Source organism: Amphiura filiformis, chromosome 19 (genome assembly GCF_039555335.1).
Source record: "Amphiura filiformis chromosome 19, Afil_fr2py, whole genome shotgun sequence".
In the NCBI taxonomy this organism is placed as follows: domain Eukaryota; kingdom Metazoa; phylum Echinodermata; class Ophiuroidea; order Amphilepidida; family Amphiuridae; genus Amphiura; species Amphiura filiformis.
In genome coordinates, this window is record NC_092646.1 from 56,071,376 (window position 1) to 56,143,464 (window position 72,089).

Here is a 72,089-nt window from a genome sequence, read left to right on the forward strand (position 1 = left end):
ATGGTCAAATGGTATAAACTTATGGTACAAAAATAACTGATCGGATTCCTGGTTGTCCAATGAACTCACGATGTTTCTTTGTGTACAGTAAGTTTATAACATTTGGCCCAGGGGGGCATTCAAAATTTGTGAGTGCGTACCACTTTTAAGAGCAATATTTTTAAAGCTCCTCCCACTTTCAAAATTTGTAGATTACAAGTACATGTCTGTTCTGATGAACGCTTATTGGTATTTAGGCTCAGTAAATATCACCTCAATTAATGAATTCAGAAATTTTACCCCCACAAAAATCAAATTCTGTCTCCTTAAATCAGCCATTTTGGCTAATTCACTACATAGTAGACTTGCTAAGAGGTTGAACACTGCATTTTTTAGAACAAAGGTCCCACTTGGCATGGATGTTCCTTGGGGCAAGAGAAAAAGATTCATCCAAAGAGACACTCTGTCTCTATGCATAAAACCCCCTAATTAGCATAAATTATGCTAATTAGTACCCAAAATAAGGTATTTTCTAACTTTTGGACCATTTCACCTAAAAAACTATAAATAATTGAACTTGGTTTACTTTAGGGTGAGGAATTCATTTTTGGGGGTGTTTTGGGAATCCGTGCCCATTTTGACCCTCAAATTCAAGATGACTGCTGGCCGCCATCTTTAAAATAGGCGTTTTTACAACTTTTGAACCATTTGAGCTACAAACTTGTGTGACATATCAATTTGTACTAATTTGGGGTTGGAAAACTCATTTCTGGCACTGTTTATGTGATATGAGGTAATTTGAAAAGGGTACCAGGGTTTTTAAATGTGAATTCCGAGGTACCTGTCATTGGCTATATGGTAGAAGGATGAACATCAAACTTACTTATGAATATGTATACCTTAATAATATTTTAAGCACCTTTGAGGACACACTTTATAATGCATATTTTTACACAGTTTTACTATTATTTTCAAGTCATTCTATTGATAGCAACAAGCGTTATTTGATTTAAAATGATCAGTATGGATACATGAGACTGAAATTTGTGTTTTATTTGTCAGTTTGTCAGCGATGAACCAATCACAGATCCCGCATCGGTAAAATTATGTGGCCGACCTAAAAAAAAATAGAAGCTTGTTACACAAAACGGCAGACAAATATCTCAAATCTCAGTGAGTATGGCGATTTGCCAAGCTTTGTAGTAGTAGATGGTATCTCTGGTTGTGGCGGTGGTGTGTATAGTGTACAGTAGTAGCGCCATTGCAGAGGCGCTGTCAACCAACAGAAGGTGGGTCAGACAAAGCTGAGAGGAGTACATACCGAAACAGCCTGGTGAAAACAAAGTGAATGAGCTGTGGCATGGTTTATGAATCCCACATTGCATACCTTTAGCAGTCTTTATAGAAAGGCAGATATAGTTTGTTTGTGAAACCCACACTGCCAAAATTATAAAAGCCTAAGGATTTCAAGAAACTTGAACCTGATCATCTGGCACTGCTTTGATCACGGGTAAATTCCTCTTCGACAGGATATGGTCAATTTGATCCCTGACATCAAGGAAGTACAAAGGTCATCTGGTTGTTGGGATCTGGTGTTTCATGAAGATCTCAGTCAAGCAGATGTTTTCAGGCTCTTTCTCAAATACCTCAGAAGCAGACTCGCTTGTTTCAACATTGAGATCTTTACTATTATGTTGTTAGATGGCCCTTGCATCGATGTCAATATACATCCTGCTTCAGATAAGCTTGTGTTATCACTGGCTTAAACTACCCGATGCTCAACGGTGTATACAAAAGATCAGCAAATGCCCAGAGTGTGCCACACTATCTGCGTGAAATAGAGGCCACATTATCCCTTATGATGGTAATAAAGGTTTATAATGATGACGGTTTTAAAGGAGAGTCTTGTTGGCATGCCGGCAGAATGAGGCTGAGCATTGATATTGCCAACTCATTACTCATTGGAAATGGGAAGGTGTTGTAGTTCTTGAAGCCACCAAAGGAGTCGTCACGACTGGCGGAAGTGACAGCATTGATTATAATCCCTCATCAACAACTGCGTCATTTCAGTTTGTTTTCCATTGGACTGGCATCAGCATGTACCAAAAGACTGCGATCACTCCCAGTGGATGTATCTTTGCCCAAGGATGACATTTTTCATGTTCCATCACTGCATGACATTAACAGCCATCCAGTACCTGCATCCAGATCACTGTAGCAGGTCCTCCAAGATGGCTATCAGTGGTTGAATTATGTAGATGATCACTAGGAAACGCAGCTGACTAGTGACGACTGGGGTTCTTGGGCTCCCTACCACGCAGAGCGTTCATCCAGGTTCCCCCTTATTCATTTCAAAGCCCTCTATGCTCCCACTGCTGACAGAGTCAGCAAACAGTCCTATTACAATATGCTTCACTGTATGAGTACCTCAATCCAGGACAGACACTCGTTGTGGTAGCTGATCAGCTACTGTACACACTTGCAAAGCGTTTGCAGTGGAAGTTTTCAGATACAGACATTACTGAAGTTATACCTTGTCTTGTTTGAGGCCATGTACACTTTAAAAGATGTTGTGGTAAGTTTTAGGTGACAGGTTGGAGGGCAGTGAGGGAACCACACCTATGAATAAACAGTGGGAGAGCATAGTCCTTCCTTAGTTCATCTCACATCTGCAGGACTAGATATCAGGCACAGCTGTTCATTCTGATGAAGAAAACCTATACCCAATACTACTGTTACAGGCCTTGCTCCTGACTTGCCCCTTGAAAGAGTGGGGTCAATCCTTTCCCATCCCGAAGCAGACTTCTGGTTTAAGTCTTCGTTCTGCCAGCATGTCAACAAGATTCTCCTTTATAACCGTTTTCATAATGCACCTTCATAACCATTATAAGAGATAATGGAGCCTGTCGTTGACGCAGATGACGTGGCACACTCTGGGATTCGATTTTTTGCATACGGAGGTGTACATATTGGTTTGTGCCAGCGATAACACAATCTTCTGTGAAGAAGCAGGACGTATAGCGACATCGATGCAAGTTCCATCTGACAGCATATGTAGGAAAGATTTCAATGTTGGAACAACAAAGTCTGCTTCTGATGAGGAATTTGAGAAAGAGTCTGAAAACATCTGTTTTTTATCAAGAATATCCCTTCACAGGATCTTGACTGCTTATGCCAAATAGAAGATTTTCTTGTCTCCAGACTCCCATCAATAGAAGCACCTTGTTTCAGAAGAGTCCTTATTTGCAGTTGTTGTCCCTTGGGATTCACAAACCATACCAGAGCTCATTCGCCTGATATCACTGTGTATGCTCATTTGGTTGGTAGATAAACAAGCAAAGTAGATTTAAACTGTCATTCAACACAAATATATTGAGATATTTACCTCAATATTTCGATGTGTACAACACACATCTTCATCAGGAGGGATCTGATGATGAACTGACGGAGTTGAATGTCTTGCTCTCGACATTTGATGTCCTCTCTGTTGATCGGATTAGGGCATTATATAATGAAGGAAGCTCATTCAGCTATGCTATTGGTATGTAGTCCTCTCAGCCTTTCTCCTTGCTTGCCCGATTCACCTTCTGTTAGTTGACAGCGCTTCTGCAGTTTTTTATGTCATACGGTATGCTTAGTTTTCCTTGGCTCTATCTACTACTGCACTGCTCGGGCTCGCACCACCACCACAACCACGAATATCATCTACTAGTACAAAGCTGGGCAAATGTCATACTCACAGATATCCGATATATATTTCAGCAGTTCTGTGTAACAAGCTTCTATTTTTTAGGTTGCCCACATAATTTTACAGATGATGCTGGATCCTTAATTGGTTCATCTCTGACCAACTGAGAATTAAAACAAATTCCAGTCATATGTATCCATACTGGTCATTTTAAATCAAATAACGCTTGCTATTATCAATAGAGTGGACTGAAAATTCAAAAACCAAACATGCATTATAAAGTGTGTCCCCAATGGTGCTAAACATTAAGGTATATTAAAACATAAGTTTAATGTCCATCCTTCTACAATGACAGGTACCATGGAATTCACATTTAAAACCCTTGTACCTTTTTCAAATTACCTCCTATCACATAAACAGTGCCAGAAGTGAGTTTCCTAGCCAAAATTAGTACAAATTACAAGTACAAGTATTTTACACCATCTCCCTACACACCCCTGGCTAATATTAGCCCGAGACGTCTTACAATTTTAGAATTCAACGACTCAAGATGAAATTATACATATGAAACAAACCCTCTTTTGTTCATATTGTCAGGTTCACAAAGAATCTATTTTTTCTTTATAATATTTGTATTTGTTTACGACACCATTAGATACAAATTTCAGTATCAATTTACTACTGTTACTGAACTAGAGATAAAAGCTTTTCGAGTTAGTGCCATCTTTATTTAAAAGTCAGTAGAAGATATGCCCATTATTATATAATATTGTATTCAGTTCAGAGCTCAACGGGTAGCTATAAAAGAAAATTTGAATGTTGTTGCTATATGATACACGTTGCTATGCTACAGATAAAAGCTTCTTCTTTCGCAAAATATCGACATGTTAGAGGCATTATTAAATTAAAAGCCTATCTACCTACGATATCAGGTATCCTACCAGTATAATATTAAGTTAAAATGTAAAGCATCAGGTGAGAATAAATGTCTTACCAAATGAAAATAGAGTTGGTAAGTGGCGGTTCAAGGTGTGATCTTTTACTAAATGAAAATACAAATTATAAGTAAGATGTGACTTCTCACCAAATTAAAAATGTTGTAAGTTATATTGTAAACAGAAATGTCTCATACAATTTGTGTTTTTTTATGTAAATATTGGAGGTAAATGCTTACACACTTAATTTCTTGATGTCTTTTCTTTGCCGTATCTTGTCTTTCTTTCTTTCTTTCTCTCTGTCTTGTTTTTCTTTCTTTCTTTCTTTCTTTCTTTCTTTCTTTCTTTCTTTCTTTCTTTCTTTCTTTCTTTCTTTCTTTCTTTCTTTCTTTCTTTCTTTCTTTCTTTCTTTCTTTCTTTCTGTCTTTCTTTTTCTTTTTTCTTCTTTCTTTCTTTTTATTCTTTCTCTCTTTTTTTTCTCTTTCTTTCTTTCTTTCTTTCTTTCTTTCTTTCTTTCTTTCTTTCTTTCTTTCTTTCTTTCTTTCTTTCTTTCTTTCTTTCTTTCTTTTTTTTCTTTCTTTCTTTCTTTTCTCATACAATTTGTGTTTTTTATGTAAATATTGGAGGTAAATGCTTACAAACTTAATTTCTTGATGACTTTTCTTTGCCGTATCTTTTCTTTCTTTCTTTCTTTCTTTTCTTTCTTTCTTTCTTTTTCTTTCTTTCTTTCTTTCTTTCTTTCTTTTCTTTCTTTCTTTCTTTCTTTCTTTCTTTCTTTCTTTCTTTGCCGTATCTTTTCTTTTCTTTCTTTCTTTCTTTCTTTCTTTCTTTTCTTTCTTTCTTTCTTTTTCTTTCTTTCTTTCTTTCTTTCTTTCTTTCTTTCTTTCTTTTTTCTTTCTTTCTTTCTCTCAGTCTTGTTTTCCTTTCTGACTTGTTTTTTTATGTAAATATTGGAGGTAAATTTCTTGATGACTTTTCTTTGCTGTATCTTTTCTTTCTTTTCTTTTCTTTCTTTCTTTCTTTCTTTCTTTCTTTCTTTCTTTCTTTCTTTCTTTCTTTCTTTCTTTCTTTCTTTCTTTCTTTCTTTCTTTCTTTCTTTCTTTCTTTCTCTCTTTCTTTCTTTCTTTCATCGGTTTGAAAGAATCCTCATTTTAAATTTGCAGTATACCGTAAAACCCCGTCTACAAGCATATATAGTGTTTTTTATAAAAGCTTAATTAATTCGAAGCAAGCGTTAATATACCAATACAATAGATCGATCTTAAAATAATACTTGTTTGTATATGCTTGGATCCGTAATTTATTTGCTCAAACTCCATAATGGCGACTGGATTAATGTAGCTTTCATCAGATTAAGCACACTATATGATTGTAGACGGGGTTTTACGGTATTGTCAGTCTCTCTTTTTCTCACCCTGTCCACCCATAATGATCATCTCGCTCCTACATATGCCTCACTTGCTGTATAAGTTTGATTGAATGCTATTTAGTTTAAACCAATTTGTATTTATTGTGTAAAATCCAAATTGTTTTTCGCTTTCTCGTTTTTTGTACAGAGGTACCGCGTAAAAGAAATGAAGGCTTACTGTATTTTTCTAGAACTCGTACTTTTTGTTCTAGTGAAGCGTGATGGACAATTTGTGAACGGTGAAAATGGTGTTATGAGCCCAAAAGGTACGTATAATTTATATAATAACAATGAAGATGATAAGGATGATGATGATGATGAAGATGGTGATGATGATGATGATGATGATGATGATGATAAAAATAATGCGTTTGCTGCTTTCCAGATAATATTTGAGCCAATGGCTGCGCTAATGCAAAGATATAGCGATCACCCTACACAGTCTGTTTAAAAAGCTACATACATACATAATTATGCTGCCAAATTTTTTCATTGTATTTGTGCCTCATATTCTATTTCATTACCAGTTTAACGGGGAACATACAGTGCTTATTGTACTCCCACACCTACCCCTGCAAACATGACAAAGATAAACATAATTGTGAGGTTTTTTTTTGGCCAACATAGTACAAACGCTCTTGCAAAACTTCATGACTTTAACCGGGTCATTAGTCCAGTAAATCTATGAAATGACCAGTGGCGTAGCCATCTTTCAAAACCGAGTGCCAGTGGGCACAATATTGCAAATGTACCAAAACCTAAATTTGTTGACACTTTTTGAAAGCTCTCCTCAAAAATTTCCAAACCGTCCTGCTGACCCGCTTCCATTATTACTTTTCTGATAAAATTGCGTGCTAAGCGACAGAAAAATTGCACTTTTAATGCTAAAGGAGCCAAATGAATTAAGTTTAATTTTAAACAGGCCATCAACAATTCTTTTACTTACTAGCATGTTTCAAAAACTACCGATGGGTTGCTATGTATCGTAGGTCCATAGCAGTGGGAGCACCGGTCACTTTTAGCTGCCCAACTGCATGACTAATTGCAAATAATAATAATCCATTCCACATGATTCCATCTCGCAAAAGCTCAGTAGGAAATTGTAGGAAGTAGTGGAATAGTGCCTAATTTGTATAAATCAAAAATGACCGAATATACAGGGTGAAATATTATTACAATGTTAGTCAAATCTGCTTAAAACTATACTATTCTATGCCGACGAAAATACATTTGTATAGATTTAACCAAATTTGATCAGCACTGACAAATAATTAGTAGTATTCATCAGTGTTGCGTGTTTTTAATCATATTATTTGTTTTTCCACAAAGCATAAACGTCATCGCGCAATCAATAAATTAACCCTAGAAGTACGATGTGGAGGTTGGGGTTGGGGTGTACCACCCCCGCCCCCGCCTTAAGATTTTGTATCCGTCATAAAAATAAAACGCACGCATTTCGGCCAAACCACCTAAGCTACTCGTAGATCCATCCTTTCTGCTTATTTTAATGAAAAAGTTGACCCCACCACCTCACCCGGGGTAGGACTGGCCATCAAAGATGACCATAAAGGAGGTGGGGTTGGTGGGGGGGGGGGCCTCAATGATTTTCATTTCGCTCTTGAGAAAATAATTATGGCAAGAGCTCCTAACTTTTCACGTAATAGTTAGGTAAAAATAACCAGTTCTTTTTATATGTAGGAGAAAATTCGGTAAAATCGCGTTTTTGTAGATTTCTTATCTCAAATAGATATACTTTTGTACATAGAAGAATTTCCCAAATTTGCACGGAAGCCCTCACATTATGACGTCATTAGCGATATTATGTGGGGAATTTTTGTACTTATTTTGGTATCACTGGATAGTGAAGACCCATAGCTTTACATTAGTGCCAAATATAACGGTATTATGACGTTTATAATTGAAAATTATGGAGTGCAACCACACCTTCGTAGTCCGAGTTCTAGGGTTAATATAAATCACAGGTATTATTATTAGTCATGAAAATGATAGATTCATCGACCAAGTGGTAACATATTTTACATGTATATTAACGATTGAAAAAGGCAATTGCATATGACTAGACTTTGTCCAACCCGTGATTTGATTTTTCACTGATTCATCATACATTCAGAACAAATATTTGTTGAGCATCCAATTATAGTTGTTGTTGCCTTAAACCATAATGTGTGTTTTGTTCCACAGCGACGCCCTTTTTTCCTTGTAATTTCTACTTTGTGCATAATTGTAATGCCCAATGGTTACGACATAAGCTAATCGTAGATCCATCCTTTGCGCTCGTTTTAGTGATATTTTTATGCCAGCACTAGAGTTGAGGCCCAACATTTGTTTAGTTATGTATAAATACGGTAGTCATTTCGGTGAAAATTGATTTGTTTTGTGTAGAATGTTTAGTCGAAATCAATTTTGCCAGAATTACCCAAATTTGCATGGGCGCCCTCACATTATGACGTCATGGCGACATTATGTGGGGAATGTTTGCACTATTACACTGGATAGAGGAGACACAAATAAAAATGACACAATCTGGTCCATGGATGCCAAAGGAGGCATTTTTGAAAATTAAAATACTATAATTATTACCTTATACAAACATTATGTTATCATAATACATCAAAGGTTTAGCATACTTGGATCTTTAGTTGTGAAATTATGCGATATCTATTTTCTTTTTTTTTTTTACTCCAAATTTTAGCTTTATCTCAATTTCAAATATGCCGAACCTGCAGAAAGTAAGATGCATGGACAGCAGTGGTCAAAAACTAATTGCTCACCGTCACTTAATGTAATTTAACTTGAAAGGATCAATGTATAAAAAGCCGCTATTGAATTTGTCATTATTCTTTACAGCATGCACACACCAGTTCATGATGACGTCAGGTGACGTCATATCTAATATCACATCGCCAGGATATCCTGGTTTCTATCCAGACAACATCACTTGCACCTGGTTCTTTAACGCCACTGATGAAGGCAGCTTTGTCGTAACTGTCCATGACTTGCGACTTCTGAGGTACGTATATCATTAGTGTAATTTAAACTTTTTCATACGACGCCTTGCATCATACATGTATGAAACCAGGGTCTGTGATGAAACACAACATATTGATATATTTATTGAATAGAAAATATACGTTCTAAAATTGATATTGTTCATAAGTAACAAATAGAAGCTACGACGCAGTGATAATAACATCCAAAGATGGCAAGTGCTCCGATTTGGTCGAAAGTGCAAGTAACGTAACACAAACGGAGAGGTGGCGCAAATTCCGTCAATAATGCTATTGCCCAAATAGCCTGCATTAATTACCCCTGGCTGCCTTTTAACATTAGTAATTATACCACCGGTTGCCAATAACTTAATTAGAGCAACATGGAATAACAATTAAAAAAGACCTGTTATGCTACTCATACAACCCCATACCATCTCGATGCCCCTGCCAAATGCCCTGCTCTTTGAAATATGGGATAAAGAATCCCAATGGCAGCTCAAAGTGTAAAAGGAAGTTACAGAACAGAGTAGAATTATATAGGCTATTTATGAAAGCCGATGCATTAAAGCATTCGAATTACTTGTTGATTTCTGGAAGTTAAATTAGACAGTGATATCAAGCATGGGAAGTGGTATTCGCTGTCGAAGTTATGTAATAATCGATTAACTATAATCAATATATGAATATAATTTTTGAATAGATCGCCCTGCATTACAAGCAGGTTGCACTCATCACCAGTGCACAGCGTCATCATCCCTATATCTTCGTGTCAAAAATTGCCGTGATAGTACGATGAATCCTCTCGTTTTTCAACAGCTACGCATGGCGATTTTGTTCGAGATAGGCCCAACGACTCAGGCTAAGCATATCATTTTACACACGATATGAAATTCCACATAGCCTGCCACACAGTTTCTATTCTATGTTTTTACGATTTGCGCATGATCAGTATCCCATATGATATTTCTATAACAAGAAAATTTGATTTGTTGTCAGGTAAATCCCAGGTTTTATTTTAATACACTAACTGGGAATTAAATACACTAATTAGCGGGGACCGGTATTTTGTTGTGGATATATTTTACTGCATTTTATAAGTAACGATTTTGATCTTCAAAATAAAAATTGTGATATATTCAACTGTTTGAGAATTCCAATTCTATAAAGGAACACCTGTATTAGAAAATTAAATCACAAGTCATACAATACACACCATGCCACTTTCTTTATCTGCGTCAATAATAGAATATCGATTTCAATCGAATTGAATACATCGCTCCATTTTGAGTTTGTAGTTCACCACTGAGCGATCCAGCGATCGATTGCTAGCCAATCAGATAGAACTCCTTTTCTTTCGTTCGGTGAAATACCACTCACCCGTCGCTCACCAACGGAGTATTAAGTTTATATTTATAATAATAGGGTGTCGACACTGTGCAGTGTATGTCTGCAATCATAGATTGAATACACTGTCGCTCTTTTCAAAGACACTAATCTTACAGGTGCGAGTGATTATCATTTATTTGACATATGTGGTTTAATGTATAGGTAACGCGTGAACGTTGTAGTGTAGGGCGATATACCCAAAAATTGTATTCATCTATTGCCATTGTAATTAATCCTGCTACATCATCACATCATATAGTATTCGCTGTCGTAGTGCACGTTAGTAACCATTGGTTACTGCTCCAAGCCTGGGCTCATACACCTGTTCCGAATTTTGATATGCCATAGGCTTTGTGTTGTGATCATTTCGATCAGTGGTTCGTAACAAAGAAAGCGTGATCCAGTTGGCCTAGCAACGGTTATATTGTAACGTGCACTATGATAGCGAATTAATACAACGTGTAATTTGCTTCTCATAAACAGAGACCCATTTTCCTCTTGGCACGGCAGTGATTCCATTCACGTAGGCACATCAAGCAATGTGTCTTATGCTACAAGTATATTTCGACATGATAGTTTCGTTTCTCCGGGAACTATGCTGATTGTATCAACAAAGTACATGTGGATCTTGTTCGTTTCTAGCCTCAGTCAACGGAATGTTGGATTTAGCATGTCCGTGGAAAGGAGTTTTGAAATCAGTAAGAGGTGTAACTTAGATTGCATTGTAAAATGTGAATGCAGCTTGTTGAGTCACTTGAAATTCAAGAAAATGTTACAATGTATTGCCCGCTATTATAATAATTGGAGGATTTGTTCTTGGAATTGTATTACATAATGCTTGACGAGTAACGTGAAGCTCTAGCAAATCACAATTTAAAGAATTCTTTATTATTAAACGTGGAAGATATTTGGTTTTAAATTTTTTGGTTTCTCATTATCAACATTACATTGTTAATTTTTTTCCTGAAATCATTCTTCAATTCTCATAAGTAGGTTTACAAAGTAGAATTTTGTTTTAATACGTATATGTGCAGCCCCGTGTGATGAAATTGAAAATTGTGCTTCTGGAACCGGATGCGACGACATTCTTCGGTTTTGTACCACTAAGGGCGACTGTAAGCAAGGAAGATATGATCACACGTGTAGTAAGTAGTGATGTTTGCACAATAACAACGAGAACGACAGATACAAGGTCTTTATTAAATTGGCAGATTCTTCAACATTTTAGATTATGAGTCGAATAAACCATGATTACATGTTTCCGCAATCTATATACATACTTTTCATAATCATAATGAGTACCGGTATGATGAATATTATAATGAACACACGGTGATATCTTATTATGTGATGTTTACCTTGAAAAGGATGTTAAGTGATCAAACCCGTAATCACAGGGTCTTGGGTTCGAATCACATTACGGCCTACGTGTTGCTGTCTCAGTGGGCAAGTCATTTAAATCCCGTTTTCTCCACTCTACCAATGAAGTAAATGCATGAGAACAGGTTTATGCCGAGAAAGTACACAGACACGTTTTGCGGGCGGAGTGGCGGAACCCTATATCAACATTATAGACGTAGTATAGTCTTGCCCTAGACGCTTCTAATGAGAGATGGGCCTGTGAAAACAGACATGAACCTTACATCTATCGTACCATGTATAAATGAGATTTGTATTCTAATTTTTATTATTGTACTTGATGGACATGCACACCACTCCACACCATACATAAATTCTCCCAGCCACATTTCCCTAATATGAAATTTAAAAAAAGGAAAATTTAATTTGGCAGAGGTGGGGTTCGAACTCACGGCGCACCGCCATCATGGATACTCCATGAGCCCAACGCCTTAGACCGCTCGGCCACGTATCTTGTTGGTATCCATTTTGAAACTTATTTGAAGATATAATCGCAATTTCAACATAGACCTACCACGTGACAAGCAAAGGCAGAAAACGTACTATATTTTGGAATTTTATTTGCTTAAAAACATTAATGTGTATTAATAGCGCTCAATTGTTGTTAACTGCGTGTTCTACATACAGAAATCCGACAATAAACGTTAAACGGGCCTCTGTACATGGACAATAGATTATATCGATTTTGACTCGCCGCACATGTGCTCGTATATACATGTATGTCAGTTTAATACTATAGTGGAACCTACCATTTTTCTTGTATACACGTTCGATGTTTTCATCATTTCTAGAAAAAATCCACATTTAGACCTCACATTTTTTTTCAGGAAATAAAAGATTAGATTACCATAAAAACGAAACAGTAATCTTTGGCGGGGTCGAATGTAATTTTTACATAGAATTTTCAACGTTTTTTTCTATCCTTATTCTTGCTCAATTAAAAAATAGTTTGGTGTATATAAAATTGAAATAAAAATCTCTGCCTCTTAAACGACATCAAATGTGCCACAATTGGGTATCACGAATCGTTATATATGATGTGCAGTAAATATTCATAAATTTTGACACAAAAAATATTTCATTGAAAACCCTCTCACTCGGCTATTTAAAAAAGGTAACCACGCTTCCCTAGAATGTGCTATTAATTAGCATTAAAAGTTTTTTTAATTTTAGCACTATTCCAGAAACACTTGACGTTTGGCGAAAAGAGGAGTAATGGATATGATGGAAAGTAAAGCTTTATTATGTATTGATATCAGAATACAGCTTGTAGCAAAATTATTGTTCTCCGTCTGTGTTTTGGTATTTTGGAAAAGTCAGGTGTCTTTTGTCCACTTGAAATGGCCAGACTTTTACGTGATACTTCTTTCTTTTTACAAGTCTAGTCATTTTAAGTGGATTCAACCATTTGCCATTTTGATACCTAGTAGCATAGTACTTTGTGAAAATCAAAGATAAAAGTATTAAGCTCTCTCGTTATACAATACAACACAACACGGAGGCCTATCTTACCAAAACTGGAGTGGAATTCTAACTGTGGTTCCGTTGACAGCTAAAATGCAACGAATATACATTATGAACACAATATTCTTTCAGATGAATGCAGAAATGATGACTTCTGGTGCGCTTCTGGCGTAGGATGCGTTGATCAATCGCTTGTGTGCAATGATAAACTGGACTGTACTGATGGATCTGATGAGTACAACTGTCGTAAGCTATCTTAATCAAATACTACACCAATTATTCGAACTACAACTTGAATATAGGGCCTTTTCATGAGTTTCCAAATTTGTTTTAAAATTTTTAGCAAACTTAACCTTTTTTTCAAGTTGTTTATTTAATTGCTACATTTGTCCATGTTGCATATTATTGATAAATAAAATCAATTTTGAATGTTAGGGTGATAAGTAACTTTATTATTGCAGCACACTCAATTTCGTTTATTTTACAATTTGTTTTCAGAACAATGTGCGAAGGAAACTGTAATCAACATGAACTCCGGTGACGTCACTTACTTTACCTCAGCAGAGTTTCCAGAAGAATACCCCTTAAATATAGACTGCATCTGGCTATTCACAGCTCTGGATACCGGAAATTTTGTCATTACTATTTTCCACTCATCTCTTGAAGAGTACTACGATTTCTTGGCTATAGGGTTAGGTCATGAAATAAGCCAGAATAAAACCATTTGCTACATCGAAGGGATATACTTCCCGATAACAGTTTCGATTCCTGAACATGAGTTTTGGATGCGATTCTTTTCGGATTTTCTTGTTCCAAGGCCTGGGTTTTTCTTGGAGATCAAACGAACAAATAAACACGGTAAGCAGTATATTTATGTTTTCAGCATATAGTTCAATATCAAAGTATAATTCTATTTCCGTGGAAGTGGCTGCCAATTTTCAAATGACAATGATATCGGTGGAACAAATGTGTTGATATTGGTGTCCTAGGAAAGACAATGCCATAAGCAACCCAAATGATAACCTTTCAACCTTTACTTTGACCTTGAATTCAACCTTGAGTTGAACTTACGTGAAATTTACCTGATACAAGAATGTGATACCCGTTTGCCATGTTTGCAATGTACTATAAAATGTGTATTCTTTGTTGCAGTCAGTTCCTACGCAACAAAGCGAAGAGCTGGAAAGCAAACAAAAAATAATGTACTTCCATTGTTTTGGTATGTTGTAACAAACATGCAGGGGATAATCTTCACCCAAGCTTGTCTCAAGGTCACGTGATCCACGTGGTCAAATTTAAGGTCAAAGTAAAGGTCAAAAGGTCATCATCCTTTGCCCCGATCCGATCCAGTCAAACAAAGCAGTATATACGTCATATTGAAAAGTTTCTAAAAGTGTTGTTAGAAATAGAATAGCGTCAATTTAAGGGGGTACTACACCCCTGGCCAATTTTGTGCCTATTTTTGTGTTATTCTCAAAATCATAGCACATTGGTGACAGTAAGATATGTATATTATAGGGCAAGGACTACAACTACTGTACTGAAAATCCAGCAACTCAAAGCAAATAGTCCTTGCCCCTATAATATACATATCTTACCTGACCCCAATGAGCTATAATTTTTGAGAAAAACGCAAAAATATGCACAACATTGGGCAGGGGTGTAGCACCCCCTTAATGAACAGATTTGGAAAACCTGGTTATTTTTTGGAAATAGTTTGATGGGAAGTTTGTAGATTTTTCATTTTTCACTTGCAAACAAAAGCTGAGATTTCCTTTTCTCCGCTGCGATTGTCGGCTGAAAAATTAGAGTTGGCCTTCTATGTGACGTCGAAACGTTTGTCTTAGACGCTGGGCAGAGAACAAGGCTAGTCATTTTATTTAAAAAAATGGTGTTTCCAAACAGGGACTATTTGCTGTAATGGAACGTAAAGTCATCAAATGAAACAATAATGATTACAAAAATGGTGTACACTACTACTATTAAACAATTATGCATCAATAGTTAATTGCACAGACACCCAATTCCTATGCGAAATTGGCTATGGCTGCATTGATAGATTACTTCAGTGTAACGGTGGATATGACTGCATTGACAAATCAGACGAATCTGGCTGCGGTAAGCATGTCGTGTCTATATTTCAACGTATTGGAAATATCTTGCATCACCTTTTGCCTTCTCGATTTTTATTCTAAACACGGTGGATTCAAACTAGGCCCATATCAAAATGAACAAGGGAAGAGGCTTACGCGTCATACACTAGAACTTGGAAACATTCAAACATTACAAACTAGCGCATGAGATCAAATTATTGATGTTTAAGAAAAATACCCGAATTTAAAAGTTGCAGTTTACAGCGATCAATGGTTATAATGCCAGCACTGTAAACACGTAAAGCCCGCCATTATCTTCGCGCTTACTACAAATCAATACAAATAACTGCAACTTTTAAATTGGGGTATTTTTCTTTCAAAACACTGTCAATATTGAACAAATTTGGTGGACAAATGGGGTATCAAAATGCGCGTAAATAAATCATCCTTCTTTTTATGTTAAAATATTGTGAAAACAATTATTAGTCCTGAATCTATAGGCGTAGTTATAACAGCTGAGTTACTTTTTGTGCAGACTTTATATCAATGTACAGGGGAAAGAAGAATTACACATCGCACACTAGCACAATTAAACATGAATTTTCAACTTGAACCCCAGACCTAGCTTAAATAAAGCATATATAACTGTTATCTTTATACAACCAAATCGTACTTATCTTTCATATTATTCTTCCTTTATTTGCGTATAATTATTAACAAAAAATCGTAAATGAAATATCTTATTGTTGGATTGGCTTTTACAACAAATAACGATGAATCAAGATATATCAATAACTTTTATATACGTATAAACAGGTTGAAAGCAAAAATGTCCAATCTTCAAATGAGAATTAATTGAACGGGCGGCAAAATTCCTAAAATGATCATTTTGCCTCGTTATTTCTTTATTTCATTTTCAGATTTCTGTGGCTTACAACATATCAATATCAGTCTCGGATACACACACGACTTGACATCCTTACCATACTATCCCTATATTTACCCGAACAACGCACACTGTGAATGGTATATTACTAGTTCTGATACTAATTTTATCGTCGTTCATTTCTATCGTCTTCATACGCAACCTGAAAGAGATTTCGTCCGTTTAGGAACCGGTCACAATATAACTGTTAACTCAACAGTTGCAGCATTGAGTGGACAAAAGGGTCCTCGGATCGTAACGTTTAATTCTACCCAAATCTGGCTGATGTTTACCTCTGATCGGGGAGGGAGACACTTTGGTTTTCATGTCAAATTTATTTCAAGCATTGTTTATGGTACGTTACCGTTAAATGTAATGAATTACAACTTATATTATGTGTATGTTTTTTAAACTTTATATTCATAAACTTTAATAATACAAGGTGTCCCATAAAAAGGTTACATGTAGAAAATAAACCGCATTTTGTGATGGCTCAACATAACAATGTCATTTTGTTAGATATTATCTATTCATCCTTCTTCTAATTGTCTGCTAAGTTTCAACTCTGTATCTTAAAAGAAACTTAACTCATGAGCGCAAGCTGTCAGGGGAATGTTGAACACAAGCACACTTTTGTTTTCATATTTGTTTCTTTTTTAATTTAAATTTTTATGTTTATTATGATGACAAATCTTACTTTTACACCGAGTTTAAAACGTTGATTTTGCTGATGATGTGTCCCGTGCTTCTTCTTGTAGTTCCGTGCAGAGAAGACGAATTTCTTTGTCGTTCTGGATATGGCTGTTTTGATGATAAGTCAATATTGTGTGACAATATTAAACAATGTATCTATGGGTCAGACGAGGAAAACTGTGGTAAGTAAACTGTGTGTGGTCAATCACATACTCAAAGACATGTATCTTTCGCCCCATTATTCCTCATTGAAGACGACTAAAGACGCGAAATGTGATCATAGAGTCTGAACTCTCTCCACGCGGGTGTCGACTGCAGACGACAAGTTTCAAATTTTTGTTTTAAAAATTCAAATATTTTAGAAAATAATGTAAATTTTTGTGGCCATATTTGGAATCGGCATGAAAATATATTAAAATAAGTACAAACAGCCTAGTATTGGTTCAGTAATTCTTAAGATAGCTCTTGAAATTTTGAGGAAAATATCTGAAAACTTGAACGTTTTATTTTGAAGTATATATGGCTAGCAAGCAGAGTTAACTTCATATATGCCCTATCTGATATTTTCCCATGAAAAAAACAGCCCATCATTCGCATTGGCTAACAGAAACATAATAGGAAACGTAGGTTGTACAAGCGGTTTAGACTGATAACCCGATGCCTATAATTAGAAATTTCTTTTTCTCTTCAGATCTTTGTGGTTCAAGCTTCGAGTTTGTTTTACAAAAAGATGAAATTATTAACTTCACCTCGCCTAACTATCCGCTCGTTTTTCCATCGGATGCTGAATGCCTTTGGTTGATCTCTTCCACTTCTGAAAACACAGATATCTTCATTAAATTTGTGATATTTCAAATCCGGCAAGGGTTTAGTTGGTTAAATATAGGCATTGGAGATGAAAAAGATGTAAATACAATTCTAAAATTATCAGGAAGCATATCACGTGCACCAAGTTCTATTATTGGAACGTCAACGTTATGGATTCGATTCAATGCGCATGAATTTATTACTGAAGACGAAGTTGGATTTTGGTTGGACTTGCGGGGCGTGGAGGCAAATTGTAAGTTTTGATTGTACAGGGAGAGTAAAAAAAGTGCAATAGAGAAAATAATCCATTTTTATTTAAGAACCGATTTGAACCTTTTAGGTTTTAAAACATTTTATAAATGATACATTCATTAGTGACCTTGTGTGAAAAAAACCAAGGAATTAGCATTTACCGTTTTGTTTTTATGATACATTTTATAGCGATACTCAATTTTAATGTTTGTCCAAGAAAAATCTAAAATTTGAATGTCAGCCCACTCTTTGTAAGGTGGATTTGGAACAACTGCTATTTTCTTAACCTCGTTGCCATTGAAATAAAATGGAGCACCCAAATTGTTATTGTCCTTTGTTTTATTCTCTATCAAAAACATACACATTTGTAGGCGGATTTTTTCAAATGTCGAAATGAAATGCGCGCAAATTGAAGTGGAGTGAATTATAAAATATCCAGTAAGTTAGACATATTGGGATTTAAAAAACTAGAGTTGGAGTCGAGTGAGGTATGAAGGACTTAAAGTAATGTTAGAAAATTTGTTTGAACAGAAAAAAGAAATTAAAATAACGCAAAAATCAACCTTATTTAAGTTAAATTCAGTTTCAGAGCTGGTGCCTTTATCGTGCATTGTGTGATCTCATTCAAAATACATGGTACTTCGTGGACAAATAATGAAATTGAGTACGGTATCGTAGCAAAAGGCCTCATAAAAATTAAACGGTAGATGTGATTGACTTCATTTTTTTCACAACAAGTGACTATTGAGTGTGGCATTTATAAAATTGGAAAGTTCAATGTGGTTCTTACATAAATATCGATTCTTTGCTCTATTGCCCTTTTTTTTTACTCACCCTGTATAAGCCTAATGATCTTCATTTGAATAAGATGAACAGTAATGATATTGCATTTAGCGAGTATGTGGGGAACATATGGACTGAATATATCAGGCTATATACTCGGTTTTTGCTCACCATACATTGCTCTACTCCTTAGGCCTTGCTTTTAACAATAGGAATATCAGTGAATCAATAGGAATATCAGTAATAGGGGACACATATTAACATAAATATGTAACAGAATGGTCGACTGCAGATCCGTCGGATAACGCTTTTTCAATGGGAAATGAACTTTGCTGCTTGGATGATGTCACGATGAGGTTAGCATTTATTTCAATGGTTAGGGTTAGGGTTAGGGTTAGGGTTTTCCAACGGATCTGCACTCGACCGGTCTCGTAAACTCTGCATACTTCGGCAGCCTCTAGCGTCTACTGGCGGCCATGTTGGATTGTGCATCAAGTATTTAAAAACCCGGACACAGAGTAGTATCCTAAGAAGGATTCCCTACACCTTGAAATTGCCAGTGTCAATATTGTACAATAAACAGGGGACAATAACATCCAGAAAGAGAGCCAGGTCTTATTATTGAACATAATTCATATCAGGCTGTTGTTGAAAATAAAGATGAATTTCATAGTTCTACATGAAGTCCAATTAAAACAGCACTTACAGTGGACGTTACGAAATCCCCCTGATTTCTTTCTCAACACTGTTGTGATGACGACCTTCTGTTTATAACACGTTGTTGCTCAACAATGATGTTGTTGTGACGATCTTCTGTTTACAAGACTATGTTGTACATCAATGCGGTTGTCAGTTGGTTAGGTTGTATTGCTCCTCGTCTCTGTTCATGATAATGTGACTTATGTTGGTGAGACGGGTAGAAAATTCGGCAAACGGCTTGTAAAACATAGGGCAGAGGCGGATAACGTATGTGTTCGTACAAGAGCGAACAGAAAAACTTCTCAACTAGCCATCAATGAATCGACCACCACAGATCATGTTCTTGAAAAAGACTACATCATTGACTGGGAGGGGTGAAGATTTTAAGCAAATATTGAGATAAATACAAGCGATGGGTCAACGATCAGTGTAATTCAGGCAGAAAGGGACCAACATGAACATAGATGAGGGACAATATAATCTAACTCAACGGTAGCAGCAAAGAAACCAACTGGCAATCGCGTTGCTGAGCAACAACGTGTTATAAATAGCAGGTCGTCACAGTAACATCAGTGTTGAAAAGAAATCTGAGAGATTTCAGAAGGTCAACAGTAAGTGCTGTTTTAATTTGACTATGAAAATCTCGTCATTAATAGCCGTGTCTATATTCATTTTTGATTTAAGATACCTGTAATTTAGATGAGTTTGCTTGTGACCAAACTTTTGCCACTATCTGTCTTCATGGATATCAGAAATGTGACGGAGTACCTATGTGTCCTGGAGAGATTGATGAACAAAATTGCGGTAAGGGCTACTAGTATAAGCACTTTTAGCAGAATCGATAGCTTTCAACTGCATGAAAGTACGTCGAAGCAGTATTCAAAATATCATGCGTTATAAAAACAACAACACTTATATTGTTGATTATTTAAAATGTTTCAAGATAAGTTTCAATTAAATATTTAAAGATAAAATCAGTTTAATATAAGGTATTTAATGCTGCAAGTGAAGTTAACATCCTAGAGTGTTTTATTTTTTCATTATACCCACATTGAGTAGGCCCAGCCGTACGGCCTTTCGCCTGCCATTTGATAAAAATATGCTATTTTATCATTAATACTTGGTATATATTGTATTGTAATTCTGTCATTTACTTACCATTTCCCATATTTTAGGTGAATGCGGAGTTCGAAACATTTACCTTCGAACTGATGACGTCATGACCAATCTTACATCACCTGGGTATCCGTTTGGATACCGAGATGACCTCATCTGCCTCTGGACTGTCTATGGCCGTGAATCGCGCTTTATTGTCATCACCATCCTTGATTTTCAGATGGAAAGAGGTTATGATTTCCTTACCATTGGGAACGGCGAGGATTCCACGTCAAGGGCCTCTGTTGTAGCAAAGCTTACTGGTGAAATTAAGCTTCGGACAATATCGTCTTCACGTTTATCAATGTGGTTACAAGTTGCTGCTGATCGGACAGGCACTGGAAAAGGTTTTAATATTGAGCTATCTTTGGCCAAGACTATTTTAGGTATGTTATTCTGAAAAATATTTGAGTGAAAAAAAGTGGCATAACCCACAAATGAAGAAATTCTACATATACGCAACACCCCGATTCTCATTACGTTACTAATATGAAGAGTACAACGAAAAGAACTAACCTTTTGGATTTGTTAAGGCATGGGGTATGGGCGAACTTGATGTATAGGTATCTGGAGAGGCGAAGCAACGAGTTACCCCAAATCACAGCGACAGGTAGTGACTGGGCCGCCGAGTGCGAATATGTATTTATTTTGGAAGGTTCGTGTTTGTTTTAAATTTTGAGGCGTTTTTCCAACATTTGATATTTTTAGTGACATTTCAAAAAAGCGACATGCCAAAGACAACTCTTTGGGCACATACTTTGTTATTGCTATTGCACGTCTTTTCCACATACCTACGTTAACATTCGTTTTAGTGATTTACGAATATTATATATTTTGTGACTGCAATTTGGCGTTTTCAATGCAATTTAAGCTTATCATGAAATTAAGAAAAATATCTGCTCACGCTTCTTTTATAATTTTTACCTGATCGTCGGCTTTTGCAGGCAACAGAATACAGATTGGCTCACGATAGATGTCGTATTCCTCTATGTGGGTCACTTGATGATAAAATTACTTTGAATTCCATGTAACAACACACAAATGTCCGTCTAGAAACCGGGTTTCGGACTAAATTATGGAAGAGCTCTAGTCTTCGGCGCCGTATCAAATCTCATAAAAAGGCCACGACTGGCGAGTATGTATTTATGTTTCCCGCACGAAAGCTTGCGTCTACTTCTATACTCTACTTCTTTGGAAACGTTGACCTTTGACCATTCTTTGTATAATGCCCTGCTATGACCTTGATATGTACACTTGTTTGGGTACTGTTAAAGCATCGACTTTAGTACCTGGTTAGAAGATAATCCTAGAGGGATATAGTATATATAGCCAATCGATAAAAGAATGCAGGGCCTCTATAGTTACTTGGCTCAGTGGTATGCACTGAGTTTTACAAACGGGCGGTCCCGGGTTCGATTCCCAGCTCTGCCTGTTTATTTTTCAAGGCTAAAAAAAAACTATTTCTGAAATGCAAACTTATTTGGCGCGCGATCTGAGCTGGTCCTTTTCTGATGGCTGTTACTCTTTACAGGCACCCCGGTCCCCGCACTCCGTGCATCCATGGGTATTCATGCTCGTCGAAAATTTCGCGAAATAGGGGGTGTTTCCAGATGAAGAAATGCGATTCGCGAAACACACAAAAAGGGGTGTTTTTTCAAACCACGTGTTCGCGAAATTGAAAAAAAGGGTATTTTCATGGAGCAGCCTACGTGTTTCTGTCAGAAAAGGGTATGTTAGAAATATCGTTCGCGTTTTAGCGAAAATAGGGGTATTGTCGAAGGGCAAACAATTCGCGAAATCGCTAAAAAAAGGGGTGTTTTTCCCGTAAAAACTTCGCGAAATGAGATGCAAAAGGGGCGTTTTTAAAGTTCACCGACAAGCATGAATACCCGCGGATGCACGGAGTGCGGGGACCGGGACAGGCACACCCCCTCTGGAATCCAAACCGGGTTCACGCTCATTACACCTCCCTTAATATATTTCCAAAAAAATTTCTTCGATTTAAATATTTTGACATGCATCCTCTAGAGACCCGTAGCCTATTCATACCAGTGGTTCTAATCCCTCAAGTGTTCTGATGCATGAGTAATCCACTTTTTGTCGTTGCTGTTCATGTTATGGTATTTTCTGCATTCGGCTTATTATCAGTGATTCTCAATTAGATATCATGTTCCGCGTGTCAGACCAATATAGAGCAAATGCAATCGGGCACTTGCATTATAATCAGGCACCCGCTATCAGGAAAACTATTATCGGGCAACCATTATCAGCAAGTACGCTTGGATTATAATCGAGTACCCGGTATTAGGAAAACGTGCATTAAGCGCTCCACAGACTCCGAGTATTACACGTACAATATTGTATGCAACATATCTACGTTATTTAATCTATTGCCATTCTATTTCCAGTAATGTTTAAGTTCTAACGAATGTTTGATGACGAAAAATCGATAATATGTTAAATATAATATCTGGTAGAAATATATTATCGATTTTACGTCATCAAACATTCGTTAGAACTTAAACATTACTGGAAATAGAATGGCAATAGATTAAACAACGTAGATATGTTGCATACAATATTTTACGTACAATAAAAAGTCTGAATACTGCTTAACAATCGATATTAACTTTTTGCAATTTTTGAATTAGTGAACTCTTTCATTTAAATTGTGCTCATTCAAGCATGAAGTCAACTACACGTATGATGCCTTTGATGCATAGGCCTATATGCTACGAGCCTGCTGGTGATGTATGCCAAAATATCTTTTTAGCTGAAGAAATACTTTTTGAAATATAGAAAGAAAATCCAACTGGGTAGCTATGTTTGTTTTACCCTTTATAAAAAGGTGTTCTCTTTTCTGTATTTAGCAATCTGTCAGGAGGATGACTTCAACTGTGGCGAGGGATTCTGTGCTGATGAAAGCGCTGAATGTGATGGTTTTAATGATTGTCTCAATCAAGCTGACGAATTAGAATGTGGTAAACTCATGAAAGTTGGAAAATGCTCTATATTATTTTTTTTAATTGCCTTTAATTTTTCAAGCATTAAAAAAATCAATATACTATGCATTAAAATCTATATATTATTCAATGTAAGATCAACCAATAATATTATAAATATAATTATATAAAAACGCAACACATACATAATTTTGTCGTGTTCAAGTTGTAAGTTATATCACAGTTCGGGATAGAAAACGTTTCATTCTTTCCGATTGAATGATTTTTGTTTGGATTGGATATACATGAACTCTACAATAATGACAATGACCATTCGCCCAGCTGTAAATACTGTCTTATCTTTGTTTTAATTATTTAGCATCCGTCTACTGCCCTGGTTCGTATTTGTGTGAGAAAGCTGAAAGCGTCAAGTTAAGATCATGTGTCTTGATGCAACAAGTGTGCGATGGAAATGTTGACTGCCCAGCTGGCGATGACGAGATTGAGTGTGGTAAGCCATATATAAGCACGCATCGATGTCCAAATTTGTCCACCTCCGTGTAATTCTGTTTTATTTTGTTTTTTATCAGAATGCATATTTTGTACTACATTTCACCAAGTACAGTTTCGCTACTTTTAAATATTTTGATCAAGTTACGAAATTATGTTTATCACATCTCGTATACCGTATTAAAAATAGCCGAGTAAGCCATTAGAAATTTGGCATATTTTTACGAACATTTCAGCGCATATTTTCTAGTTTTTAGGCAAACATCTGAGCCTTATGACTGTGTAATAGAAGAAGAAACCAGAAAAATACAGCACTTTTTTTTTTCTTGTTTTGTTAGATGAAAGATAACTAGATCCTAATCTAAAAATAAGCGTCAGATTTTAAAATTTTGCATTCTTTAAATCGAGCCTTAATGCTTGTTCAATGTTTAATATCAGTCTATGCATTTAGGGCCCGGGCGGTACAAAAGTGTCTATGAGGGCAAAAAGAGGGGTCACGTAATGGCAGGTCAAAGGAAGTGGCAGGGGGAAGACAAAAGATTTTTGGCACGCATTCAAGGGATACCTTTCAACTAAAACGCTCTGAAACGGCTTATAGGAAATCAATGTCATATTAAAGGTATAGCAAACATTTGGCATGTTCAAGGGGGTAAGAATTCTTGGGCAGACCTAGGGCAGGGGAAAGCTGTTTTTGGCTTTTAAATGAAAAGTTTCCCCCTACAGCTATGAAATTATTATAATCTGATCTACTGGACTTACGTTTTTGTGAGTGGCAATATTTCACATCCTATCTCGGATGCATCATCAGGCCAACTAATGTTAAAGCGGCAAAAGCTCGTTGACCTGTGAAGAGGATGTTACGTCACAGGTCGAAGATGAGCAAAACCTCTGAGGGATCTTCTTTATCGCTGAACAATAGGCCCCTGCCAAGTTGTGTCGTAGCCCGTCTCCCTTGTTAAGTGAAGGCTCCTCCCGTTTAACATAAATCGCTTCCTTGACTCCTCTCTCAAACCATCTGCTTTCGCGATCTAATATCTTGACGTCCTTGTTGTCAAATGAATGATTAGTGCTGTCTAAGTGCGAGTAAACCGCAGAGTCTCCGCAACCAGTGCTAGCTCTCCTATGCTGGTACATGCGCTTCGCTAGAGTCTGTTTGGTCTCCCCTATGTAAAGGTCATCGCATCCATTGTCCTTGCACTGAATTGCGTACACAATGTTGCTTTGTTTGTCCTGTGGTTGTTTGTCCTTGGGATGGACCAGCGCTTGTCGCAAGGTGTTCTTTGGTTTGAACGACACTGGAATTCCTTGATCTTTGAAAATTCTGCGACAGTCCAGATACGTAAGGTATAGTCACGTTCCTGCCGCGTTTAGATTCACCGTCACCTTGCGTCACATGTGCGGTGGACACTTTATCAGCTGATTTGGTTTGAGAGAGAGCTTTGTGAAAAGTCCAATCGCGATATCCGCAAAGATTCAAGGCTTTCTGAAGGTGTTCGCGTTCCTTTTCCTTAGCGTTCTCACTTGACGGAATCGTGTCCGCTCTATGAAATAGCGTCCGTATTACTCCGAGCTTATGAATCAGTGGATGGTGGGAATCAAATAACAAATACTGATCTGTGTGTGTGTCCTTTCTGTACACAGATGTTTCTAAGCGACCATCACTTTCCACTGTAACTAAGCAGTCCAAAAAGGCAAGTTTGCCTTCCTTGAGTTCTTCTTGCGTGAACTTAATATGTTCGTTGACACTGTTTATGTGATCAAAGAAGGGTGCTGTTTGATCCTTACGAATCTTCACCCACGTGTCGTCGACATATCGAAACCAGTGCGTAGGGGGTGTGCCGGTATACGATGCAAGAGCCAACCGTTCAAACTGTTCCATAAACAGGTTTACAACAATCGGTGAAACCAGCGATCCCATTGCGCATCCATGGCGTTGTCTGTAGAATTTTCCATCATAGACGAAATAGGTGGTATTAAGACAAAGTTCCAGAAGTTCACAAACTTGGTCTGGACTAAGTTTCGTGCGCTCATTTAAGGTGTTATCCTTCCTAAGAAATTCTCTAACACAGTCTATAGCTTCCTTCGGTGGTACACAGGTGAACAACGCTGACACATCATAAGAGGTAATAGTCTCATTATCATCCAAACGAATATCGCGAACTTTGTTTACGAAATCCTGGGAGTTGATAATATGTTTGCATCCGAGATAGGATGTGAAATATTGCCACTCACAAAAACGTAAGTCCAGTAGATCAGATTATAATAATTTCATAGTTATTTATACCTGGATGAATGATAATCTTCATAATCGTATTTCCCCCTACAGGTAATTATTACACATCCCCTGGTTTTTTTACTGAACATATTTTATGTTTTATTTTTTTACCAATTATTAAAAATTAAGATTCGTAGTAATATCTTAGCCCGAACTATTCTGAATGCTTAAGATTGTGTCAACTCTTTGAAAGTAATTGTAAAATTGTAACTACAAGTGCAAGAAAATATTCTTGTTTCGGGCCCTGATTTACAAACAATGCCTTTAGGCTGCGATCACATAGAAGTATACTATTCGGGTATACGGTGCACGTTTTGCAGGTGCACGCGTATAGCTTAAATCGAGCAAGGCAATTTCATAGTACCGGTTCACATAAGGCTACGATCACATAGAAGTATACTATTCGGGTATACGGTGCACGTTTTGCAGGTGCACGCGTATAGCTTAAATCGAGCAAGGTAATTTCATAGTACCGGGTCACATAAGAGGGCACTATTCGGAAAGGACGTACAATGTATACCTGCGTATAGTATAGTATAGTGAGAATCGTGCGTGTTCGATTTTAGTGCAGCGTTTACCGTCCTAATTTTAAAACTAAACCATATGTGGGTAACAACTCTTTGTTCTGCACATTATGACACCTCATTGAATGCAATGTGACCTCAAGAAGTAAAGTTACAAGCATTTGATTAGACGAAGAAAATTGGTAACTGACCTATAGTCACTATTCGCTATACGAAATACGCTCATTCGATCAGGCTGAGTTCACATAGTATACTCCTATACGAACTTAGCCTGATCGAATGAGCGTATTTCGTATAGCGAATACCGTATACCGTATACTTCTATGTGATCGCAGCCTAATGGGCTTTCACTGCCAGTTAGTTCCAATTTAAGGATTATGATTGGCTGCTTTGTATTATAATTATGGTAAACAGGGCAGTAGTTTACAAACACACAAAATATAGTGCTCTATGTTTCTGGAATTGGGAGTAATGGTTCGAAATGGCCTCAACAAAGACATACTATGTATCTACTTGTATTTCAATCTTTTATTGTAGACAGAAAGCGATGTCCATCACGATGCTCTTGTGCTATTATGTAAAATCACACGATGACGTCACAGGGCTGCAAATCACATGTCCGGGTAATCTGAATACAGTCATAGGAAGTATTCCCGTCATAACACAGTCTCTGTAAGTAAAAAATAAAAAATAAAATAAAATAAAACGCAAATGTAAGAACATTTAAATTGTTTATGCATTGCTTCAAAGTCACGGTTGTTTGATGTATACATAATTGGCTTCATTATTAACTAAATGCAAACTATATTTCTTTATTTGCAAGGGGTATGTGATTAATACTGCCATTAAAACAGCTGGAATAGGTAAAACAAGCAAGAAGGAAATTTTATAAACATATTTCATCAAACAATAAAAGGAATTAGTTGTATCAAAAGCTTGAAAGAGTAATTTCCAGTAACTAAATAGCGCCACCATTTTTGTCATTAATAGATACATTGTATATCCGAAAAAGCTTTAAAAAATGCTGTAAGCGTGAACAATTTTGTAAAAGAGGTGAAATTAAAGCTGAGAATGATTCAAAAGCATCTGAACAAATTAGCATGATATCGCCTTTAGCGGTTAAAGCCTAAAATTTGGGTGTATATGATATTTTGTTTGAAAAACTAATAAGTGATCCCATCAAAAACCGTGAAGTGAAGGATAAATCATCCAAATTGTCATTTGGTATTTTTGAAATGAAATATTTTGCAAAAAACACACAAAATCAACAACAAAAAAACGAAGAAAACAGCAGTATCGACGAAGTTGAAACTCCATTCAAATGCATGTAGTTAATACTGTCAGTATTACAGATTGATATGTAAATGCCTTATTTTGACTTTTAAGACAAAATGAGGTATTTACATATTTAAAAATACATGGCTTTCGGCTGGTCCGGATGAGCAAATCACTGAGAGGGCTTTTATGTATGTTAACTTGTCAGATAAAAATGGAAATTAGTTTTTCAGAGATGAAGAACTTCCGAGTACACTCTGAAGTGTTTTATACCCCAATATATAAAATAAGGAAATAATATTTAAAATTATGAAGCTTTTGATAGTACAAAATTGCGTGTTCTTTTCTCAACAGGGAGCTTAATGGAGGAGATATAAAGTCATTAAATCCAGGAACATTTAAAGGGTTAGGTCGACTGAAATCACTGTAAGTTAGATCACTTTGTAATAAAACATTCTTTTAAAGAAACCTAGTATAAATATTAACCTCTTATCCTAATTCCTAAAATCCATAAATGATGAGGGTTTTCATGAGTTTTACCAACACCGACGTTACATAAATAGTTAATAAATCACCCCGGGAAATCACCGCAATGTCGGATATATTTCGCTTAACTCACCGTATCGGTACAAGATGCAAATTTTGCAGACGTGCTAAATGAGTAATAAAATTTCATAATCTGAATGTTAATATAGTTTGCCTAGACTGATTGTTACCGCTTTACTTTCAAACATTCTTTTTCAGTAATTTTGCCAACAATAACGTGACACAAATAGCTCCAAGAGCCTTTGATGGATTGAACAACTTGACGTGGTTGTAAGTTTAGCCTTTTTAGGAAACCCTAACCCTAACCCCCTAAGGGCTTTTCGGCGACGGGAAGGGAAAGAAGGAAAGAAAGAACAAAGAGAGAAAAGAAAGAAAGAAGTTGTTTGCTCTGGGTGGGATTCGAACCGAGACCCCTCGCATGCCAAGCACTCGGTCGGCGACACTTTGCCACGGGTTTTCGGTGACGGGAAGGGAAAGAAAGAAAGAACAAAGAGAGAAAGGAAAGAAAGAAGTTGTTTGCTCTGGGTGGGATTCGAACCCGAGACCCCTCGCATGCCAAGCACTCGGTCGGTGACACTTTGCCACGGGTCTTGGGCTTCGCTGGCCAGCGAAACCGTGTCTATATATCACTTAGGGCGATTGCGTTTCACACCACGTGGGATGCACGCACGAACAGCGCATATATCGAGTAGTATTTTGTAGTATACAGGCGGGTTAGGGTTAAGGTGGTACTACACCCCTTGACAAATTTATGACTATTTTTGCATTTTTCTCAAAAAATAAATAAAAATGAGAAAAATGCAAAATTAGTCACACAATTTATCAACGGGTGTAGTACCAACTTAAATCAATGTTTTATAGACCTTACCAACTGACCAAAAAAACCTAATCCGCAGTTTTTACGGCTCATAGCATCATATTGACAGTTTTACTAATGTTATTCATTCATTTTCTTTTTAAATATTAATCAATTAAAGAGATATGTCAAGAAATCAGATTGCATCGATAGAGAGTGCCACCTTCGAGGAATTGTCTATCTTGGAAAATCTGTGAGTATCCCCTACATTAAATGGCTGACTAAAAATTGTGAACACAGTAAAATATAAAATATGATAAAAGGACACAAAGGAACAAAACTTAGGTAGTGAAAAGCTTACATTATTTAATGTTCTCTTTTTCTACAGTTTCTTCCACGATGTACCTGTAAACACGTTACAGACTGACGCATTCAAAGGTTTAGGTCTTCTCAAAACTCTGTAAGTTGGAACCTTTCAGACATTGGACTTATTGTTTATAATCACGTGTTTATCGATATCAATTCTATTGAATATACCACGTCTACAGCTAAAGCGTACCAATTAAAAGAACGATATAATTATTCTATCCTAAAGACTTTAAGTTAATAAACTTTTCGCTACTGTTTTAATGTTTGTTTTGTTGGCTTTTCTTTGTCATGTGGCAGCGTTATGATTCGAAATGAGGAAGCTAAGATGGTCGTTGAACCCAAGGCATTTGATGGACTATCTAATCTGGAAACTTTGTAAGTAGCAGAAAGGAGTTTATAATGACACTCCTTTATTTCATTTGTAAATTTTTGAAAACGATTATTTGCCCCTTTTTAAATATTTCTTGATAAAATATTGTACAATTAGTAGAAATTGAGCAACATGTCCAAACAAATCTGTCATTTTATAGAGAATATACCAAATATGTCTTGACAAATGTGTGATTTTAATATGTGTTGATGTCTTGCGGTAGCCAATCGGCAGCCTTTTGCATTGCTTCTAAAAAGCAGCCAATTTTTTTCATGTCTGAAAGGTAGCCTATTGGCTGACCTTTGTCTTACATCTGAATTGAAAAGGTAGCGATGGTCTAAAATACCGAAGTTTTTATTTTATGTTTATTTCAAAATTCTTAGTCAGTGGGAGTGGTCTAGTTCGTAGACACATTTCTGATTGGACAATCGCATGATTTCGGGTGCCGTCTATCAGGCCGTAGACGACCCCACGTCATCATGCGTCTTGATAATGCGTAACACGCGTGTAGAGGTGCGCGTATGTATCGCACTGGATGCGTAGACTAGTGCGGAATACGCGAACGCGCTAGCAATACGCGCAACAGAATACGTGAAGTTGTAAACAAGTTTCGTTCATTTTATAATGAGTTTTTGCTTTAAAAATTTGTTTACAGTTATTTAAATAATATTTAACTGACTAAGAATGAGAATAAACGATAGGAATTTATATTTTGCCTATCCTCTACCTATGATAGACGACAGGCAGGTCCAATATTTTTATCGTACCGGCTGCGCCGGCATCCACTACTCAAAATATTGGTCCTGCCTGTCGTCTATCACACGGTATAGAGGATAGGCAAAATAAAAATTCCTATCGTTTATTCTCTAATTATTGTTGTCAGTTCTGTTGTATGGAGTTTTTAAAAGCTTATTTGAATAATAATTTCGATACTTATTAGTATAATTATTGCATTTTAAATACAAACACACTTGCCAGAATAAAATCATTAAAAAAAATTAACCAAGACTTTATGATGTATTGTTTCTTGCCAGATATATCGATGATCACCGTCTATGCTGTCACTTTTCACGCGTCGTACACTGTGTAACACTTGAACCACAACCACCCCTTTTTAATTGCGGCAGTCTTATGCAAAATTATGTGCTCAGAGTCTCAATGTGGGTTTTAGGTATTAGCGCCCTCGTCGGTAATTTGTTCTCCGTTATCTGGAGGTTGGCGGAAAAGACTCGTAATCAGACACAAGCAATACAAACATTTCTTATAGGAAACTTAGCCCTGGCTGATTTCTTCATGGGGATTTATATGCTGATTCTTGCATCGGCAGATATTTATTATGGCGATGGATACTTTAACTATTCCGATGAATGGAGAAGTGGTTACGTTTGTCGGTTTGCAGGGTTCTTGTCTCTCTTCGCCAGTGAGGGTTCGGTATTTTTTCTGACTTTAATCAGTTACGAGAGGTTTTTGGGTGGTGTGTTCCCGTTTAGCAGTGCTCGTTTAACCAAGGGATCAGCAAAGACTGTCGGTGCGCTTTTGTGGCTGTTCACCTTTGTTCTTAGCCTAGTACCTGTTCTTCTTGCAGGACCTGATTCTGATTTCTATGATCTTTCCGACGTTTGCATTGGTCTCCCTTTGATCACAAGGCCTGCTACATTTGAATTTGAAGCAAGTGACGTAGGTAATGAATTGACCTTTGACCTTCCTGTCAGTCAAGATTCAAAACCGGCTTGGTACTTTTCTATCGTCATATTCCTCGGAGTAAACCTTGTCTGTTTTGTGTTTATTCTCATTTGCTACATCGCGATATTTTGGAGTCTTAAAAAATCTATGGCAAAATCTGGTCGATCTACTGACACTCAAGAAGAGATGAAAATAGCGATAAAGATGGGCATAATCGTGGGTACAGATTTCCTGTGCTGGGTCCCGGTTATAATCATGGGCATCCTTTCTCAGACAGAATTGGTTGTTATCCCACTTGAAGCGTACACGTGGTCTGTTGTCTTTGTCCTGCCCATCAATTCGTCTCTCAATCCCTACCTTTACACCATATCGTCTTTGATTAGTGATTGGCGTAGCAAGCATCCTTCTAAGAAGAAACAAAAGCTGACAGAGAGTAGCATGGGTTCGTCGACCAAGAATGAATCAAAAGAAACACTTAGTTCGTCTATTAGTCAGACGACTATTACCAAATAATAAGACAATTGAAGTGACAAAAATCAAAATGTCGAAACTAAATGTGTTTTAAGAACAATATTTCATTTGATCAGTGGAAAATAATGCCTTTACGTGGCTATCAGCAACATGTAAATACAATGTAGGTAGCTTCATACGTAATCACGTGAAAAATAGTTTATTCGTCACCATGAAACAATGCGCGTGTTTTTATCGACATTAGATAAATGAAAACTGATGTATATCAAGATGAAGCACTTCATATAAAATGATTTAAATAACCATTCCACCGTACTACAGTCTGCACAATAAAAGTGATAATCAATTTTGTGACATGGCTCCGCAACCACAATAATGGAACATTTCGAAAAACAATGTAATAACCAGACGCCGAAGGATCTTAAAGTTCTCAATATACGATTTTTGTCAAATATTAATTTGGTTATATTTGTAACTTTGCTAAATATTATAAAATATTATTCGTAACAACAAGTTTTCTGGTCATTTTAAGCCAAAAAAAGCTGTTGGAGTTCTATTAATTCAAAATATAAACTTGTTATGTTGTCCATAAAACACAACGAATTGAACTGAATCCAAATACTGTATTAAAGCTGATGTTTTGAACCAAACTGATTTTAAAAGGTCGTACATAATTGCTTTAATTTGAGATATAAAATGCAGAAAATACTGAAAAAAGTTTTGAAACAATAACCGATGGTAGGTACCAGATCCAAAAAATTCAAATTAACGATTTCCGCCACCAATCATGCATTGATTGAATACTCATGATTTGTTCAAATCAATGTAAAATTGAAAAGTGCAATTTTTGAATCTGTAATTTACTTTCATTTTTATTCCGTAACTTGACGATTTCTTCATTTTGTCGTCACCTGATATTTCAAATTAGAAAAAAACACTCTAGCGCACATTATGGTTTATACGTTGATTTTCGGAATCTACCCTCACTTTGGCTGAGTGATCATGTTACACAACGTGTAACTTATTTATTGAGCAGACAATAGCTAGCGGGAGGGGTGCTGAAAAAGTAATAGCAACGTGCCCCTCTGACAAAAAATGAAAGACAAAATCGGGAAGGCAAAGAAAAAGAAAAGAGCTCAAAGACTTTGCATGCACACTCTCTCTAAAACGGTATACGTACGTATATATATAAGAAAGCTGGATACGCCTCTGTTTACAGGCTGTAGCCCGGGGGCTATAGTTGAAAAGGTCTTGGCATATACTATAAGCCCAGGATAAGGCTACATTGTGTAATTTTAGTAGAATAGGAGAATCGATTAAGCATTCAAACATATGTAGATTAGATATCAATAAGATAGTAAGGTGTAAATGCCCGGGGCGGGGGTCACTCCCATTATGGCATGTACACCATCCGCGATAATAAAAACGCGTAAAAAGGGTAGTTTTTCGTGGGTAGGCACGATACGCGAGTATCGTGTTAAGGGTGTCCAAAACATGAAAAATCGGAAAAAAGGGTAGCAAAATTGCAATGGCTAATACACGGAAATGAAATTTAGGATATGAAATTTGTTGCAATTTGTGAAAACAGGCGCATGTTACCTGTTTAGGGTATGATTTTAGGGTTAATTCCTTGTTTTAGGGTGCTTTTCAAAGGTTGATTATCGCGGATGGTGTACAGGCCACATTGGGAGTGACCCCCGGGTGTAAATGTCAGTAATGGAATAAAAGAATAACATGATATGTTCAAAATGCTGATAGTAATTTACGACAGAGAATCATACACGGAATAAACCGTTTCTTGCAGAGCGTGTTTATAGTGGCTGTATAGGGAAATATTACACTGCAATACCAATTCGTTTGTTTCCAAGTAGCCATAAAATGACATGGAATTGTAAAGTAATTTAATTTTAATAATATGAACTATATAAATGGTGTTAAAGTAAATAAATTGATGAATTATTTACTGATTTAGATGTCGTAAGTCCCACATATACGACAGTGTTGCACTCAAATGGAAATGGGGTTAGAGTTCATCACTCTCGTATGTGCCACATACGATAATGTTGCACTCAAATAGAAATGAGTGTAGATTGCAACACTATCGTATTTGCCACATACGACAGTGTAGCATAAGTATAAGAATATGCGTAATATGGGCTCAAATTTCCTTTAATTTAATTTTATTTTATGTTACTTTTAGGTAAGTTTAAACTTATTTTGATTTATTGTGGCACATAATTATAATATTTACAATAGCAAGAAATCTTTTGCCCTTGTGTTATCTGTCAAGATACTACTGAATCTAAAAATAAAAACACTTTTCATCTATATTACCAGTCATGGGAGCTATATGATCTTAGCCAGCTTGATGTCAACGCCTACCGCCGTCATCGTCACAGTCAGTGATGTGTTTGAGACTGTTTAGCACTTACGATGATGTAGCATTTTGTTGTTTAGGTCCAAGATAGTAGCGTATGGGACACATACGATGGTCTCGCAACAGATGAACGACGAAAATTAGCGTGCAAGAATTTCGTAAGTGGCATATACGATAGTTGTGCAGGCATTAATAGAATCGCAGGCATTAATACAATCGCGAGTCATTCTCTTTGAACTGTCGGTGCCGTTTGAGCCGAACATAGGTAAATCCAATTCTATCAAACATGACCGGTTCGCCTCCCTGGTGTCCGACATTACCGACGCCGGGTATGATTGCTCGTTAATTGCCATCGAAGTCGGCTCTAGAGGCTTGATCGACACCGGCAACAAATAGACCGACTCGTCTGTTTAAACAACTTAACTCCCCCCAACAAATTCACGGTATTAAAAGACCAAATTACCAAGTCTGTTCTCATGTCATCATATTCAATCTTCAACTCGAGACATGAGCCAAAGTGAAATGTCCAAGAAGTCATAACTTTTTCTTCCCGCCATTATATATCTCGTCATTGTTAATATGTATTTGCTGTTTGTAATTGTGTTTACACTTGCCTGAGATCGGTATGGATCTTAGTTGATATTGGGGTTATATGTTTTTCTTCTTTTGGTTAATAAAGATAATTAAATAAAAGCCATATTTTATTTTATTATTTTGAAACTTTAAATCTGGTTTACAATGTGTGTTTTATATTGCATTCATAATTCGTCAACACCTTAAATTGGCCAAAAATGTCACTTACGATAGTGTAGCACTCCGTCGACGAATTTATTTCGTAGTACTTAGCTCCAAATCGATGTATTTCTGAAGAAATCGTGACAACACCCCCCCCCCAAAAAAAACCGCCAAGAAACAACAAACAAAAACAAAAAACAACAGTCGATTTGTTACACGGAAAAACGTGTTTAAGTGACCGCTTATTGATTCGAATTTCAACCAGCCTAATCATGAAGCTCCCGTGGTCGAGTGGTTAAGGCACAGGTCTCGTACACCTGAGGTCCTGGGTTCGATTCCCAGGCGGGATCACTTTTTCTACTTGTCTCCTTTATTATTTGCGACGGCGAACCTGGTAAAAAGATCATGTTTAGTCGATTTGTTGTTACCAATTTTAGCGAAATTTTACCCGCCGGGAATTTAGATCTTGATCAATTTTTTTGCTCCAAGATTAAGTAAATCTGAACAAGTTCGGCGCGACGCGCAGAAAATTCGCCAATTTCAGGCTGAAACGATCAAGTAGGTATATCGTGAACCTTGTATCCGTATAAACCAAAGAAAGGAGACCTTAGTGGGCCCATAAAAAAAAATCCTAGTGTGCCCGTAACGTAAAAAAGCAAAGAAAAGAGACATAAGTTGGTCCGTATGGTAAAGCAAAGAAAAGAAATCTTAATTTCAAGGTCCCTTTTCTTTGCTTTTACGGACCCATTAAGGCACGTTTCTTTACTTTTTACGACCTCCCTAAGACCCCGGGCCCGGGGTAACGCATCCCTTCTCCATCTCCCCCCCCCCCTTCTTCCACTCCCCCTTGTCGGCGGCACAAACGGGAGCTCAAATACAACTTTTATTCCATGTGAAGTAAAAATAAACTAGGTAGATGGCATTTCTTAAGTACTTTTTGCCAAAGTTGGGTTTTGTCAGTCCAATAACACCCATAATCTCTAAGAAAAGCTTAGAAATGTACGAAACCTCTGGAAGAAAAACTTGTTTACTTTTTAACTTGTTCAACTCTCCCCCATCGACCATTTATAGGCCTCGGGATCGTAGAACTCAGTGTATTATACTTTTTGGTATAAACTACGGTGACATGAAAGTAGGCCACCAACGACAGACTTATACGACTAATGATTCAGATTTGATAGACAACATCAACTACCGCCCACGGTTATAGCTGTTCGATTATAATTTGTACAATAGGTTATTATTATAACTATAGTTATTTGCCCTCATTTTGCAATTTTGTCCACGGCAAATTCACCGTGACCTTTTCAGACATAAACCCGCTTAGTGAAGATTAAACAAAATATGCAGTACTAAACCATTGTAGTAATCGATTGTCCAATGCAAATTTCTTACCACGTGATAACATTAATCCAATGAGCGATCGAACTGTCCGCTACGGTCGACTAATCCACTCGATAATTATGCTGTTGACATGTACGGGCGGAGCTCCACTGACTGAGTTTTGCGGTATTTTCACTGGTTTGCTATCATTTACTTATCAAGGCGGTCCCCGTTATTGTAAGGACTATGCTAATAATTTAAAGATTGACATGTAGAGAATAAACCATACTTGATTGACAGAAAGTACTAAATTTGTAGCTATTACGGTTTCGTGGCACCCATCTTCCAAATGCGACAAAGTCAAGGCGGTCCGGTGAAGCAAAATGTGCATTGGATTAACACGGGAGTTTGGATAAGATGTAGAGTTTCTTTCTCATACAAATGTATGGTCCCCCGTTATTAAAGCTTGTATCGGGTTAAAATTCAGACATAGAAATTGAAACATAGAGCAATTACGAAAATCATAGCTTTTATACTTTTTGATATATGACGCTAACTAGTTCATCTCCTATATCTACAACACAGCGCTACCTGTACGAGTCAATTGCATATTGTTAGTGCCCTTGTGTTGTGTGCATACATGTAGTTAACAATAACTGCATGATGTATTGTTTCCTCCCAGCACAAATGTGTTATGATTACAGACCAGTTCATCGCAACTTTTAAATCCTTTGATTTTTGGTTCAATAGAGAAACTGTAACTCAGAACTTGAAACAAGGGACTTTTTCAATAAGTAACACGTTTATTTGTTTAGTCCTTCATTTTGTTTACCTAAAGGGATTAAATCCACTTTGTATGAACAGTTATGAGAAAATCAATTTTAAATAAGAATTTGATTGATTTGCTTTGATTTATTGATAATCCAGGCAAGCATACACAAAAAAGCAGAAAAAAATATAATAGTCAACGGGGTTTTATAAAAAAAAACGATTAAAAAAACCCCACACACATCATATTTCTGATAAAGGTACATACAACCACGCAATTTGCGCGAAAAAGAAAACAAACTAAAGACAATTTCACTGGAAATATGTGACCCGGCAGCAAAAAATGAGCCGTAAATACCCTAAATTGTATTCTGAGTTACGATGTAAAATGTGTACGAAGGTCATATTCATTGGTAACTTAAGCTGGCCCGACATCCGTCTCATTTCGATAGTCAAAAACTAATCAATAATCCTATTGTTGAAGTAGATAATAAGCTTCTACCTTAGATGGCTATAGAACTATTAATAGCTCTGGTCTTTGTTTGCTTATATTGCTAAATCCTGTTCAATGAGAGAACTTTCTTAAACCTCGTTGACTTGGGGATGATTTGAAATGACCGCCAATTATGACTGTTTGATATTTATTGCCAACAATATGGAAAAAGAGACACATGTAAAAACGTAAAAACCTATAGTTTTGTTGAAGGAGCAAAGTTTAACAAACCATAACCCCGCTTTTGGATATCGTTTGAAGGCAAATGATATACCATTTTAAAGTTTATGATGTTTATTTTTAAACACGAAATAAAACAAAATTGACCGGGGGAGGAATTTACGGCTCATTCGCAGTGGACGGTCACATATTGTTACGAATCGTTAATCTGACTCAAGGCCAAAACACCTTTTCCCAAATCCACTTCATAATGTACGACAAAACACACTGATTAATTAAGTTAACAACATCTAAGTCTTTTAATCAAAAGAAAAGTATGGGTTAACAATACTTTAGTGAGTCAACATAAACACATACAATCAATTATACACATACCCTATTTAAATGATTTTAAAGCTGTTGCTTAATTTGATGCCTCATGAAATAGATTTCAATTATAACCAAAGATAAATAATCAAATTAAATTACTTAAAGCACATCACAATATCATTTGGTAAGCTGGACCACAACATAGGGAACGCGACAAATAGGAAATTTTGAAAAGCGTCAGAAAATTTATACTGACTCTGGATGAAAGAGTATTTTAAAAGCTAAAAAGCTTGATATAGTCAGCCTAGCTGATATTGTATTTATTCCACAGTCGTCCACAGACATCCAACAGCAAATATAATGCAAGGATGTTGCACTGGCCACTTCGTTTTTGGGGTCTATGGGGTAAACACAAATTTGGGGTCAACGGTCATTAAGGGTGCATTTCCGGCACATAACTAAATACCTTCAAAATACTTCCTTTTCCTACAGATTACATGGTACATCGTATTTTCTATCAAATTAAAGATGCCATAATGTTGACGCTAAAAAACTTTTTTTTTCACTGTATTTTCTATGTACTCTCTTTATTGTCGGACAAAATTGAATCGAATCTCTTTTGGTAACAGATTGACAAATTTTCAGAAAACCCTTTTTTATATATTGGGGCACCTAAAAGACAACTTTCCGAATTTTTCGTTTTTTGTGAACAATTTTGAATATTTTCGACACAACATCAATTCATTCGTGTGCAATTATAAATAAAGATAATCCCCCTAATTTCAAGCTTTTTTGTTTTCATTAGATATTTGGTATAAGAACATTCGTATCAATTATTTACCACCATTCTGGCTTCAAAATATAGGATTAAATTCAAATTTACTGAGGGCATAACTTGCTACAGATGTGGAACAATGTTAAAATGTGTATTTCGTGACTCTCTTTTTCATCATCTGTATATTCAACAAAAAGCAAATTTAAAAAGTTGTACATGTAATAAATTACGAACACCTTTATTATTTTTTAATAAGCTGACTTGCAAGATAATTTAACTGGGCCTTTGTCATCGCTTTTGTTCAGCTTTTATTAAAAGGATATTTCAAAGGAATCTGCAGCAACCTTTACAGACACTAACCAATTAAGTATATTGTGGATTTCTTTCTCCATTTGTAAATCAACGCCAAGATAACGACACGCAAAAGCATCATAGAGTGGATACAGATGTAAGTACACTCATTGCATTGTTTATTTGTATTATTACAGCTTCGTTTTTATGTAGATATGGATAAATATACTCATTAAGTTACGTATTCATTAAACGTACATTTGCTTGCCTGTTTCTTAATCCTGATCTAACCGGTGTAATGTGTTTTGGTTAAGCACTCTACTAACCATACTAACGGTTTGGAGGTACCAGTACCCCATGGTGTCGGGATAGTTGTTGTCTCCTCTATCCAGTGGTACCGAAATAAGTACAAACATCCACAAAACGCAAGCCAAAATTACTCTTTTTACTAAAATTATCGCTGCAACATTCTTGTACAAACGTAAGTTCGCGGAATTTTTCACTAAAATTATATGAAAATCATTCACCAAACATACTTTAAAAATTGCTTAATTAATATATGCTTTATGCATTCCAAATCAATCGACCCTTATATGTTAATTTACATCATTACTGACTGATGAGAACAATTCGTATTTGAAAAACAGTTTAATAATACGACTTTTGGATTTGGTGCCCGATTGGGCGCTTTTTTCTTCTAGGTGGTATGCGCACGATACTTATATCAGTTATAGCTTTTAACAATGGCTTCCACATGGTGCTCACTAACTTTTGGATTTGGTTCCCAATTGAGCGGTTTTTTTTTTTTTTTTATAAGGATGATACTTATATCAATAATTGCATATCGTCGCTGGGCAGGAAAAACCTCATATGTGTGTTTGGCCTTTAAAATCAAAACCTCATATGTAGCAAAAAAGGGCCAATGACAAAACCTCATGTAGCAAATTAATGTTGAAATTTACAATAGACACAAACAAATGAACAATTGGTTAAAACAGTTCACTTTATTTTGCACAAATAGCAGTCTTTTTGTTTTAGTTATACAAAGGCGAAATCTTTTTGAACTAAACTACTGTTTGATTTGATGAGATTTCTGCTTGAAATTGAGGTGACCAAAAATTGCATATATGATGTTTAGTACTGGGGCCCACTTTTTACATATGAGGTTTAGCATTTGACCTTTGAATTTACATATGAGGTTTTTCCTGCCAAACGACGATATAATAATGCTATAATGTTTTATTTGTATGAGATTGATGAAAAACAAAGATTGATTGATTGATTGATTGATTGATTGATTGATTGATTGATCAATTAAAGCTTATATCAAGGACTCTCACATGGTAGTCACCAACTTTGGGATGTGGCGCCCTATTGGGCGTTTTTTAAATAAAAATTTTAGGTGCTATGAGCATGAGATTTATACCAAATGAAGCTTAAAGGGCGTCCACATGGTGGTCACCAAATTTCCGTTTGTGGGCAGTGGAAGGAGATAAGTTGGGTTACGGGCATTGATATTCGAGGATTTTTTGGTGTTTTGTTGTTGTTGTTGTTGTTGTTGATGTAGGAAAATAATACCCTAAACACACAACACCATATGCTTATCATAGAGCGTTAGTCTTTAATTACAGTTCAATGATGCCTTTGAAAGATAGCAAGACTGCGTTTTGAAAACTATGCCATAGCAGAGTGGAAGTAGATTTTCGCGTACGTTGGTGTGCACTCTTTATAGCGCAAAATACAAGGGCGCAAAATACAAGTTTCAACCGTCATCCTGATGTGCAATTCTCATCGTTTTGAAAGAATTCTTATTGCAAATTTTCCACTGGTGTTATGAAACATTATTGACCCTATTAACAGGTGATGATTGACTTTGCCACTTGATGAATCGTTTATTAGTCTACGTATACCATATTATACATTTTGGAAGTCAACTAACGCGACCGGTCAGAGAGTTGTTACTATTTACAAACCGTATGTTGAACCTGGCTGAAAAATATCAAGGCAATTTATAGCGACGTTGGTGGCGCGTTAACACGTATGAAAAACAGAGTTTTAACAATCAGTTACAATCACCTGACGTTAATGCCGATAGATTGGTAACACATGATGGGTATGATTGGTTTCCTCTGTGTTATACTTGGTATAGTATCATCTGGAGCCAGCTTTGAATCGGTTAACAAAACAGATGATTCGAAAGGTAAGAGCGATATTTTTATCTACATAATATGAACACCAAATACAGAACTTGTAACGAGATGTGTTGTTTGACGCTCAAAATGATTGATAGCCAAATGTAATTGCCTTTTTTTGAGCAACATGACAACTGGCACGTATTGTAACTCTCACTCTGGTACCATACCCCAACACCAACGCTACTACTACCACCACCACCAACACCAACACCCCACCACCACCACCAACACCAACACCACCATCACCACCACCACCACCACCACCACCACCACCACCACCACCACCACCACCACCACCACCACCACAAACGGGTGATACTTTCTGTATAAATCAATATTCTTTCATCTATTTTCAGAATGCGGTGGTTATTTTATTTTGGATTCCGGCGGTACGGTCACAATAACATCGCCATTGTATCCTACTTACTATCCTGACAATGTGGAATGCACTTGGTACTTCAGTGCAGATAAAATAGGAGTATGGAATGTCCTATTCCATCAATTCCTGACGGCAAACTCCAACTATGCTAGTGATTATCTTAGTATTGGACAAGGGAGTAACGTGTCATTGTCAGACACACTTTTGCGTTTGCATGAATTCTTTGCACCTGGTTATGATGTATCCATTGTTTCAAATCAACTTTGGATTCATTTTGCATCGTCTAACCATCATCGACATACGGGGTTTAACATTACTGTGTCGCGAAATGAAAAACAAGGTAAGTATTAAAAATTACGGATGCTATTCTGTCTTCTGAAGTGCAATGGTATTTTGTAGAACATACGAAAAGATATACTCTCGCATGATTATAAGCAATGTAGAATGCAACAATCACAGCGGTAATTCCGATGTTGCAAATAAAAAACCCTAATAGAGGAAAAAAGCATCAAAATGAATGCAACAGGAGCAGCAAATGAGTAGAAATGCTACTAAAACTACTACTACAAATAAAATGTGATAATGATATTTTTGTTTCATGTATTGTAAAACTTAACATATTGGTAATTTGGTCAGCTGCTATCTCGAATAATTTGGTATAGGTGAAAGATATCAGCATATATATCTGAGTATTCTGTATGAAGTGGCGTGTTCACAAATTTGTACAAATTGTTGCATGTTGTCACAGATGGTTAAAAGCATACGGGTCTAATGTCCTTGTGTGGACGTTGTTATCTAATGACTGCGTGCCTGAAACTAAATTTTCAACCACTTTAGAAACAAAGATATATGCGGAAATGGGTTTATTCCTTGTTTGAGATTGAATTGGTCTGCACGCATCGAACTACTTACTTTTGTCATATATTATCACTTGATCTTTTTTCTTAGTTCCTTTACTGTTTAAATGTGCACATTTCTATTAATGCAAATCGATATGAAGTTTAAGAAAAAGAAACTATTAGAATTCTAAAGTGACTTTTAACAGGATCATTTTTAAATGATCCTGTTAAAAGTCACTTTTAAAAATGACATTAATTGTGTTTATTATTAATGTTATTCTTATTCTTATTATTCTTATTCTTATTATTATTCTTATTATTCTTATTCTTATTCTTATTATTCTTATTCTTATTCTTATTCTTATTCTTATTCTTATTCTTATTCTTATTCTTATTATTATTATACGTTACAGAGAGTTAAAAAAAAGATTATTAAAATAGTACTTCTTTGTTTCAGGTAACTGCACTGACCATGTCTACTGTGACAACGGATCCGGCTGCGAAGGTATTTTACATTATCGTACTTCGGTCTTTCAAACTGACCATGGAGACATTTGCGGTACGTGTAGTTTACATACAGACTCGTAACCAGGATTTATGTGAGGGTTGGGGCTGATTTTGAAAAAATGTACCTATTTTTTTCAAAATTTTTGTGGATTTTTTTTCTCCAAAATTTAGACTTTTTTGACCAAAAAGGCATGAAAAAAATCCCCAATTTTTTTCGCTCGCTACGATCGCAAATGGGACTTAATGTGTTAAAAGGGGGCCTTTTGGGGCATTTTGGGATTTGGGGGTTACATAACCCTAAAATGAACAACTTATAGGCCTACACAATTAATATCATTTTTTTCCATGTCTTAATAATCATTAATTTTACGCTACCAATGATTTAACAAAAGCTGTATCTGTCCTCCCATTTAAAGTCTGTAATTCCTGTCAACATTCAATTTAGGAGTTGATTTTATTTGTTTTTAAAAAGTGGGGAACTCGATCGATAGCGCCATCCCCAACTTTACTTCACCAAAACTAAGATTTTTTTCTCATTACCCCAATAAAATGTAACATCCTACATAATACGTTTGACGTAGCCCCATTGGTCGTGTGCACTATCGTAAGGGTCATTCCCAGCAAAGCAAAAACGTTTTCACATTGTTCTTTTTGAAACGTTTTCTACCATGATGCTATTTATATATTAACATAATAGTTTGCAAGATATTAATTTTATATAAGATAAGAAAATGTTTACCAGAAAACGTTTTAAATATTGGTTTATCTAAAGTGCATGTAAAGGGTATTAAACGTTTTCGTAACATTTTCAAAAACAAGTACTCTTCCATAATACTATTTAAATGTTGACAAAATGGTTTGCAAACATAATTTTTAAAAATCCTACAATAACATTTTGACAACAATTAAGTGTTTGTAAGTGTTTTTCATACGAAACGCATTGCGCATACAACACGACATTTTAATGTTTTTAAAACGTTTTAACCAAAACTAAATCGCAAAGTATACCCCGTTTAAAACGTTTTAAAAATGATTTGTGTTTGCTTGCTGGGTTATTATACAAGCTATCTATAGCAAGCGTGCTGGAGCAATATACGACGTAACTCACAAATAATTAGAAAAAGCACCTCTGCTAACCAATGACCACCCCAGCCAACACAAAATCGTTTTAAAAACGTTTTTAATAAGTTATATTTTGGCTTTTGGTTTACATAAAAAACGTTTTAATAACATTAAAATGGTGGGTTATATAAAGGTCATGAAAAACGTTTTAAAACGTTTTGTATGAAAACACACTACAACAATATTTTTAAAATGTTTTCAAAAATGTTATTGTAAACTGTTTTTGCAAATATTTTTTCAACATTTAAATAACATTATGTTAAAATATTTGCACTCAGCAAACACAGAAGTGTTCTTAAAATGTTTTTTTCAAAACGTTTTAATAACATTTAAACGTCGGGTTATATAAAGGTCATGAAAACGTTTTTAAAACGTTATTGCAAATATTTTGGGCAAACATTTTTCGCAAAATATTTTTTCAACCTCAATAACATTCTGTTTAGAATGTTTTGTATCAAGTTTTCAAGAATGTTTTTTGGAATGTTATTAAAACGATTTTATACCCTTTATATAACCTGACATTTAAACGTTTTCTGTAAAACATTTTTGTTTGCTGAGCAGTAGATTATCAAAAAGGTTATGAAAACGTTTTATACTCTTAATATACCCTTTATATAACCCGACATTTAAACGTTTTCTGACAACCTTTTATAACCTTTTGGGAATCATGTCGAAAACGTTTTGTGTTTGCTGGGACAGCATGCATAACACGAAAGACTAACAAGCTCTATTGTGTATTCATGTCAATTTTGTTCGACAGGCCAAATATGAAAACCATTCAATTCTGGTGATCTATAGGAACACGGGTGGTCTTTTGTCCAACCAGCCATCATCTTAATATTTAACAGATTTACTATTGTAATCCTGCAGAATTGTGTGACAACAATGATTTCTGGTGCAATTCTGGATTAGGCTGTGTAGACCAGTCGTTTGTTTGTGACGATGTCTTACATTGTGCAGACGGGTCGGATGAATTTAATTGCTGTAAGGACAATAATAATATGTTTTATTCTTAATATATAAAATGATTTTGCGGGTAGATATAGTGTAAAGATTCGCATAATTTCGGAGAGCCCCACTTCTAAAAATCTCAACCACAATTTTGGAGGTGGGATTTTTACGGAAGGGCACTTTTAGTTTGTACCCAAAATTCCAGTTATGTCTATGTGCACCATCAAGCGAGTCTTTATGGCATGTCACTTCTGTATGTAGTATACATTCAGCTGCCGTCTGAAGTTAAATTTAAAAAAATGTATATTTCAAACTCATGGTGACCCGCATTGTCAAATTGCTAGAAGTTACATTATTCACACCTAAACAGACACAGTGCAATTTATAGGCAGCAGCTTAATCAGCGCCAATATTGCAACATTGAAACACACAACTATACAAACCCACTCCCATCTCCCATAGGCACTGAGGCTAATATGCCTTGCCCAAGGTCACAATACGATGCACAAGCGGGGCTCATACTCGTAACCTATGGATTATGAGTCGGGCGCTTTATCCACTCGGCCACACGTGCTCCACGAATGAAGCAGTGGATTACAAACGTGGCTAAGATAGTAGACTCCGTAATCTCTGTTTCAAACCTCCTCAATCCCTCCTTCTCTCTTAAATTGACCGATTGAAATATTTCAATCTTTTTTGGTTTTCAGTCAAATTCTCTTTGTAGACTGGTTTCGTCTAACCAAGTGTTACTCCTTATGTACTGCTAAATGACATGTGTTGCATAATGTTTGGAATGAGACTTCAAACTGTTTTAGAGTGAACAATTTCAATCTTTCTTTTTTTCAACTGGAAAGGACTTGTCCCGTTTTGGGACGGCAAAAGATTGAAAAACAATGAAAATCAATCCTTTCTCCTGAAAATTCAATCGAAAAAGATTTGCCCCTAAACTTTAATCACTAAACGATTGTAAAACATTGAGAATCCCCCTTTTGATTGAAAAAAGTTTGAAAAATTCAAATCACCCGACAGAATAGACAGTCGAAACCGATTTGTCCCTAATTCGTGACGGCGAGATTGAAAATTCAATCTTTTTGATTGAATATTCAATCGGGCAAATTAAGAGAGTAAGAGAGTTGTCATAGAATTATTGTCTTTGAGGACCTCCTTACAGTATCGACTTCATTTTCTTTGTTATTGCATTACGGTCATCATTTTGACTTCGTTATCATCTTTAATAGATTCTTGTGGCGAAATACACATAAATACCAGCATCGGTGAAACTAAATACTTGACTACACCTAACTATCCAAGCGCTTATCCATCATCTCACGATTGCACCTGGTTCTTCCAATCAAACGACCAATCAGGAAGCTATATTATACGGATCCTAGTATTCTACACGGAACCAATCTATGACTTTCTTTATATTGGGATTGGATTGCACGGTCTCCTTAATGCAACAATATGTCAAATGCATTACGTGTTTTATCCGCACTCGATTGTGATTCCAGAGCCAGTGATTTGGCTTCGATTTATAAGTGATTACAGTGTTAATTACCCGGGCTTCTTTTTGGAAGTGGAACATGCACAGAATAAAGGTAAGTTCACAAGTGGTAGTAAATGTCTCAACAACACAAGTGATTCTTTCGTAATTGACCTAATCGTGAAATTGGAATGAAATGAAAATACGATAAAGAGGTCAGAATAAATACATCAGATATTATGATTGGGCCAATAGGACCCCCTATCACACATAAACCCCCACCCACAACTACACTAAAAATATTTCAATAAATTTAATAATATAAATACTAAATTAATCCCGTTATAGTTCTTGTGCGGACAAAAGTGTTTTCGCGTTAGTGTCTGACACCCTAATACATAATAATAGGATGACATTGGGCAAATCGAATCCTGTGAATAGGCCTATATATATATACTGCGCCAATAAAGTATCCTTACACTTGGAAAAATAATCACAATTTCAAAACCGAACCATATTGGAATACATTTATTTTTGTAATAGATGCACAATCTAATCCGGCACATTATGACACCCCATTGAATCCAATGTGACTTCAAGAAGCAAAGTTACAAGCATTTGATTAAACGAAGGTCCAATTTTAAAAGTGACAATTTTGCCCATTCAAAACTTCACGGACTAGACATCTGGTTTGAGAGTGGTGAACGGCTAATTTAGGCGTGCCTTTAATTTAAAACAAAAAGAACAAAAGAAAACTGAAACAAAAGAACTGACAAATAAAAAGAAAGTTATGAAAAGTACAGAGAAGTAAAAACTGAAAAAAAAACTGATTTAAATAAAGCTTCATTGAAAAACCTGTGTTGTCTCTTTGTTGCGCTTGTTGGAATATTTTTATGCCTTGTATAGGCCAGTTTGTCACTTTTAAAACTGGACTTTCGTCCATTCACTTGCTTGTAACTTTACTTCTTGAGGTCACATTGGATTCAATGTGGTGTCATAATGTGCAGAATTACATCGTGCATCTATTACAAAACAAATTTATTCCAATATGGTTTTGAAATTGAGATTATTTTTCCAAGTGTAAGGATACTTTCTTGGCGCAGTATATATCGAATATCTTACACTAGAAGCCTAAATTTCACATGTAAGTTTAACACCGGACATTACCGAAGAAATGAAAATTATTGCTTTTCATTTGACTGAGAAAATTAAGTATGAAGTAAAAAGGTGTAACTACTAACAAGTGTGCTAATTTCAACACCGAATTCGGTCGTTTCCAGTCAATTAAATGAATGAGTGGGTGTTGTATAACAATAGCCATCGACTGACTAGCATTCTGGGTGTGATTAAGTTTACGTGCAGATATCAATTCGGCATTCCTCGAAAATAACATAGAGCCTAATCATTTATTGTTCTTGTTCTTTCCAGTTCAATGCAGAGATGATGATTTCACGTGTTCATCTGGATATGGTTGTCTGGATATGTCGTTGCTTTGCGATAGCTTCAGTCAATGTTACGATAATTCTGATGAAAAAGAGTGCGGTAAGGTCGTGAATATGTTGTGTGTCAGATTTATATAAATATATATCGAGGGCTTAGAGCCAGAAATAGCTATGGTTAGTTAGACGCAAGTGACTATGTACATACACCCTTGAAGTCACTTACATTTGACCAAAAGGGTGGACATTTACTTGTAAAGGGTAGGCTGAAGCATCTGTCATCTTCATCTAAAGTGATGGCTTTCCTGGATAAAGGCGTAACAATAATATAGTGGTCACAAGAGTTTGGTTGGTTGCAGTTAAGTTAAGAAGCTGGATGCTGACAATCCAATTTCTTAATCCAACCAACCTCTGATTGCCATTTCTTCTTGTACACCTTTATCCAAGAGAGCCATCGCTCTAGATTGTTGATACTGTTTCAGTCTACCTTTTACAAGTAAATGTCATCTCTTCTTGCCAATGAAAGAACAAAGCATCACACTGCAAACTTCATTTCTCCTCTTATAGTGCTTTTAGCATTTTTGAAACAACTGCTGAATAAAAGTTTCAAAGAAAACACCATTTATATCCAAATTCATGTCAATGAATCACTTTTTATACTGATAAATGATCGCATGGGTGAGTTTTCGAACAAATAAAATTAAAAAAACAACAACAAAAAAACAACAACAATTAAATCAATCAAAACATTGATCACGTTTGCATCCAGAACGTTTGTGTACATCTCATGTATATGATTTTGAAAGGAGCAACTTTTCCTGAAAGCATTATTTTGGGAATATGTGATTATTTTTGACCAAAGTAAACGTGGTATAATGATTTTGAAAAGGGAGAACTTTGGAAGGATATAATGTTTCCTCTATTCACAAATGTCAAGGTATGTGAAGAAATGTTTAGTAATTTGGAGAGGGGAGTTATTTTTTAACCCTTTACATACGTCTTATTAAAAAGTTAGAAACTATTTTCAATTATTGCGATTTGGTCGTTTGCAGCATTCTGCGAATAGTAGTGAGCTTTGGCAAAAATTGTATTGATCATCTTATAGCGAACGTGTAGAAGGATTTATACTTTTATAGGTCCAGTGACTCTTGAGTTATGTTGTAAAGAGGGCTAAAACCACATCACTTTAAAAAAACCCTATATAACTCATTAAGTTTTCAAACCAAATGATTTGTAGACTGAACATCTTTTTGTGTGCCTCGGCCAACAATACTTACTGAACTCTTTAAGAATTCTGGGAATTTAGTCACTGGTCACTGGTCTAAAAGCCCCAAACCAGTATTGTGATTCTATCAACACAATTACGGGGATAAGCATTGCGCATTTATCTTTTTAGCAATACATTTTTATATACAGTATAAGCATACATCTGATTAAATACATGTGCAATGTAAATGCTACCATTTGAAAATCGTAACATTTATTTACATTGCATGTTACTTTTTTTGTATAAAATATCTAAGACTGCGTTCGTGGCGTGAAAGCATGGACTGCAGAAAACAGATTGCTTCTGAACGATTCAAAGACTGAGGTGTTGCATTTATCTTCGCGATTTAGCAGGAATCCGACACCAATTTCTACCATCAAAGTTGGCGACTCAGAAGTTGACATTGCTTCAGAAGTGCGAAACCTTGGAGTCCTATTTGACCAGTACATGACGCTCATACCGCAAGTGAACAATGTGTGTCGCGCTGCGTGTCTGGCTATCTCCAAAATTGGCCGTATCCGGAAATACATCGACCGTCCTACAGCAGAACGTTTAGTTCATGCATTTGTGATATCCAGACTTGATGCTAACTATAGTCTGCTCTTTGGTCTAACAAGTTCTTCTATGTCTAAGCTTCAACGGGTACAAAACAGTGCCGTGCGACTTGTTTTAGGAGTCAATGGCCATCGCGTTAATATCAACGATTTACGTCGAAATGAGCTGCACTGGCTTCCTGTGAAAGATCGAATTGTCTTCAAAATCCTCATGATCACATACAAATCGCTGAATGGACTAGCTCCACCTTACCTGAAAGAACTGCTTAATTCCTACAAACCGAGTCGCTCGCTTCGGTCGTCGTCGCTTTCTCTCCTTGAAGTACCACGGACTGTAGCAACATCAACGTACGGAGAGCGTGCCTTCTCAGTTTCTTCATCTAAGTTATGGAATGGATTACCTCAGCAGATTAGGAATGCCGCGTCACTTGCCACCTTCAAGAAACTCTTAAAAACTCATCTTTTTAACAATCCAACTGTTTGATTATATGTGTTTTGCTGCTATGTTGTGCGTGGTTTCCAGTTGGGCAGACGTGTTTTAGTTTTTCTCACCTCCGTCGGTTTTTTCCATCCGTTCGGCTTGTCCGATCCACGGAGGTGATGGTTTTTCATTGCTCTCTCCAACTCGTCTGCTGCCTGTATGCCATGCATGAATCAATTCTGTGCAATCTTTCTTTTCAGATTGCTTATGTTGTTTTTAAGTCGTATGTATATATTGTATTTTTGGGCCTATACTATGTTGGCTTTTTAAATCACGTTTTATCGTATGGTCATGTTTATGAGTGCTGGTTTCACTCTCTGAACTTTGTGTTTTTTATCTCTTTATATATTTAATGCGGTTTTATCATTGTTTTTATAACTTTTTTTGTGTTTGCTATTGCTTGAATATTTATGTAAAGCGCTTAGAGGCCTTTTAAAGGTATTTCTGCGCTATACAAGCACCTCATTATTATTATTATTATACTACGGATTTACGTTCAAATACCATTGACCTTGTCTTTTAGTATCTAGCTATTTTTGCCCGAAACAATTTCTCGTGTCTATACACAAGAAATTACATCTATTTCATGGATGCCAGAAAGGAACCTACAATGGTGAATTTAATCAGTCCCGGTCGACCTTAATTATATTGAGTTTTCAGGAAATAGAACCGTACTATTATTTGCTTCATGAAAAAACCACTTGATAAATTGATAGGTCGATTTTGTATCTACAATTTCACGCCAATAAAGGTCAACGAATCAACAAAGGTTTGAATACACTAGCAGAATCATGTTGATTAGAGCACAGTAGACGTAGTAATAGCTTACTTCTTTGCATCCTCTCTCAATCAAACAATGTACAAAGTCCCCGGAAAAAGTACAATCATAATTAGATAATATAATTTACCTAAATTAATAAAGCGCGACTAAAATAACTTTAGTTTGGAATTGAAAGAACGCAAAAATCACCCCTGATTTAAGTTTCACGGTATCTTCATTGTGCATTGTGTGCTCTCATTCAAGTACATGGTGCCTCGTGGACAAATAATTGAATTGGGTATCGCAGTAAAAGGACTCAAAGGACGGTAGTTGCGATTCACTTAATTTTTTCACAAAGGTGACCTCTAAGTGTACCATTCATAGCAAATTTCAACAAGGGAAATGTTCAACTTGATTCTCACGTAAATATCGATTATTTGCCCTAATGCAGTTTTTGGACTCACCCTGTATTTCAACTGGAAATATATGTATAAATAATAATTAAGACCATACATCATTAACAAGTGCTATGCCACAGAATAAACATTAACGATATAATCAGGTTCAAATTGAATGGTTCCTGATTCAATTTTATTTCGTGTTTAGAAAATATATATATCATAAGCTTTGAAAGGTATATCGAAGTGGGGTTATGGTTTGTTGAATTCTGCTCCTTCAACAAAATGGTATACCTTTTTCGGTTCTACATGTGTATCTTTTCCCACAAATATCAAACAGTCATAAGTGGCGGTCATTTCAAATCATCATGTCCTCTCATTGCTAATTGTATACATACCTAGACAAAATACAATGCTCTGTAACCCACCACTTGAACATGATTGAGCCAAAGCAAACAAAGATTAGAGCTATTTAAGGATTATATAGAAATACGTAGAAGCTTATTATCCTCTTCATCTGTAGGATTATTGATTGGTTTAAACGGTCATGTTTTTATGAGTCATGAGTTTATGATGGGTTCTTTAATTAAGCTAAAAAGGTTAGTTTGATTCAGAAATAGTATTCATATATGGTCATTTATAGTTTTTACCTGCATTTGACGGCCATTTTGGGCGCCATTTTGAAAACACACTGACTTTTGAGACATTTTATCCTTTATATCAACTTGAGTTTGTGCTGGGCTCTTTAATTAAGCTTAAAAAGTTAGTTTGATTCAGAAATAGTATTCATATATGGTCATTTATAGCGATTACCTGAATTTGGAGGCCATTTTGGACGCCATCTTGGAAAAACCCACTTGGGGCCAGTTTATATTTTTGGGAACATCCTGATTATGTTTTGGGTTCATCTCAGGAACCTAAAAAGTTGGTTTGGTTTAGTCCTGGGGGATGCACAGGACGTGCATCTAGCTCCCCGAGTATAAGTAGTCCCGTATTATCTGCAAATTTGCGAATATTTTTGAAAGTAACTCCTCCTATCATCAACCATCCAGTATGGCTAGTATTTTTGTCATGTTAATCTGAGTAAGCATGCACTTAAAGTAGTTCGGCTGCCGAACAAGTTTCGAAATTATAAATATTGTGTATGTTTGCTTAACGTCAGATTTTTGTGGCGATACCAATCTTATTGTCGAAGATGCTGCTGTTCATCTCAAGTCCAAACCATTCAATCCCTACGTATATCCCAACAACTTAGACTGCATATGGCATATTACTACCCCAACCACGCAATTCATAAGTATTGAATTCAAATTCTTCCACGTGCAAACCAACCTTGATTTTCTAACCATCGGTCGAGGACTCCATGCCACCATTGCATCTTTGATATTACGACTGACTGGTCTGTATGCACCTACGACGGTTACGGTAGACTCACCCGCAGTCTGGATTAGGTTTACATCCGATGCTGCTGGACAATGGTATGGATTTCATCTTGTATTGAATGCTGTATCAACAATTGGTAAGTTTATATTAACAGCAGAAAATAAACGAAATAGTGATGCAAGGTTTACTCATCATCTGCATAGTGCAAACATCGTCAACTTCAGAACAGGCATGAGCAAGTGATGACAACGCCAATCAACTATTACATTATTTTGCAAGGTGTAAATATTTGAAAATTGATTAGCTCATTCAACTCTTTGACGAGCAGAAAATTAAACTTTCGGCCTGATTATTTCTTTTCTTTTGAAGTTGGCTGCAGTGATGACCAATATCGTTGTGAATCCGGGTATGGGTGCTTGGAGACGTCTTTACTGTGTGATAATCATCCACAATGTCTGAATGGATCAGACGAAATGTTTTGTGGTAAGATAACATTTTACTACCAATGGGCCATTCCATTAAAAATCCACACTACCCCTGTGGAAGATTTAGCTCTCTGTTCCACAGAGGGATTATAAGTTTTGAATAGAATAGACAATAACTTCCATTTGAAATACTCATTTCAGTTGTGGAAGATATAGGTAAAGTCATAATACATGGGAGTGTTGGTTTCAAAATAATTAACTCTGACGAATTATATTTGAAAAACATACTCCCCCTGTGGAAGATATTTCCAAAATCTTCCACAAGGGCAGTGTGGATTTAAACTGGAATAGCCCAATACCCATCGAATATGTATTCAATAGTCCAATATTAGTTTTTCAACATTGTGATGTTTCATCATCACCAGTTGACAGTCGGATCAGGCACCAACAGGCTGCTTCCTCTAACTGTAGCGATCTTAGGCCATTGATCAGTGCATAATGTCCTAATACATAAGGGAGAAATATATAATATTTCCATGTGGTGACAGAACATTATTCCTTCACTGTCTCATTGTCTGACAGGCTGAGTTGACTGACCCATTCGGAATAAAGAGAAACAGTGTCCGATAGGTTGTAAATTGGTGTATTTGTGATCATGTTCACTCGCTTTACGATCAGCATAATCTTGTACAGTATAGTAAAATGATATAACACATTACTTTTGTCATTTCATATACTGATCGGAAAATATTCATAATCGTATTGAAACCAGTGTGTAATTTCGACAAAATTTCCCTACATTTTTTACGAAATGCTAGAGTAAACAATAGCCCATGAGGAGAGACACGTGTCAAGAACTTAAAGACAACCACATGGGCAAACCAGTGGTTCACAGCAGCTAAGGAACAACAAGAATGAAGTGGTATAGTACAGCATCAGACAAGTGAAATAAGTGAAGTTGTAAGACCACTCAAGAACTTGTGACAAGTGAATTAAAATTTTACCCCGAATAGCAGGTATCGGAGGTAATACATTTTCTTTCCCTGATCTTATTGTCACATACCAATGTTAGCAGGGGAGAGCTCCTACTAAGCAATGTGTATTAACCAGTACCCTTCTCCCCTGCTGAAAATGGTATAAGATCGGGGAAAGACAATTTATTACATCCGATACTGGCTATTCGGGGGTAAAAATTTTAAGGGCATAATCACAATATGTAACTCATATCTTTATGTAGACATATGTGGAGCAGAACAGATACAAATTGACCAGTATAATGACCAGGTGATTAATATGACGTCACCAAACTACCCACAATCCTATCCTGCAAACTTGAAGTGTACGTGGACCATAACAGCTGCTAACAGCTTGGGGATTGCGATAAGAATCTTAGAATTCATCACGTGGCAACCTTATGAATATATAGAATTAGGGATGGGCAATATTGTTACACCTTTGCTGACATTAACTGGAACAAATGCTCCAAGTGCATTGTTAAGTAACGTATCAGATATCTGGATGGTGTTTGAATCTAGCAGACATGGCGCCGAGTTCACGGTTGGATTCTGGCTACAAATTAGTCAACTGTCAAATGGTAAGAGTAGAGAAGTATTGAAATTCCGTTTATAAGTATGTGTCCTTTAGTGTGTCTCTTAGGTATGGTCAAATCTACATGCCATACAAAGTCCACCAAGACTGCTTCATATCGTCATCTGCATCACATACTGTCTTGTCTCAAAAGGCTGCTTTGTACGATCTAAAACCAAATATTATTGACATCTAATTGTGATGACATACACTGTAAAATAATTTTATACCGGTATCCGGTATACGTTTCCATTCGTGAAAGAAAGAACCATGCTGACATATCATAAAGATTTGCATAATGTCACACTTAGGTTCCGTTGCCTCGGGGTAATCTCATGTGCAAAATGAGAGCTCTTTCCTCTGAAATTAGAGCAAGAATTAAGGTTTCGTGTCCTTATTTGCTGGTGTGAATTTTACGGGCTAAGCTAATTTGAAACGCTATATAAGTTTTTATGAACATTGAATATTGTCTATCATTGTAGCTACTTGCAAGCTTGAGGAATTTCCATGCTACTTCAATGCGTCTGTTATATGCCTGCATAGTTATCAGCGATGTGACGGGACTGCTTTGTGTCCAGATAGCCAAGACGAAGTAGATTGCGGTAATTATGTGTTTGATATTCTATGTCAATTGTTTGTCTTGCTCAAGTACCTCAATTGTATCCTGGGCTGCTTTTTGTTTGTTTGTTTTTGTTTTTGTTTTTTTGTTTGCTATTCTACATGTATGTTATTTTTTGTCTTGCTCTGGTTTCATACGAACACAGTGAAGGCTCGTCATTGGCTGAAACATCATAATCGCTGCTGCTGCTGCAAGCGACATAACAATATGACAGGGCCTTATTCAAAAACGAATCGGTCAATGCTGATCTGTGTAGAATCGCTACAAATAAGATTTTATTTCATTTCATGTTAGTTTTTAAATCAGAAAACAGAAACTAGCGTTATTGTTATGCAATACGAAATACTCAAACAGTTCATGAAGTCTTCGAACTTCCTAATAGCCATTAGACTCTAATTAGGGATGTTTGATAGACTCTGCTGTCTATCTGATCGACCCTTTAGATTTATATTTATGTTAAATACGCCATGCACCAACCAGCAATGTATGTTTATATCAGTTACTTTGATTTACCTTTTTCTATAAATCTTTACTGTCTTTGATTGCAGGTGAGTGCGGTTTGAGAAGGCTTAACCTAAGATCCACCCATCTCTCAACCAACCTTACGTCGCCAGGTTTCCCTTCGTCATACCGAAATGATCTCATTTGTTTATGGACAATAGTTGGTCGGCAAACCAACCTCATTGTGCTATCCATTACTGAGTTTCAACTTGAAAGAGGCTACGATTTTGTAACTATTGGTAATGGGCAATATGCTTCGTCGCGTAATGGTGACGTCATAGCGAGATTGACAGGGCTGGTGAAAATACGAACTATCACGTCAGAAGAAACAGCGATCTGGATACAAATAGCAACCGATCGAACGGGGACAGGAAAGGGATTTCAAATGGAGCTTGGGCTAGCGAGTAACATAAAAGGCAAGTGTGTAATTTGTGTGTGTAATTTTACAATACTCGAAAGCCTATGGCTGCGATATTGCTTCTAACGTCGATTTTTGACGGCTTATGCCGCAGACTGGCGTCAGCTGCATTTTTAACAAACATTTTTTTATTATGTCAAACATATCATGACATTAATAGCTAAAATCTATGAGATAACGCTGACGAAACTTCGGATTTATAGGCGCTACCGCCCCAAAAGCAACACATTTTGATGTATAGTACAATTTTTCACATTTTCCGCCCTTTTTGCTTTACTAATTCTTTTTGCCGCCCTTCTTCTTTCCGCCGCCCCTTCGATTTGGCCGCCCCCTGCTTTGACCCCGGGGGGCTGGCGCCCCCAAAGCCCCCCCCCCCCAAATACGCGCATGACCCTGATCATATCCGAATGTAACGAGGTCTTTTATCATGGGTCATCTGGCCCGCCTTTACCAGATGAACCTGTGAGAATTGAACCCGGGACCTCTTGTACCAAATGCATAGACCTTAACCAGTGTGTCACGCTGCTCCCTCTTGTCTGATTCACTCTGGTAATCCTGATGAAGCTGATTATGTCCGCGGTAATATGTAAAATCCATTCAACCCAATTTGACAACGGCTCGAGTCAAAATGTATAATGTTGACATTGCTTGTCTTTGTTGTTTAACAGGATTATGTAGGTCAGATGAGTTTGACTGTGGCGATGGATATTGTGTCCTAGAGACTGCTGAATGCGATGGTTTCAACGACTGTTTAGTCAACAAAGCCGATGAGAATGAGTGTGGTATGCAATATAATGTAAAACTTGTGTGACGTTATGAACTGTAAACGATGATTTACACTAAGGTTCTTAGGGCTAGTCTGGAGCAAAATATAATGACGTCACATGTCCACTTACTGCGTTCCAATGCGAATACCTAATCCTGTCTACTGATTTTTCCATTATTTGTAAAGCTTACATACAGTGCCCAGGATCGTATCTCTGCAACAAAGCTGAAGATGTCGAAGTAAGATATTGTGTATTGCTGGAACAAGTTTGTGACGGATACAGAGACTGTCCTGCTGGTGATGACGAGATAGAATGTGGTAAGCTATCGCTCATGATCTCGTACAATGTAATTTGTCCAGGTGATCTCTTAGACGCAGGCCAGCCGTTCCAACTAACTTTAATTTAGCTTTAACTTAATTAGATTCTGGCACAGCGGCGTACTGTTTGTGGGCAATGTCACACAATTATTTAACTTTTCTGATTTAACGCATAATTGGTCTGTTTTACCCTTGTTTCAAACTGAAACCCAAACAAAAAGGAACGTTTCAAAATATACCCCTCGTATACTACCTTAGTCCTTGTTTTTAAAGGGTACCTGAATTTATAGAAGAATTTTACAGTCACGCAAAATCAGAATTTTGCTTTGTTACTATCTATAACTATATCTGTGTTTGCTCGTTTTTATTTTTGTTATTGTTTTTGTGTCGTTTTTGATAATAGATTTATTAATTCTACAAAAAAATATAATTTTGTTGGCAGATGTTAAACGTTGTCCAGCAAATCGTTTTTGTGACTATATCGAAGGCATATATAGTAAGGAATTACTTCACATATCGTGTCAAGCGGATTGGTCTGTTGACATTGTGTCACTGGTTCCTCAAATAACGCAATCACTGTGAGTATTTGAAATGCAATTACTGGTAAAAGCAAAAGACAATATTGGAAATGACAAATGGAACATGTTTTACGTCCTCCATCGTATATGAATTCTGCCTACAGTGTATCGCCCATATTTATACCAGAATTCGATTCAAGTATAAAGAATATAGAACATTACAACGAGTTTCATCCATGAACGATAGGCTACAATACATTCACCAGCTATAGACCTTTTTCCCTCTTTCCCATCATGCACTATTCCAGGGGGGTATGAGTGTCGCAAAATATATCATCTCCCCGGGGGAGTACAGAGTTATGTTCATTACATTTTGGAATACGGACATTTCGGCTGGTGCCTTCATCACAAAAAAGGAATCCCCGATCATCACGATAATGGCGCGCGATCACTAATACCTTTCGGGGGCAAAAAACAACATTTGTATGCCTTATGGACATGGTGTCGTCGCCAAAAAAGGTTTCCTGTTATTGAAACCTAACTTTGTTAACATTTTATAGACCTAATAGTGAAAAACTGATGACGGGACACGCAGTGATATTTTACCGGCGTCCGTTTCACTTTTTTTTCGAAGTTGAAAATAAAACGAAACAAAATCTCTTACACAGATGTTCTGCATCGCTCCGTAACTGCATCACTCGTGTATTCAATAATTGCATAATTAGTAACATCGATGGCCTTTACGATAATCCGCATTATATATGGAATCAGTATACCCATATTAAGACAAAATAATTGCAAAGGCCTGGTAAAGACCATCGGATGCACACGATCTATGATGTTGATGAACTACGTCATACCCCCCCTGGAATAGTGCATTGTGGGATAGAGGGAAAAAGGTCACTAAATGGTTATGCTGCGGCGCGGTATTCACCCAGGTGATTGTATTACCCCCATGTACTACGAAGGAAGATAATTATGGAGAGACAGACTCGTTGCTTGGACAAGTGGTGACCCTTCCACATTACGGTATTATTGGCCAAAACATAACCCCGGGAACATAACGAATACTTAAAATTCAGTCGTTGACAATTGCTGCTGCGACTATCACTTTTTTATCGCTTGTGTTAGGCGACTGAATTGATAAAATATATGTTTTTTTGTTAATTGGATTAGTGTCTGTTATCTACCGTTTACTATATTATAGTTCGTCAGTCTCCCTAAACTTTTAAGTTTAAATTAAAATTAAACACTTTATACTTGTTTTTCAAGGGATTTGAGTGGTGTAAACATATCAACAGTGGCACCTGGAACATTTAAGGGCCTGTCTGCGCTCTCAAGTCTGTAAGTATAGCACATCGTTATACGATAATACGGTGATCTCAAAATCTGTGCGACAATTTTACAAATTTAAAACAGCAAAAAGAATCCCAGTTTTGTGCAGCAAATTTTGATGCCTCATTTGTCTTAACAGCCAAAAATGTGTTGCTATGGTGAATGAAAAAATGTTGATTCAAAAGTATGCACCTAAACGCATTGAATATGTTGCTTTTGATGCCAGAGAGGCTGGTCGTTGCTGGTCACCGCGGGTCATCCTAGACCCGTCATGTAGAGAATGCAATGTTACACTGACTTGAGTACCTTTACAGTGCAAATGTTAAAAATGGAACTTTTTTCATTCAAGGAGTCACCATGGGTACAAGTTTTGAGCTATCCAGTAGGTATCACAATTTCGAGCACTAAAAAGGGATTTTTGGGATGTTTTTATTTTTAAAATAATATTATTGCTATATTCAACATTCATTTCCCATCGGACATCTGCTGATGATGACAACGATTCTCACCATTCTCGCTAGGAAATTGCTATATGAAACAGGTATTTTCAATGTTCCAGACTATAATATATATGCAGTCTGCAACAATAATCACATTGCCTTTTGCTAACTATTTAAATAATATGGTTTCGTTTTCATTATTTAGAATACTGAACAAGGATAGCATCTCGACAATTCCTCCTCGAGCTTTTGACGGACTGTATAATCTAACTTGGTTGTAAGTTTAGTGAACTGATTTTTACACAAAGTGAAACGCAAACCAAAAAGAAATCCTTGACCTTTTATCTTGTCGTTTACTTTATTAAAATACAAGAGTTATTTTTTCAATAAGGAAGGTACAAAATGATAATGCGGCACCCAAATACACAAATGAATAATGCAAAATGATAAGTGTATAATTATCAGTATAAACTACCCATACATCCTAATCATGGATGCTCCAATAGAAAAAAATATATTCAGACCCGGAAATATTTACAAACACATATTATTGTCCATTCGAGACCAGAGGTTGCCAAAACATACTAGAAAGATTGCGATTTCCATACATCGTGAGGTCCGGATTTGATATCATTACTCAGATTTCCTTCCATTATACGGAATACAAATCAATATAATTTACTGCAACTTTCAAATCTTGGGTTACATTGATTTAAATGTACGCTGTGCCGTCAATATTTAGTCAATTGCTACAAATAAGATGTCAAAATGTGCAGAAATAAATTCTGCTTCCAACGGATTGATTTTACAGATTTGTAATACAATCGCCTGTTTTTTGAATTATTATAATGGCCATTATTCAAGGGGGGTTAGTTACTTTTTTGAGATGTTTATAATCCCTAGATTGCTAAATATGTTGTTACTCACCCTCCTGTAGCCAGATGTCTTCCAAACAAGCGTTGGTCTCTGTCCAGCATGGTACCAAAACCAGCAGTATGTACGCACGTACAAACCGTATGACACATCGCAATCTCTCTACTATAAAACTGAAAACATAAAACGTGTTTTTTACCTCATATTATTTTTTCTGTAGAGATTTATCTGACAATCCATTTGTCTCTATTGTGAGTGGGAACTTTGAAGAACTTTCCAAATTAGAACGTCTGTAAGTTGTTTGATATGGCGCAGTACTTTAAAAATGATTGACACTGATATAAATAGCTTTGTCCAAATTTTCAGAAATGTTGCATTGGACTCGCACATAAATTGACTACACACAATTGATTTCTATTTTTGGTTGTTTTGGTTGTTAATATTGTCCCTTCTTCAGGTTTTTGTACCACGTTCCATTATGGAAGCTTTATCATGGAGCTTTTAATGGACTGCTTCGTTTGAAGACACTGTAAGTTATTCTGGAAAGTTTTACCAATTAAGTTCAATGTATATATCAAACGCAAGTAAAATAAATAACATATACAAAGTCGCACTCTTGCATCAGTACACAATGATGCTATATTAAGTTCTCAAAATTACGAAGAGTTACATTTTTGCCCTTCTTCTTATTGATAGAACTTTTTTTTTTCTTTTTCTATTTCTAAGTGTAATCATTCGTGGAGATACAATGCATAATTTAGAAGTTGAGTCCGATGTTTTTGCTGAGCTTCACAGCCTAGAGAAATTGTAAGTGGCATTTAACTGACACATGAACTATGACAATAATAATGATAGTAATGACAGCTTTCCGGTTCTTGGTTTACCCATTTTGTAAACATTTTCTTATTGAAACATGTTATTGTGATGATGGTGATAATGGTGGTGGTGATGATGATGATATACTATATTATCATCATCATCTTATTCTTATGAGTAGGAATATTTCACCTCCTATCTCAGCTGCATAGTCAAACCAACTGGTATTCTGTGTTCTGTGGGCAAAGGTTCGTTGACCTGTATAGCGGATGTTGTGTTGTTGTGTCACAGGTCAAAGTTAAACCTTCTTAATCAATGAAATATTGCCCCCTCATAAAAAGTAAGTTCAGTAGATCATATTTACATTTATTAATACCGGGATGAATGATAAGATTCACATTCATGTTATCAAAACTATATAATCACCCTTGGACTAATTTTAAATCCAATTAAAAAAAAAATTACCTCTATACTCATTTCGATATTTATTTATTCTTTCATAATATGTAATAATATCTATTTATTTATTGCAGTTATATTGACGATCATCGATTGTGTTGTCATTTCGATCACTTAGAATCCTGCACAACTTTGGAGCCACAACCGCCATTATTTAACTGCGGAAGCTTAATGCAAAACAACATCCTTCGAATATCCATGTGGGTTTTAGGTATTAGCGCCCTCATCGGCAACTTATTCTCAGTAATTTGGAGGCTACGAGAAAAGAGCAAAAATCAAACCCAAGCTATACAATCGTTTCTCATCGGTAATCTCGCTTTATCTGATTTCTTAATGGGGATGTATATGATAATTCTTGCAACAGCAGATATATATTATGGTGATGAGTACTTTGTTTACTCTGACCAATGGCGAAGTGGTCTTATTTGTAGAGTAGCTGGGTTTCTATCTCTTTTATCCAGTGAAGGGTCCGTATTTTTTCTGACCCTTATAAGTTATGAGCGATTTCTCGGTGGAGTGTTTCCATTCAGTCGTTTTCGGCTAACAAAAGGATCGGCAAAATCAGCTGGGCTATGTATTTGGATATTCTCTATAACCTTAAGTTTGGTACCAATCATTATGGCAGGACCGGACTCTGATTTCTACGACCTCTCTGACGTTTGTATTGGTCTACCTTTAATCACGCGACCGGCGACCTTTGAACTTAAGTCTAATGACATTGGCAATCAAGTTACCTTTGACCTTCCTGTCAGTCAAGATTCAAAACCTGCTTGGTACTTTTCTATCGTTATTTTCCTCGGAGTAAACCTTGCCTGTTTTGTGTTTATCCTTATTTGCTACGTCGCGATATTTTGGAGCCTTAAAACATCTATGGCAAAGGCTGGTAGATCTGCTGACACTCAAGAAGAGATGAAAATAGCGATTAAGATGGCCATAATCGTGGGTACAGATTTCCTATGCTGGGTCCCGGTTATAATCATGGGCATCCTTTCTCAGACAGAACTAGTTGTCATCCCACTTGAAGCATACACCTGGTCAGTGGTCTTTGTCCTCCCAATAAATTCTTCTCTGAATCCCTATCTCTATACAATATCATCACTTATAAGCACTATCCAAACACGAAGTCAGAAAGAAAAATCATCTGCTTCAAGTAATTCAAGTAAATCAAGTATATATGTAGTAAATGCGCCGAAGTCGAAACAATAATGCGTGAACAGTAGGAAAAAGATCGTGAAAAGTGTTAGAATAAATAGAACCAAAAACTGAAATGAAGATTTACATTGGAATATATCTCATAAAAATTAGAATTTATTTCTCACTCCATGTATACAAAGTGATCATAATGCGATTTGGTGTTGCATTGTCAGAAGCTGAGTACTTCGGTTTACATTTTGGGAAATATTCAATGCGCCGCTCTCTTTAGTGGACATCATAATAAATATTTGTACTTACTAGTTAAAGCCTAAGTAGATTTGCTCTGACTTATTTAAAGTATACGACTTTCATCGAATTATTGACTTAATTTTTGTGGCCAAAAAGTTACAAATATCGACATGACAATTATCGCTTATTACCTTTGTTATACCTTTTGTATTCTTCTGTTTTTGTAAAATATATTCGTAACTTTTAATTCTGTAAAGGCGTTATGAATCGTAAAGCTCTCCATAAGTTTCTTCATAATTCCTAGTAATTTATATTTTACTCAGTGGCGTAGCGACGGGGTGGGGGGGCACACCTTTGTTTCCAATGGACATTTGTGACCCCTCAGGACAACTGAGCCCAGAAGTCGCCAATCATCATTTTTGAGATATTCAACCAAAATATTCTGCTTGAAATTAGCTTTAAAATGATGTATATCATGTCTATAGTACTTGACATTTAAGTAGTGAAAAATCAATAAAACAGTCAATAAATCCTTTGTTTCCTATTGTTTATTGTTACGTTCAATAGAGCATATCTCAATAGTGGCACTGGCGACATCCGGGCTCAGTTTATTTTATTGTGACATGTCATTGTACATGGAATACATTAAAAAAATTCCACATAGCCCCTGAATGAAAAGTGTTTGATTATCTTTGTAATCACTCAAAAAGCATTTTGTGTAAATTTTACATTCGAACTAAGTGCTATTAAATTTTTATGAGCCTTTTTATTTTACATGTAAAGTCTATGGGGGTGACGATTAGAAATGGACAGCAATATTGAAAAAGCCTCATTTTGGGCCATTTTAGACACTATAATGCCCATAAAAATAATAGCACTATAGTTCTGATGTAAAATGCACACACAATGCTACTTGAGTACAAACATAATTAAATACATTTCATTCGGGGGCTATAGCAAACACAAAAAATGTCCTATACCTTAATGGTTATGGAACAAAGGTGGGCAGTTGGAGGCACGTGTCCTGGGAGGGGTGCCGAACTGACTAATTCAGCATCAATTCTGCGCCCCATGAGCGATGCATTTCAGCACAAGTACTCATTTAAAAGATCAATAATATTTAAGACCAAAATTCACTGAACTTCATTATAACCAAAATTACTTTATTTAAGTATTTTTTGCAATTGTTTCAACATATGTGGGGGGGGGGGCATTATGTAACCTTGGCCCTGGGCGCTACAACCCCTAGCTAAGCCACTGATTGTACTTCTTTACTCGTCATATCAGATCTGTTGAATAAAATTGTATAACTAGTTGTACTCTGCAATTACCGACTATTTGAAACATTGGGATATCTTACGCCTTGGTGCTAACTACCGTCTAACGCATCTTAGAATAGTGATTTTGAATAACTAGAGGGTATAATCAACAAGACATGAGAAATGCGTCTGTCAATCACGTTCTATTATACGTTCCCTCCGCGATCGCTTCGCCCTTCAAACGTTCATTATTTTGTCGCATTTTTCTCCTGGCTCCTCGTTTTCCCGGGGTTTCCGTTGCTGAAACAATTAATGAATTGGTCAAACCAACTATTTGACCATAAATGTGCTTTCCTTAGAGGTTCACCCTTACAGCAATGACAAATTTGGGGCATCGAATCAAAAATATATATAATTGAGGGGCTCAATATAAAAACGACCTATCCCACATTTTGGTAAAAATACCGAGAAAAAGCATTGGCGTCACTACCGAACTTGAAGTGAACTAAATTATAGAATAAATCATGCACACCCTTGCTTTTTAACTGTGCATGATAATAACACTTGCATCATATTTGGAATGTGACATATTAGAACAGCGTCGTTGATGGCGTATAAAATGAGTTTATCGGTAGGCTGCAAAAATCTGAAGTTAACTAGATGGATTGATAGCACAATAACATGATGGGCATTATTGCATACCTGTATGTTATACTTGGCATAGTATTGTCTGGAGCCACCGCGGTTAACAAAACAGATGGTTCAAAAGGTAAGAGCATTATATATTTATATAGTACATGATTAAGCCAAAAATGGATAAATGAAATGACGTTGAATAATAAAGGAAAATAGTTTTGCAGTTTTTTTCGTTTTTTTTTTTTTCAAAATTTTATTTCTTCAACAATGGACAAGAATATTTACAGCAAATTTAATTATTTGAATATAGTAATTAGCGCATTTAGCTTGAACGCGTCATATAATTTTTCCTGGGGATTCGAGTAGTGATTTAGGATTTAGTGTGTTGTTTATTCATGTTTTTGTTCATTACAGCTATTTTCTCTGCTATTCTGTTTTTCTTATCAAGTGTACTTGCTTTATATAAGTGTGTTAACTATAATTTGTATTGGTTGTATTTGCCTATTTATAGAATTTGTACATTTGTACTTTTTGTATAATGAAATTTGTAGGTTAAGTAGCTCTGTTCATTTATTTATTTATTTATTTATTTATTTATTTATTTATTTATTTATTTATTTATTTATTTATTTATTTATTTATTTATTTATTTATTTTATTCATAAGTTAAAAACCCATAGAGAATTACACCACCTGCAACATTACCCTTAAGTGCATAATGGCTAGCAATCTGCAAGGATTATATGATTTGAGACTAGGTTCTTTTGTAAAGGTTCGATTTCTTAGCAGCTGAGTTTCTGTGCTAGTTAGCTATTTCAAATCGCATTATGTACTAAATATGCTAAATGAGGATTGGTGAAATGAATGTTAAAATGAATTTAAAATGCATTTACTACGCGCGTATTGTATTATTGTAAACGCGATACACTTTCATTTGGTTTCAAATTCTTGGATTTTATTTTTTCAGAATGCGGTGGTTACTTTCTTTTACATTCGAATGATAAAGTCAGCATTACATCGCCATTGTACCCTGCTTACTACCCTGATAATGTAGAATGCGCCTGGTATTTTACTGCAGTCACCAAGACCGGAGCATGGAATGTCCTATTCCATCAATTCCTGACTGCAGATTCCATCTATGCTAGTGATTATCTTAGTATTGGACAAGGAAATAATGTGTCATTGTCAGACACAATTTTGCGATTACATGAATTTATTGCACCTGGTTATGATATATCCATCAATTCAAGTCAGTTTTGGATTCATTTTGCATCTTCTATACAACATCGCCATACGGGATTCAATCTTACTGTGTCAGGAAATGAACAACAAGGCAAGTATTGACAATCACGATGGCTGTACAGTCTTCTGGAGCATTGGTGTAGCCAGGACTTTTTCGGGAGGGGGTGGTGCGAAGGGGAACAAAGGAGGACAAACTGACCAAAAAAATGGTCGCCATTTTCCCCTACCCTGCAAACACAAAACGTTTTGGACATCAACGTTAGAAAAGGTTGCCAGAAAACGTTTAAATGTCGTATTATATAAAGGTTATACAAAGGGTATAAAACATTTTCATAACATTCAAAAACATTATTTGATAACTTAATAACTAATATTCTAACATAATGTTATTTAAGTGTTCACAAAATATTTGCCAAAACAGTTTTTGCAAAAATTACTTTACAATACCATATGGAAAACATTTTAAAATTATTTTGTTGTAGAATGTTTTTTTAAAACGTTTACATGTCCTTAACCCGACAATTAATATTATTAATATGTTTTAACCAAAATCAAAACCCCAAATACGACGTATAACCTGTTTAAAACGTTTTAAAACATTTTGTGTTTTGCCTGATAGCTACGCTACTGTTCTGGAGTGCAGCATTCCTATGTTGTTAATGTAAATTGTTCATTCAACAACTCTTCCTATTCCTTTGTACAGGAGCAAAGCGTTGTTAATCCGTGATGAATCCACACCTTTCCAGTAGCGTATACACGAACGCATGGTTACGCGTACGCGTTACGCATGAGCGCGTAAAATTCGTCATGACTGGAACTTATGCGTAAACACTTTCTTAATGTTATTAAAGTAGCATCTAAACATTACCGCTTCATTCTTTTGTTTTATTGCTGATACGCTATCAACATAGAAATCACCGATGTTAAGGTTGAGTGGCAATAACAAACGGATATTCCGAATGGAAAAATCATGAGAATCAGACGATATTTAGCTTGTTTTCGTTGTTGAAAGGGATTCAATCATGTTTCACCGTTGTTAACAACTCGCGTGGCAACTAACTGGGACGCAGCTTAAATCCCAGAGGAGCAGTAGCGTTCCTCACGGGGGTGATTCCCGCTTGACAACTCAAAGAAAAACATGCCTTGTTCTTGCGCACACATTCGGTAAACACCTTGATTTTGGTTAAAGCCATATATTGTAACATTTAGCTGAGGAGGGCGCCTTCAATATTCGTACAATTCTGTTTTTTTTTACATGACTGTTATGTACTTTATTAAACTAAGATACCATCTTAGGTAAGGCGTTGCGCTGCCGGCCGGGAGATACGATCGACGAGGGTTCGAGCCTTGGGCTTGCCTTAAGGTGAAAATTCTCTTCCCTCCCAAAAAGTTCCTATATGGTCGGGAATCCTTCAGTTAGGTTCAGTAATTTAATTGAAGAATTTAATTGAAGAATTTCTTCTCGCCCCCATACACTGCTTAGCACGTGCAGATATAGGTAGTGTATGTGCTTCGTCCGTGATTCGGAAGTCACGTAAAGCCGTTGGTCCCGTGTACAGGAAGAGTCAAACCCTGTGCACGTTAAGTGTCAGAGCTATTCGAAAAGAGAAGGGGGACCATCCCCGGTTCTGATATCTGCAATCAATCCTAGGTTCCAGGATCGTGCATACCCAGCAAACACAAAACGTTTTCGACATCATTCGCAAAAGGTTATAAAATGTTGTCAGAAAACGTTTAAATGTCGGGTTATATAAAGGGTATATTAAGAGTATAAAACGTTTTCATAACCTTAAAAAACATTTTTGATAATTAACTGCTCAGCAAACAAAAATGTTTTACAAAAACGTTTGAATGTCGGGTTATATAAAGGGTATAAAAACGTTTTAATAACATTCCAAAATCATTCTTGAAAACTTGATACAAAACATTCTAAACAGAATGTTATTTTGGGGTTGAAAAAATATTTTGCGAAAAATGTTTGCCCAAAATATTTTCAGTAACGTTTTAAAAACGTTTTCATGACCTTTATATAACCCGACATTTAAATGTTATTAAAAGGTTTTGAAAAAAATATTTTAAGAACATTTCTGTGTTTGCTGGGTTCAAATATTTTAACATAATGTTATTTAAGTATTGACACAATATTTGGCAAAAATGTTTGCAAAAATAGTTTACAATAACATTTTTGAAAACATTTAAAAATATTGTTGTAGTGTGTTTTCATACAAAACGCTTTAAAACGTTATCATGACCTTTATATAACCCGACATTTTAATGTTATTAAAACGTTTTTACCTAAACCAAAAGCCAAAATATAACTTATCTAAAACGTTTTTAAAACGTTTTTGTGTTTGCTGGGTAGGTAAACTGTGCACGTAAAGCCCGTGCGTTGATACTCAACCATTTGAGGTTAGCACGTATATGGAAGGAAGGAAGAGAATATTAGTCAAACGCGTGTGCGACGTCCATAACACAGAACGCACACATCAAAGGGTCGTACCGTAGCACGACCAACGAAGTAGCATTGACGCTGGTAGCAAATTCCAATATCCTTTGCATTACAACATTTGTTTGGCTCAAAAATAACAGGGGACATATATCTGACATTAAGAGCTAACATTTTATTGAAAAGAAGTACTTATCTATTTTTATGGAAATGTAACAATATGGTTTTAATATGAAATAGCTTAAAATTGTAAATTTTCGCATGCTTCGTGCAAAAAGAACCCAATGAGTAACAACTTCCACAAATAGTATGAAACTGAACATTTTTGCGCCTTGCGCGACCGATATCCCTGTTAACTTGGGCCCATGGGCCGAACTAATACTCACTGAGCAAATTGCCCCCCACCCCATCCCCCCCGACAAAATGTCCAGACACGCCACTGCAAAGGATGAAGTATTGCATCAAACAAAATTAAGTAATACAAGAAAGAGCTAGGCGAATATATTATAAAACTGATTATGTTATTTTGGTCATGTAAGTAAATAAAATCTTGCAACTAGTGGTATTTAAATTGCATCTAAAATGTGTTTAAAGGTCACGATATGTTAGTTAACTGATATCCCGGTAAAAGATATCAGCATACATGTCTGAATATTCTGTACGAATTGGAGCGTTCAGTAATTGTTATAATTGGAATAAAGATTTGCTGTTAAATGCAGGCGGGCCGCGCGCCTGCAACTGATTTTTAACTACTTTTGAAGCATGGATATGAGGAAAATTGAAACTTATGCTTGAGATTGTATTGGTGTGCACGGATCAAACTACTTGTTCTTAATACGTTATCGCTTGTTTTTTATTTCTTAGTTCTTTACTGTGCATCCTATTTAATGTAATTCGAGAGAAAAAGTTTCAACTAGCGAGAATCAGATCTCGAATTTCAAAGAAGAACAGATCTATCTATAATTATGATAGTATTGTAATTCTTTGTTTCAGGTAACTGCACTGATCATGTCTACTGTGACAACGGATCCGGATGCGAAGGTATTTTACATTATCGTACTTCAGTCCTCGAAACTGACCATGGAGACTTATGCGGTATGTATAGTGTACCTATGTAAAAGTAACGTCGTTTTCTTCATGCTTTAATAATCATTATTGATACGCTACCAAGGATTTAGCAGAAGCTCTAGTTCCCTATTTTAGGTCAGTAATTCCTGTCAACATTAATTCTTGCAGTCGATTTTATTTGTTTTTCATTAACACTTTAAAAAGTTGATAAATGTGGTGTACCACCACTGGTATGTACTAACCTATGGGGCATTGTTATACTGGAGCAATATCAACATTTAAGGCTTGGAAACAGCGCCATCAATGTTCTCATAGGATTTTAGTATACAAATATGTGATGCGATCAAGCAAAATCAGTCGGAACTCGGAAATATTAAATTTTCAGTTTTTTATAGGATAGTAAAAAACATTCACAAAACTGCATTCGGCAGAAAACCCCAATAAAATTGAACAACCAGTTCCAAAGATATGAGCGATTTAAGAGTTTCCAAAACAATAGGAAACAAAAGGAAATATTACCTTTGTTTGGCTATATCTCAAAATCAATATTTGCGAGTTCCGACTGATTTTGCTTGATCGCATCACATATGTCGTATGCTAACCAAGCCATACAGCCTACGTAATGAAAAAGACTAACAAGCTCAATGACTTGAATTTAATTCGACGATTTCAGTTCAATTTTGTTCTGAAAACATCAGGTCAATTCGGGAACCCATTCATTTCTGATGATCTACTGGAACATCAGTTAGTTTGGATCCAAACAGCCACTGTCTTAAATTTTCGCACATCTATTATTACAAATCCTTCAGAAATGTGCGACAACGATGATTTCTGGTGCGCCTCTGGGTTAGGCTGTGTAGACCAGTCGTTTGTTTGTGATGATGTCTTACATTGTGCAGATGGATCAGATGAATTTGATTGCTGTAAGGAAAAGATATTTCGAAATTTTATTCTTAAATATTTTTCAAAAACGTAATAAATGATTTGGCGGGAAGATATTTGTCACTTCCGTTTTATATAGAATCAGCTGCTGTCTGTAACAGCAGTGGATTATTAACATGGCTAAGATTATAAACCCCATCATCTCTGTTCAAACCACCTCGCTCCGTTTTCTTCATCAAACGGGGAGTAAAAATCTTAGATATAATGATAAGAGAGTATAAGTGAGTCAATATAAATCAGGAGTAATAAAAATAGAGAATTGCTGTCTTCCAAGCAAGACTTACTGTCATCATTTTGATTTCCTTGCCATGTTTATCAGATACTTGTGGCGAAGCACACATAAATACCAGCATTGGTGACACGAAATACTTGACAACGCCTCGCTATCCATCCGTTTATCCATCATCTCAAGATTGCACCTGGTTCTTCCAATCAAATGACCAATCTGGAAGCTATGTAATACGGATCCTAGTATTCTACACGGAGCCTATGTATGATTTCCTTTATATTGGGATTGGATTAGACGGTTTTCATAATGACACGATTAGTCTAATGCATTACGTGCTTTATC

General features: G+C 36.2%; 1 protein-coding gene and 1 long non-coding RNA gene across 2 annotated transcripts; both read left to right on the forward strand.

The window, feature by feature from the left end:
* Window positions 1–28,578: 28,578 nt before the first annotated feature.
* On the forward strand, window positions 28,579–30,298 carry LOC140141125 (uncharacterized). Its single transcript, XR_011857353.1, has 5 exons — window positions 28,579–28,649; window positions 28,968–29,039; window positions 29,747–29,818; window positions 29,954–30,025; window positions 30,232–30,298. It is a non-coding gene; the product is annotated as an uncharacterized lncRNA (long non-coding RNA).
* Window positions 30,299–31,462: 1,164 nt separating this feature from the next.
* LOC140140667 (G-protein coupled receptor GRL101-like) lies at window positions 31,463–32,500 on the forward strand. The gene has a single exon (XM_072162424.1). It carries the CDS (start codon window positions 31,463–31,465, stop codon window positions 32,498–32,500), a length of 1,038 nt encoding a protein of 345 aa, XP_072018525.1.
* Window positions 32,501–72,089: the final 39,589 nt, after the last annotated feature.

Coding starts and splice junctions, on each gene's coding strand:
- LOC140140667 (XM_072162424.1), top strand. CDS start 31,463: ATGTGGGTTTTAGGTATTAGCGCCCTCGTCGGTAATTTGTTCTCCGTT.